This window comes from Molothrus ater, chromosome 1, assembly GCF_012460135.2.
Source record: "Molothrus ater isolate BHLD 08-10-18 breed brown headed cowbird chromosome 1, BPBGC_Mater_1.1, whole genome shotgun sequence".
Taxonomy (NCBI): Eukaryota; Metazoa; Chordata; class Aves; order Passeriformes; family Icteridae; genus Molothrus; species Molothrus ater.
The window spans coordinates 66874741-66946829 of record NC_050478.2 but is presented as its reverse complement, the minus strand read 5'-3'; the positions used below and the strand labels follow the sequence as shown (position 1 = coordinate 66946829).

At 38.4% G+C, this 72089-nt stretch overlaps 1 protein-coding gene across 3 annotated transcripts; it reads right to left on the bottom strand.

Moving 5' to 3' along the window:
- Positions 1 to 39860: 39860 nt before the first annotated feature.
- SLC35B3 (solute carrier family 35 member B3) lies at positions 39861 to 63408 on the bottom strand. 3 transcript variants are annotated; one of them, XM_036402260.1, is made up of 10 exons: positions 63310 to 63408; positions 59678 to 59956; positions 58286 to 58407; positions 56271 to 56425; positions 54709 to 54816; positions 52542 to 52639; positions 50017 to 50109; positions 49501 to 49612; positions 46520 to 46589; positions 39861 to 45528 (listed from the first exon to the last, which is right to left on the bottom strand). In XM_036402260.1, exons 2-10 carry the CDS (start codon positions 59876 to 59878, stop codon positions 45378 to 45380), a joined length of 1110 nt encoding a protein of 369 aa, XP_036258153.1. In that variant the 5' UTR covers positions 59879 to 59956; positions 63310 to 63408; the 3' UTR covers positions 39861 to 45377. The 3 variants fall into 3 exon arrangements, with proteins under 3 accessions (XP_036258153.1, XP_036258135.1, XP_036258144.1); XM_036402242.1 differs by lacking the exon at positions 63310 to 63408 and adding an exon at positions 63166 to 63241; XM_036402251.2 differs by lacking the exons at positions 39861 to 45528; positions 46520 to 46589; positions 63310 to 63408 and adding exons at positions 46598 to 47057; positions 63166 to 63241.
- Between the last annotated feature and the right edge of the window lie 8681 nt (positions 63409 to 72089).

The following is a 72089-nucleotide window of genomic DNA, read 5'->3' as shown; positions in this document are numbered from 1 at the left end:
TACCCTAGAACCACCAACTTCAAAGACCACTGAGCAGCTACGAGGGGCACAGGCAGATGCTCCCTGCAGTTATGAACGACAGACTGGCAAGAATATGTTTCCATAATCTCAGATTCCTGCTCTTTCACTTCCAGATGAGAGCAGAAGTGGTGATCAGTGATTTGAATAGCCTTTTTTGTCCATACCCCATCACAAATAACCCTACTTGGAGTCTTGCAGTCTAAGCAGGAGTGTATGGGAGGTCTGTGTTAGTTTTTGCCATCTGTAAAATGAGGATGTTCATATTTCACAATAACCCCATTTTATAATGATGAAACAAGCAGTTCTTGAAATGTTTTTAAAGGGAATGAAGAGGCTATAAAAGCATTCATTGCTGTTACTAAACAAGCACTCTGAGATGAGGAACTTCTGTATGCATTATGTCAAAAACATTTAGCAACAACTTCTCTATGAGAGCTGGGAGAATATAATTAATAAAAAAGCTGTGGAAATACTACAGCTAACTAAGAGAGATTCTAAAAAGCTGTTTTACTTGGTGAAGAACTGCAAACCATCAGTGACAAAAAGGATCTTTTAAGTTGTCAAGTAAGGCCAGAAAGGTATTGCAGGGAAATAAGAGCCATACTGGTTCAAAAAAGAGAATGTGGAATCTCCCACCTGTGAAGGGACAAACAAAGCAAGTAGTGGAAAAATGAGAGCTGACATGTGTGTCATATGTGAAGAAGACAGAGTGGATAACAAGAACTGACATGTAGGAAGATGCCTTTGTCAAATTGCCAGAAGTTCCAGAGCTGTGACACCCTGCTGAAGGCAGATGAGGTTGGGAAAGATGAATGCACCATGCCACCTTTCAAAGGTCAAGACTTTGCAACGGCATTGATGAAACACTGCCACAGCTGCCACACAATCTAGGTAGTGAAAAAAAGCGTTCATTCCTTCCTGCAACACAAAAATTGAAGGGAAATCTAATAATTAGCCTATTACAGGATAGTCAATCATTTAACTACTGAAAATCAGGGGAGACATATTCTAATCTCATTTCACTTGAGAAATCCTGCTGCCTTTATTGGCAGAATTTGTGCCACTGATGGGAAATCTCTCATTCTGACTTCAAGAGCAGTTGTTCTCTGGCGGCCTGATTCATTAAGTTAATGGGACACTTTCTCTTGAGTCCTCTGAGAATAAGATCAGTGCACTGATAAATCTCAGTAGTTTCAAAAGTTCATCTAATCAAAGGTGATCTGAATGTCTTCCATCCAATTACTGCGCCAAAGACAATCAGTTTCATAATACTTCCAGATACTGCTCTTTCAACTGGGCCCATCAAGCCAGGAAAACCAGTTCCTTGCACTTTACTGTACACCTGTATCCTTGCCTGTAGCTCCTGACAACCCAGAGAGAAAAAGGGTAGGATGGGGGGAAGGGGAAGAGTGGAACAGTCTCTCTTATGCCAGCACAAAGAAGTGGGCTTAAGAGTTTAGGAAAGATTCAGAATCGGATGTCATTTTGTTTAAACCACTACAATCATTCCTGGATATTGAATCACAAAATGTATAATCCCTTTCTGTGAAAATTCCATGTTTTCTTCTCTTCCATGACATCTTTGTCCCAGTGCTTCCTTGTCCCTCTTTCCTCACATTTTTTACCTTCCTATCCTTCATGTCCACTTGTTTTTCCTAAATAACTAATATATGGAGTTTATTCCAAACAGTTTCTTCTGTTTGTTGATTTTCTTCTATTATCAGGGATACTGTCTCTTTTGTGCACTTACGCTACCCACGACTGCCACATTTAGACAGCTACATGTCTGAGCCACCCTCTCCTGATTGCCAAAATGTCAAAGTGATCTTTGCTTCTAATACACCATAATTCATTGTCCTTACATTCCAAACTATGACCAAGACACTATGTTTTGGTATGACCTTGATGATGTGCGATGTACCCACATGATATTCAGGAAAGGTCTTGCAATAAAAGCAGTAATCCTCATTTCACCAATGGAAATTAAATCAGGATAACCCACCTGCTTTGTACTTCCCTAGCATTGGTTATTAGATTATGTTAATGGCAGTGTAGGGGAGAATAGGTTAGCTGAAACTGATATATAAGCAGTCTCACTGTTTGTAGGAACCCAGTGCAGACTTCATGGTTCCTTGTCATGCTGCTTTGGATTGCTTGTCTGTCTGTGGCACTGGGCAGCTCTGATTTCCTGGAGAGGCACTGGAAACCAAGCAGTGTACACTGGAAACTAGTGCTGCACAAAAACAAAGGGAAGTGCTTGGCTAGGTCAAATTTGGCTGTTCTGATTGCTAAATGTTGGTGGGCGTGAAGAAGACTGTACAAAAGATGGGATAAAAAGCCATCCTACTGCACTGGTCTCCTTCAGCACTGACTGACTGCTAAGCTTCCCCATTTCAGTGCACTTGATGGAGATGAGAGATGGAACAGCTAAACTGCTCTCCGTTACAATGGGTGACCTCACTGGGGTCATGTGTTTGGTCTGAGTAATTGTCTATGTGTTAACAAGACCTTCATTTAAAGGAACAGAGAACAAAAGGGGTAAATTGCCAACATTTATCTGCCTATACTATCCATTCTTACTAGGGACCGACTAGAGCAAATGTTCCTAATTCCATCAAGGGCATTTCTTCCATTTAATGAGCACATAGGAAAGAGAGGCATTGTTCAAGTACGAGGGTTCAGTTTGCAGCAAGCCACAAATCACATTTCATTTATCAGGCCTACAGATGACAGGATATCATCAAATCCCCTGAGAGTCATATTCATTAAAAAGAAATCTTAAGTAATTACAACAATTAATTGACTTGAAACAGTTTCGGGTGGAGAAGGTTTACATAATTCATTTGCCAGACAAAACAAGCCTTATGAAGTCAGGGCAACATATTATTTAGAGGCATCCTCCTCTTCCTGTCGTCTTGAAAAGCACAGGATAACACCAAACACCTGGAGACAACTGAAATGGGCAAACGAACAAACAAAAGATAGGAAGAGCCTGAACTTTTATAACTTTATCAAAGGGATAATATTTCACTGACGTGCTCTGATCATTACTTAGAAACTGGAGAATGAACATTCTCCCATTTCTCCTTGTTTATTCTAAATAGGCAGAGAATTTCTAAGGATTAATTATGTAAAAATAAAATTTGAAAACTGGACAAACTAAATCACTTCACACAGCCTCTGTACAATGCAAACATAATGTGTGTGTCTAGTTGAAAATTTATCCTGAAGCTTCCTCCTGGCTGTGAATATGCTGACTTATTTTGCTCCTTCCTGTTGACTGATCCTGAATTTCTAGATATCAGAATGCCATTTGCATTCCCATATTATGAAAAAAAAGAAATATTCCTCAGATGAAACCTATTATGCTATCCAGTATTTTCTTGTGTCCCCTAACCTGCCTGTTTCCACTTTTATTTCTTGCTTTATATTCGTTTTACACAGAGGTTTTTCCTGTTCCATGTGTGTTTAATCTCTAATACAGTATGGTATTATTCCATGAGTAGGACTTCTAGGTATTACAGCAAACAGGCATAGCACTGAGATTTCCACAGTAACTCCAACTTCTTGAGCTGAGAGAAGCTCTAGAAGTGCTCAGACTGGTTTTAAATGTGTTACTATTGCTATTGGTGGCCCCAGTTGGTCTCCACTTCTCTGCACATACATATCAGTAGTTTTGGAGAAATAAAGGAAAAGAATAGTCATGGTTCACAAAAAGTATTTGCCAGAATAACAGTCACAGAAAAGCAAATGCCAGAAATACCCTGGGATGCTTGTGAAAGCATTTAGATTCAATATGTAGGTATACAATTCATTTATCATATAGCTTCACTTGAAGAATAAGGCAAATATTGTTAAAATACTTTAAAAATACTTTCCTACATAATTAACTAAGAATCTGCAACTCTACCTAAAAATAAAGAAATACTCAATTCAAATGATTAGTGCTACACAGTGTCAGTGAGGAGGTTGACAAAAATCAGTGCCAGTATTTGACAAGACACAATGCCATCTTTATGAAATTGAGTCAAAGATAGTTTCTCTTCATGAGTTTCTGGCCTCTACTCTCTGCCTGCTACTTCCTGTCACTAACAAAGATCCTTGTCTCATTTCAAAGCTCACCCCATGATGTCTCCAGGAATGAAAAATAAATTGATCCTTCCTTCTAGTAATGCCATACAGTGGGAGAATAAACCATGAATTCCCTGTATTTTCTGGCTATCTAAAATTTCAAAAGATTAATTTCAGATATATTCTGTCTAATTTCCTGATACTCTGATTATTTCTCAAGTCATCATTGCCTTTCTTTGAAGAGTTTGAGCTGTCTGCCACGGTGGAAAAGCCCACACATCCATGAGTTTTAATGTGGCATCTTTTCCAAATGTACAAACATATAACCCTAAAACCCCTGTCTTATGTGAATTCCATCACTCTGGTAAAATGCAAGAAGGGCAAGTAATTTTCTTTTTCTTAATTTGTTAAGCAGTCTACATCCATCAAAATAAGGTAACATAGAAGGGTTACATTTGCCTCAAATTTCTATATGCTTTGGAGGTTTAATTTGCAATTTACAAAGACCAAGTATGACTTTGGTTTTACTGATACAGCCAAAGGAAGGTTTTCTACACAAGCATTGTGTTTTCCTCTGATTCTGACCCTAGCAGGCAGTGTGAGAAAAGAACAGAACATATAAAAGCACTGTGCGTGTTATTTCATAAAAGACTGAGGCAACCAACCCATCACAAATAAGACATTGTGACTGCAGCAATGATTAATGAGATGCTAAGTGTAAGTAGAAAAAAATATTTTCTGCCTAAGCATAGAATCAGAACATTCTGCAAATCTTTTCAGTAATGCACATGTGCTGGAGCCTACATGGCAGAAGAGATGCACTTAAGTAGCACAGATAATCCACACACTAACTTTGAGAACATTACAAATGTAGACAACCTAAAAACAAATGCTACTAAAATGTCGATTAGTCAAGCAAGCAAAGTAAAAACCTTACCAACACAAGAAAACTGGAGCTTGATCACTGTTTGCAGATCATGACCAGAGCTGGGGCTGACTCCTGCCACAGCTCCCACCGAGGTAGGTCCCCCTGAGACCATCAAGGTGCATCTCAGCATAGGCCATGTCCCGGCAGATCCCGAGCTTTTGCCTTCCAGAATCTACTTTAAAAAAGAAACTCTGCCCTGTGCCCTTAAACTATCTCTTCTTGGGAGTCTAAATCCAGATACCCCTTGGAGGGGAGAAAAGGCTCAGTACTCATGAGTCCCACTGACTGCCAGGCCTGGGGCTGTGCCCCCACTGTGACTCCCAGAGACACTCCCAAGATGGACACTCACCTAAGGGGGCTGCTACATTCCTCACAGCCCCCTGGGAGCCACCTCTCCCTTGGGCACCTGTGGCAGCAGGATTGTGGCTCAGGGAGATGTGACTGCCCCTGGAAATACCCCAGTATATCCTAATATTTCCCCTTGCAGGTTTATTTCCCCAGGGCAGCCTCAGCACCCATGGCATTGCCCTGCACAGCACGCCTGGGCCCACCAAGCTGTGCCCCCACAGCTCTGAGGGGGCTGCGATGGCATCGAGTCCCGCCTGCACTGATGCCAAAAGCAGAGAAACTTGGACTGCACAACCCTCCTTCCATAATTTTCTTTTTCTTGTTTAGAAGCAATTTAGCAAGGTGGGTTTAAGCCCTGAGCCCCCAGATACTTTGATCCCTCGCCCTGTCCTTACTCCTCAGACAGCCACCTCTCACGGCTGCTGGTTCCCCTGCAGGCCTCCCCACTGGTACAGACAGGATCCATGGCAGCAGCCAGGATTTGGGATGGCTTAGGTGGTGGGACAGGGCTCTTCCTCACAGCCACCACCATGCTCTGCCCCTCACAAATAGGTATGGGCACCTGATCAGGCTCTCTGATGAAGGGAGCTTCTTTCCACCACCTCCTTCCAGCTTCCACCATCATAGCCACACAGGCCTGTTGTTATACTTTTCCTTGTGTACCTGAGAAAAATTTGTGAGCATGGCTGTGAGGAAAGGAATGGACTAACTGTCCCTTTATTGCAGCCTTGTTTTATTCAAATTTCTGAGGGTTTTTTTCCCCTCTCAAATTTCTCTCCAAAGCTCATGAGGTAGAAGGATCATTGTTAAAGGACTATACTGATTTTTTAAAATGCACTTCGCTTTTTTTTACCAAGTATGGAGGCAGTGTCCCAACTGGTGTGATCCAGCCTCTTCAGTCACACAGGTGCAGATCAAATGAAATCCAGGGCAGCGAAGGCCTTTGCTTTGTCTAATTGGTTATTGCTGGGCAATGCTGCTGGTGAGTGTTCATCTACACTGCCTGTGAAAGGAATAAAATCCATTTTGTGTCTGTATAATTGTGTTCATCAGGTACTGTTTGACCTCAGGAGACAGTCCCTCCATATCCTTCCATACCTTTTTTCTTCTCAGCGCTTTTAAGGCATTCACAAAATAAAATTAAGAAAACCAGAACAGCACTTCTTTGGAGCCTTCAGTTTTAAAACAGAACAAAAGAGAAAAAAGGCCTGGAAAAGAAAATATCTTTATTTTTGCAAAGAAAACTCAAGGTCAGCAGCCATTCCAGAAGGTTTATGGAAAAACAGAGCAATTCTACACTGTGAGTTCAGAAGTAGTTTAACTCCCTTTGAAAGGGTGTGGGACAAATTCCCCCCTTATTGAGAAGACAAAGAGGTTTAAGAAATGTATGTAAGTCAAAGAACACAGAAAATCAAAGTAATACAAAAAAAGAAAAAGGACTGCATAGTGTAATTCACTTTTGTCAAGTATAACCCTGACAAAAGGGGCAGCTTTTCAAGTGATGTAAACCATTGTCACTCTGCTGACCTCAGTAAACTTGCTCTGTCAGGGGATACGACCCTCTTGGCAGTTCTCAAGGCACAACAATAATAACTAAAAATGTAGGAAATTACCTACAGCTATTCACATTTTTAATATTGTGCTTCATAAATCCAAAATCCATGGAACTCTATAGGAGATTTTAATTTAATCTATCAGTTTTGGATTGCCATGTTCAAACTAAGCATGAGTCTACAGTCATGTTACAAACCCTAAAAAACCAGTGTTTGCAATGGAATTGCTGACAGATCCTTAACCGTAGTGGTGCTAGGGAGTCACTATAATATTGTAAATAAGGTGAATAGGCTCTTCTTATCTCATTTCACAGCTGAGCAGTGTATTGCCAGATAAATCAAATCAGGGTAAATGGTTTCATCTAATAAACTGGGTCAACATATAATGTATTTTTCAGGTTTGCACTTTCATTGATTCTCATTTGATTTAAGAAGAGATATTTCAGTTTGTGTTTACAACATTTTAAAATATCTTTTTTGCCCCTTCTCTAGAGAACAAGCAAACAAGAGAGAGACTATGCAAGCTGGTAGCATCACAATAATGTAAAGTTTTCTGTTTTCTGTAAGTTCTGCTTTCCATTTTTATGCATCTGGGAGAGAGTGTGGGTAGGGAATGAGGGAGTTACTATCTCATATCTGCATTTTCTCAATAATGTTTTAGTGATGTTTGCTAATGTATCATTCATTAACCATCAGCCACTATAAAAAACATAATCTATCTCACAAAGTGGACATTATTATCGCATTAAATCATTTCACAATATACCTGAACGGTTCCACATGAGGGGCCTGGCCTGACTGAGCTCAAATGCCTTGGGGGCAAACTCTTCAGTAGTAATGAGATACGAGGTCTGTCTGTGATGAATATGATATTACTCGTGTCAGTGGCTGTGGACTGCACCCAGAATATTTCTTCTTACAGAGTTCTTTTTTTTTTTCCCTATTGCAAAGGAACTCAGGCAAAGCACTATTAACCCAGTAAATGAAGCTCTAAAGATCACAGAGTGTGCCCATTAGTCGACAAGATTGTGACTAATCCAATTTTTCTTGCAGGGAGCAATTCTAATGCTTCTGTAACATCTGGGGATGGCAGGGCCTGCATTACTGATGAAGCTGGATATTTTTTCTTCTACCTTTTTCTTCATAGAAGAACAATTATTGCACTTACTTATTTCACTGCTTCTCCCCCCTCCCCCACATTTTCCCTCTGACTACTTCTGCCCTGATGACCTCTTTGAAGATGGTTAAAATAATATTCCAGGCTGACAGAGGAACCAGAAAGGGTGACTGTGAATGAGGCTAAAAAAGATACCCCTTGTGTTTATTGGACTGTGGACAGAAAATATGCTTGTTCAATGAAGAAAAAAAAAAGAATTAGGTTCCCTCAAAACAAGAAGAAAAAGGACCTAGAACACTGCTATCATTCACCACTAATGGCATGATATCTTAAATTTCAGAAGTGAAAGAGAATGTCATCTTGCTTCTACTTACTCTGGTAAAAGCATTGACTATTTCTCTTTGTGTGACAGCATTAAACATCAGGAACAGTAAAATCCTGCTTTTATGATTTATTTATTGCCAGTTATGGAATTTCTTTCTAATATGCAGTGCCACTGAGGATAGACTGGGGCAATTTTGTTTAGATATAACTTCAAAAATGTTTTAAAATAATTAACAAAAAATCAATTTCTGATGGCTAACGTATATAGATTTTAGAGGTTGATTTTTCTGTGTTCAGAAATCTTCACCTGATCAAAGATGGAAAATATGCTAAACACTCAGAGTCCTGTTCTTATGGGCAGGATGGAAGAGGAAGGATGGATTAAGGCCAGTTTGCTGTAGCTTCATTTGCAGAGCTGCAACATGGGGAAGAAGTTCGGGGATAGGAAATAAGTCAGGGAATTCTGCACCTAAGTGTTTAGATCTTTGATTGAACAAAGGTAGTGTTCTGTGATTGTAAAGATCAGCTGCAAGCTTGTGAATTTTAGTAGTGGTTATATTCAGTGTTTCATGCTGAATACCTCTTGTGTATTTCCTCTGTAAAACTATTTTTTGGGTTCCACACTGAGAATTAAAGTTTGTCCAACACTCAGAGCAGCTGAGCTAGAGCTCTACTTGTCTCATCAGATGTTATTCCATTTTTATTATTTTATTACAGTGTCTCACACTGTGGCTGTATCTCTGCAGGAAATATTGTCTCTTCAACATATCACAGATAGTCCAGATTCTGGAAGCAGAAGTACATTTTTCACAACAAATTTCTGCTTCTAACTGAAACCAGAACCCAGAGTTGTACATGAACAAGAAAGAAAGATAAAAGGTTTCAGACTATGGCTTTTCTTCTCTTTTCTAGAGTCACAGGGTGTGATGAGGACTCTGTCAACTGTCAGTAACAGCTCTGCTGTGGCTCACAGCAGAAATATATGGAGAATATCACCAAATGATTTGAGCAAGAGTCCTCAAAGAGCTGGTGCTAATGAACATGAGGAGATTCATAAAGGAAGTGAGAGACTAAGATCAGCATTTGCTAATATTTGTAACAGTGTAAATGTAGCAAATAGAAAAGGGTAGAAGATTTTAAGGTAAGCTAACCACCTAGATGTCTGGACAATTAAATAGAACAGCATGTTAATTCAGAGAAATAGAATAAAGTTAGAGATGCAAAGACTCACAGAAAAAGTCAAAGAATCAGATGTGGGAGTATTTCATATATAGAACAGTCAAGACAAAGGAAGGTTCAGGGCATGAAATATCTTTGATGCTATCAGTCCAGCTGAAATACTAAAACCTGTCAATGCAGACAGTGGCTTTCATCAAGAGGAAATGGAGAGAAAAGCAACACAAAAAGGAAATGCTATTACTGTCTTTAGGAAGCTGTAGTTTAGTTTCACAGAGAACAATCATGTTTAATTTGAGGCACTATTTATCAATCAACAAGAAAGAAAACCATGAAGTCTGCAGTGTTTTGTTATGCAATTAAGAAAGAATGTAGCAAAAATATGCATTTTGTTACAAATCCCTCTGTCAGGGCTTAGCCTAAGTAAATTACATATATTTTGAACTTTTCTTTAATTACCTGAGTAGTCTGGAAAATCTCTTTCTCTGGTTTGAGATTACAGAGGAGGTTTAAGGTAGCTATTATTGAGATGCATATATTATGTATGACCAATACCAGTAGCTGAAGTTAGAGTGAAGTCCTCCAAGTCCACTCCAAGCCAGCAACAAAACTGCTCTTGGACCCACTTAGCCAAGATTTGACAGGCAGATTCATTTTGGCATTTGCCAATGTGTCCATCTAATTCTGTTGGTCTTGGGTGTTCTCTGAAACAACCAAAACAGAACTCACCCAGTGACGTGACAGGATGATATGCAGAATGAGGATATTACCACGCCACTTTCCAGAACAGATTAGCCAGGAACTTGGCCAAATGTTTCTTACATGGCTTTCATGACAGATGCATGCATTTACTGAAAAGGAGTCTGCAAGACAGGGAACACTTGTGCTTGTGACTGAAGTGATTAAGTATGCAGGTGTTTCTTGGATTAGGCCTTTAAAGCAGATCTTGCCTAACAGCCGTAACTGTTATGGATGTAACTCATGAATCAAATGGAATTAGTTGATGTATGATAATGTTACAACACTGGCAGAAGAGAGGTACTTATTTTTGCCTTTGAAGCAATAACAAACACCATAGATTTTAATGTCAACTTTAGCCATTACTATCTCAGCAATTTAATTTAATTTAAATTGTTTCATCTTTTTTTTTTTTGGTTGGTTATTTGTCAAAAGCTACCTTTAACCTTCTTTGGAATAGCCGAATATTCAATGGTTGACTTCAATGGTATCAGGTTTTCACTCACAGCTTCCAGCATGGTTTGAACTGACATGCAAATCCAAATTCAGCTATAAGATTACAGAAATAGGATTCTTTTAGCCTACAGATTGCTAAACTGCCCAAAGCATGCTACTTTCTTACATATATGCCTATAAGAACATTTTGAGAACCTTTGTTGTGCCTGGGTAATTCCAGCAGTGATAGAATCAGAGAATAGTCCTTGCAGACAGTGTTTATTACAATATATGTAATTGAAAATCAAAGCCCTAAAAGCTGTTTTGCTGGTGGCTCATCAAAACTTGACCAATGGTACAATTAAATAATTCTGAAATTTATTTTTTTCTGCTGGTGTTTATCATCACACTTTATAATTGATACCTGGTACACTTTTGCTGTATCAAAACCTATTGAGTTTTCTTTCTTAAATTCCAAGAGAACTGTTGCAACTCACTTTAATATTAGACTCCAAAGCATAATTTTACATTTTTCATGTCCAAGTCTTGAAATACTTTCTTGATAGTTAAATTGGGAGTAACTGCAGCCACTGCAAGGTTCTGAACAGATCCTAAGGGGTCACTGCACTACTAACTATGCTTAGACATCAAACTAGTAGTTACTGAATTGTACTGGTAGCAATTTTATCACTGCAGAATTTTAATGCTTCTAAAAAACCCACAAGTATCTGGGGATAAACTGTGCCCCAGCTATTGAGATACAAGAGTATTCCTAATGATGGTTCTTAGGCAAACTTGGTAGCATGGAGCTGGGAATAAAAGCTGGGCTACACTAAGGCAGCTCCATCCACCACCATGTTTCTCAGCTAACATTTTTCAGGTAAGCCTGTCAGGGCACCCATCCTAGAAATAAAGTGCTGCATAGGCATTAGGAACTTTTCAGTTTTTTTTAATTGGCCTGGTAATGGTATAGCTACACTAATTGCTACAGGTAAGTGGGTGTGGGGAATTGCTGTGCTTTAGCCTCAGTAGCATAATCTATTTCAGAAACTACAGTTAAGAATAAGCACAAAACTAGGATATTTTCTACCTGACTTTAGTGGGAATATTTTTCTTCTTCCCCTGAAAAAAAAAAAAAAAGACACACTGTATTTTGTTACCTAATATTGAAGAAGGTTCTTCTCCTCTGCTCAAGACATTGGAAGTTGGAACAGGAGCCACAGGACAGCAGGTGGAAGGGAATATTTAGGATCAGTGTTATCCAGAGTTACAGGCAAATGCCTTCTCAGATGTTATGGCCACCAGTGTAAAGCAGAAACCCACTTGAAAATGACCATAAAGGAATGATCACAACAGGTATGTAAGAGGAAAGCAGTCAAACTTACGGGATGCAGTTCTGCTAAACTAATGGGAGCTTTATCCCTTTGTTCAGGAATAACTACAGTTCTCTCAGTGTTATCTCAAAAAATGATTGAGTGACGTTTGTACCTCATTCTGACAGGGCTAATGGGAAAAGAGGCAAGCAACATATTTTTAAATGATAGTGCAGTAAATGGAAGTGGATCTGCTCGTGCAGTAATGCTCTATTAATTAAGATCATCAGGAGGCATGAGGAAGGAGAAGTAGAAGAGACGGAAATGTTTAAAAAAATTATCCAAGGTATTATTTATGAGCTCTATTTCTAGGAGTGCTGCTAGTGTGGTACCTCTCTCAAAAATAAATGATGGAGACTGGTGCTGCATAATGGAACAATTTACAAATAGAAATGAAAGAAATGTTTATAATTTTGACCTCAGCGACTCCAGTAAGATCAGTCCTTTGCTGCTTTAATATTGTTTCACAGTTTGTGCTGTTAAATCAAAAGGTTATCTATAATACATCTGGCACTATTAATGCAAAGGATCAGGGGTATTCAACAGACATTTATTCATTATTAATATAGATAATAAAGGATCATTTATGAGGTTACAGATGAGATTTTTATCATCAAAAGCTTAAAAAGGGAAATGTATTTTTGCTCTAGGACAGAGATGAAAAGAGTCAGTAATGGGAAATGTAAAAGTCAACATGAAACTGTCAAATTCATTCTTTTCCTGAAGACAGCTAGGACTTGATGGCAATGAATGAAAAACAAAATAAAATTAAATGTTTTTGCTGTAAAACTGCTTTATTGACAGGGAGGGGCTTTCAGTGGCAGTGTGGTTTGCTCTGTTTTTATCCTTTAGCAAGACAGTTGTGATGTTTTTCCCTCATACAGCTGAGCTTTCCAATGCTTTTTAAGAAGACCTAGAGTGGGAAAACATATCTGTGTCTCAAGAACTTCTGGAAGCTGTTTGAAATTGAACTTGACAGAGTGGAAGTCACAGCTATAAGCCCCTTCATTTTTAGGTATGGACATCCCACTCATATGTTTTGTGTTGTAGGTGTGTAAATCTGTGCCTTAAGGTGGTACAATTGCAGTTAGTAGCAGAAGGATATGCATATGTGAAACAGGAGTAACAAGAAAAAAATATTGAATTTTTTGCTGTCTTGTAGTTGCTGATATTAAGGAGGTAGAACAATCCCCCAGTGTTACTGAGGTAGCTTATGAAGTGACTGAACTTGATCCATTGAGCCAGTGGACATTTCTTAATATCACAGGACTCATAACATTAGTGCAGACTGCCCCCTGCATTCCCAAGGCTGTAGTTGCCTAGTGAAGTATTGCCTGCATGAATGGTGAATGCAGGGATATTCAGAGTTATGGCTAAAATTCTCTCCTCGTTTCACCTATCAGGCTTATCTAGGGCAGTTGCTTGAATCAGCTTCTAGGGTTCTCAGAACATTCAATTATCTTGTTTCCCATATGATCTGCAATACCCAAGGGTGGATTTGGAATCTGATGAAGTTGTTTCTGATCTGAGGATATGGACTGACCAGTCTGCTTGATATAACCTCAAATCCTCACTAGGAATAGTGGTGGTAGTAAAATAGAAATAGTTGCATTGGAAAATTAATTTCATTGCTTAGATACTTTGTGTTGTCTAGAGTTTGGGTACAATTCTGAAAATCCTCATTTGCAATCCCCTTTTCCCTTGTTTGCTTAGGCCTTTTTCATCCCAGAAAAAAAAGAGTCTGTATTCACCTTGCTATTTGTGAGATCTTACAGAAATTGTGTAGCCTTTTCTCAATCTTGGCAGGCATTATAGAAATGAACAAATATGAGTTATGTGAACCAAACTGTTTTGTTTGTTTGTTTTTAGATTTCTGCCTTTTTGCTCACATTGAAAAAAATGTTTGAAGGATGTGGAAAACCAGCCCTTTTTGAAACTCGATGCAATAGAGAAAAAACAGCATCATTATCTGATGTGAAAACTGGATCCACTTTCTCCTTCCTCCAAACCAAATAAGGTTTGAATGTTTTACATTTGAAACTGTGAATAACACTTGAATATAAAATAAATATTTTATAAGCAAACAAATTAACTTTCCCTGAAGGTGAAGAAGGGAGAATAATTCCTGGATGAGCTTGAGAACTCAGATTCTTCATCACTTGTCAGAATTTGTTGCAATATGATGTATCACAGGGGGTCAATGAGAAATGGACCAGAGCACAGTGGGAATTTCCTTGTCAAACTTACTTTCTTTTAGTCGGCATTCCAGCCTCTAACTCAAACATGATGACAGGTAAGCCCTGACTAATCCAACAGAGCCTTAAAAGTTAGCTCCCCAGCTTCATTTCAGCCTTCTATAGATATTACTGTTACCACAATGAGCTGGCAGGATTTAATTTGCACAGGTTTCATTTAGCTGCTGTCCTGCAAAGTCCACTGAACTGAGTTACTTATCTGAGTTACTGGAAAAGCAGCTATAGGATGACCACTCTTCAGGCTCTGATGTGGGATTTTTAATCCTTCCACAACTTGTAAAATCTTGTAAGATTGGTCTTCCTTGAATATATGACACAGAACAAAAATGTTTGTAAGCAAAGATTTGAGTGCAGGACATCCCTGGTATTGCTGATGAGTTTTAACTTTTGATTATCCATCAGTTTATGTAGAAAATGGAACATTTTGAACAAAAAGTCAATTTAGACAGTTCATTGAGTTTTATAAGTTCCTTCTCCTTTCTCACCTCAAGTCTCTAACAGGAACAGATTAATATATTACAGAAAGTCATTGTTAGTCCCAGGTGCAGCACATTCTGCCAATGAACAGCTACTTATCTAATTAAAGAAATCACCTTAGCAACATCTGTAGTCACTCCTGGATGCTGATGGAGACCTGTGAATATGCACAGATGACCTTCAATCTGCAGAAGCCATGAGAGGGACTTCTGGGACAGAAGTCAAAGACAAAGAAGCAAAACAGCTGACAAGTTTGAGAACAACGTGGGCTAAAGTTTTATCTGGGCAGTGCCCTGTATTTCAGTTATAAAACATTAAATCCTACATGATATGCCATCCTATCTGGCAGTACAGATGCCAACGTCTTTTCTATCAAAGGAGCTTCTTAAAATTCATGAGAAGCAATCAGAAAGACTTTAAAGTGAGAAGAAAGTGATTGATACACTAGGCAAATACATACCTGCCCAAGTCATTAACATTAGGGAGGGAGAAAGGATACCATGGTTCACAGAGAAAATGCAGTTTATAGAAATATCTCTGAAAGCATTCAGCTAATTAAAGGCCTGACACAGGAAAGTATTACTCACATGAGTAGTCAAAATGGTAATCAAACCACCACTGTAAGGACAACTCATGAGTAAAGGTCTGCTGTCAAGACCTGAATGAAGCAAATGCGTGAAAAGCCTGCACTGATGATTAAATCCTGTGCTTGTTAAAATGTAATAATTCCAGTGACAGGGAAGAGATTTGATTAGTGTGCTTGGACAGGAAGGCATTATTATGGAGGAGTGATTTATAGTATAGAGAGGCACAAAATTTGCAGATTTTTTTTGTACATATTTAAACACAATCCAAGGGTATTCTTTTTTACAAAGTAAGGCCTTGTGCAATTGAAAGCATTCTTTGATTTTACTGAAGTGGATAGAAATTTCTACAGGTTTCTAGTAAAAAAATATCTTTCTTGTTTGTAAATGTTGGCTTGGTGGTTTGATCTATTTATTTTCCATATTAAATGAAGTTCATAAGGACTTTGCTCTTGAATAATTGAGACTGTGCAGATAGGTGGCATAAGATCTGTGCCAGAGTGACTTGTGCTGTGGATTATGAGGAATAATAGTACCTGATAATTGAGTGTAAATTTCATGAAAAAGTCAAATGTAGTCCACTTAAATCTCTGGTAATCTTTCTGCTGCTGTGGTAGACTTTTTTCCAAGTCAGCAGATCTACTAGATCTTCAGACAGTATTTTCTTCTACATTTAAATGTAAATTAATAAGGATTTACTCTGTTATGTATCTCCAATACAACAGCTATTGGGATATTAAAGGAATAGGAATAAATTCAAAGCAAAGGAAAGAGGAATAGGAATTCCTTCATAGGAATTCCTTCTGTACTATGGAAGCTTGAGGTTCACGTGGAGTCCCAGACTGGACAGGCTCATTGAGGAGAAATCTGGTGATGATTTCATAAACAGAAACTACCTCTGACTCCAGAAGTCCCAGAGTTGCAAATTTTCAGAAAACTGAAGTATATTCAAGGCTAGTATTGTTTCATACTTACTTTATTCTTGTACTTTTCCTTATGCATCTACTATTTATCGCCTTCAGAAAAAAGGTATTGGATTAGATGATCTTTTGATCTGACTTAATATAGCTGTTCTTTTGGTCTTTTCTCCTTTTCTGGTGTGTTGAGATAATTTTTTTCTTCTCCCCTGGAGCTCTTGGCTAAAGAATGCCCAGCCCTCTGGGAGCAGTGCACGTGCACCTTGCTCATTGCATGGGGCTGCTTAATGCAGTCAGGCTCTTCAGAGACTTCAGCTGTCAAAATCTTTCCAATTCTTGACAGCAGACTTCACAGAGGGTTTATAGAGATTTGAGAATTGATCAAATTTGTGCTAAAGGCATATATCTAGTATGTTTTTCCCACTTTCCAACTTTTGCACTAGAGCATAAAATGTGGGGCATATAATCAACGAATAACTGCAAGATTCTTTTATTAGAACTAGAAAACCACATTTTCTCTCAAAAATATTTAGCCCTTTTTGCTTTAAAACTATTAGTGAGGCAGATTCTTGCCCTGAAAAATTATTTCATTACAATTACTTAATTAATTAAATAAAAAGGTGATGCACAAATGAAAAATATGGTCTCATACTGGAAGGTGTTGGACAGATTTAATATCATATGTCACATATACCTATACTTTGAGTTATGCTGGTTTCTAAACCATACAAGTTAGTCTGGACTTCCAGGGCTCACAGTCTGTAGAACAGTGCAGTTTAAATTGCTTTTAGTTCAGTTAACAAGATACAGAACTGGGGTAAAGAAACTACAGACTGAAAACAAAATAAAATAAGCAGACCAGGCTTATAAGCTTGTACTGTTCATGACCATCCAATACCTTGAATCACGTTCAGCTTCAGATTCACAAGGTAGGATTACAGAGAGGTACTCCTATGGTAGTTCTACATATTAATTTCTGTGAGGCTGGGTTGAGGGAAGAAGAGGAATGAACCCTCTGAAGCCATTTTTGGGGACTACATGCTTGTGAGAGATTGGACATTTTGCAGGCTACCCAGAGCCAGCAAACACAAACCAATTTTGCCATGCAGAATCCCTGGTCTGGCCAGCCAGCCCACAATACACAGATTCACAGCCCCAGGCAACAGGAGGATGTGATGCAGGTATGAAAGCCACACTATATGACATGGTGCCATAGAAAGCCAGGCCTTTCCATAGCTGCAGATTGTGAAACTTCTGGCTGCTCACACACCTCAATGGAGTCCTGTAGTCTAGGGTTAAGTCTCTGTCTCTTTGAGAGGGATTCTGAGTTTGTAGCCTGTAAGAAGGCTAGTAATAAATTTCTCCTAGTCCTTCTCTTTGTAGTGGCAGCCTGGTTTTGGTGGGAACTATTCCTTAATGGGTGTTAATGTAGCGTAGGTCCCATTATGATTTTATGTGAGGCCAGAAATGCAAGTAAACTAGTGACTACATGATGGTAGTAATATTTTCTGGGTAGTTAAGAAGAAGACAAATAAAACATCCAGATCTGATATAATTTATCCAAATGGTTTTCACTGGAAAAATATCTCTTGATGTGCAGTTGCTGTGGCCTAATCTAACCTTTTTCTTGTGAAATGCTGTTAAAACAAAGAATAGTTCAATCAGCTTTGTGTAGACAAATAGGTGGCAGAACCAAGAGAAGTTATAAACTCTTTATAACAGAAAAGAAAATCACCTGTGTGGAGAAAAAAAATTGTTTGTTTGTTTGTTTGTTGATTTTTTTATTCTGATAACAGATAAAACAAGAACTTGTTTTGTAAAAGACTGTAGTGCCCTACTGAGGTATATGCAAAATTAGGAGAAAAGCAGTCATTCAGTTAGTTCAGTTCTCTTTTCATTCTAACTCAGGATCTCAGTTTCCAATTTCAAAGGAACTCATTTTGGTCCACAAATCAAACAGAATTTGGACAGTTTATCACACTGGAATAAGCCTCTGTGACAAAGAGGTATTCAAAGCTCAGTGAAGTGAGAAGTATATTAAAACAGGAATATGTTGGATATCCAACATATCCATGTGCATTCCTGAGATATATATCTATATATTTTTTATTACTAATACTAATAAAGGCAGGGCACGGGTGCAGCAGGCCTTAGTTTCTGTCTTTGGGGACTTTCATCTTTAATATAGTCTCTTAAAAATACATGCATTGCTACATTTTTCATTACCCTTAATTTTTTCATCAATCACGTTAATTTATACAGGGGGCACTTAATAATAGCTAATTAACACTTATGACTTTTTAAATTAAAAGACCTTTGGAGAGATTACTGCTGATTGCAAAAAGGTTTTTGTTCCTCCCATTAAAAAGAGAAAGAAAGAAAGACTGAAGATTTGGCTCGGGTGTATGAGGGGAACTTCTTTCTTGCTTCATTGATCATACAAAAAATGAAAACAGCAAAGGCCTGTGCAAAGGCAATACTGCTATTAGCCTACACTCCTGAAAGGTGCCTTTATTTTAACTGATTATTAAGCAGCATATATATTATTCAGAGTGACCTTTAAATAGCTGAAAATTAAATTATAATTTATTGGGGAGATAGCTAAACCCATGTAGCTATTATTATAAAAAAAATCCCCATGATGTCATGTAATGTCCTGAAAATATATTTTTATTATTACCAAATGAAGTGAAGAGAGAAAAAGCGTTGAATTTTGACAGTGGATTATTGCAATCTCATTGATTGCAATAATATTTTTAACAACTCCCCTGTTATTACAGTGAGAAATAGACCATGTTTAGTTTTTGACTGCAATCACTTTTGTATATATCAGAGAGCTGTTGGGATTCACACCACTTTTCTTCTCTAATAATGACAGTATGATTCCTTCCTTTTAATAAACAAATGTGTCCCTCGAAATTGAGCATACGTGCTAAACACTTACAGTGTTCTCTAAATATCAATGATCTGGCCAGAAAACTTTGAAAGCATCAAGTGAGGACTTTTTTTTCTTTTTTTTTGGTGGTTGCTAGTGTCATTGTTATAATAACTATTACTATAATAACAGCAATATTTTATGATGATGATGATGATGATTTTATCCCACCAATTGGGATAAAATCCAATCTCCATTCCCTGACAGAGCCCACAAAAATACTCAGTGTCTGGAACACCTCTAAGATTCTACCTCAATCTGGTGATGACAGGAGGGAATCCAGTCTAGAAGGACAATATTCCATCCGTGAGGTAACCTCTGACCACCTCCCTTGCAATGGCCTCCCTCCAGCTACCCAGGGCCCGAGGGAAGGCTGTCAAACACACACAGTGCTTCCTCCCAAGTTCACCCTTGGTCATGATGTACTCTTTACAGGTGAGCATATCTGGCTGCCAGTAACAACTACTGTTTTATGAGTATCTTTTCTAGGTAAGATGAAAGCAGGCTCTTACAGTATAAAAAGACCAACATCACCCCTGTTTGGGAGTTTCACTCCTTTTTTTTAGGCACACAGCAAAAGGTGCCACCCTGGTTGCAGCAGCATTCTGTAGGCCACATCTCACAGTAAGGCCTGTGTTTTACACAGTCTGCCTATTGTGAATTCAAATCACATGGGGTGGTTTGCTGCTGCACCTCAGACTCAATAAAAATTGAAGCTAATTGAAATGACATCAGTTGCTCCTTGTAAGGTTTTCCCTCCATATCCTTCACCATCTTTGTAGCCCTCCTTTGGACCCTCTCTAATACCTTTATATTCTTTTATATTGTAGCACCCAAAACTGCCCCCAACACTGGAGGTGAGGCTGCCCCAGCTCAGAGCAGAGCAGGACAATCCCCTCCCTTGCCTGCCTGGCCATGCTGTGCCTGATGCCCCCCAGGACAGGGTTGGCCCTCCTGGCTGCCAGGGCACCACTGGCTCATGTTCAACTTGCCATTGACCAGGACCCCCAGGTCCCTTTCCATGGGGCTGTATTCCAGCCTCTCATTCCCCAGTCTGTCTGTATATCCAGGGTTGTTCTGCCCCAGGAGCAGAATTTGTCACCTTCTGCAGTGTGATGCCATTTCCTGTTTCACCTATCCCAACCCCCCAGGTGTGCCAATCTCTCCTTTCCCCTCCCCCTTTGCCCTCCTGCTGAGAGCTGTCCATCAATCTTAACATTCCAGCAGGGTCGTGGTGTGGTTGGCAGAAGTTCAAAAGATGCCCCTCAGGTCCGGGCTCATTGGCCTGTCCAAGTGTCTTTATCCCTTGAGCCTTCCCCTCCTCCCACCTGGTTGGCCCTCACCTGTCCCTTCCCCTCCCCCTGTCCCTGGGCTTAAAAGGAGACGGGACCATGCGGTCGGCATTCTGTTGGGAGCTGTTGCAAGATTCAGAGGTCTGTCATCCTGGAATAAAACTCTGGGTTAAAACTCTACGGCAGAATCCTCTCCTGTTTCTCTTCACCGTCGCCTGAACCTTTTCCATCAGAGGTAAACTGAGTTCCTACTTTGCCTGGATTTGTTCCGAGTGCCCAGCTGCAGCATCCAGCCAGCCAAAGGTATCTCTGAGGTGAAAACACCACAGCTGCAGCCTTTGGCCCAGCAGCAAGGGTCAGATGAGGCCAGGCACGTCCCACCCGGAAATATTGGGATTAATGTTCCATAACCTTCCCTTGTGGAATCTCATACAGCTGGTGCTTGCCAATTCCTCTAATTTGTTAAGGTATCTTTGCAGGACCTCTCTGCCCTTGAGGAAGTTGACAGCTCCTCCAATTTAGTGTTATCTGCAAAATTAGTTAGTATTTCTTTAAGTCCCACATCCAAGTTGTTTATAAAGATATCAAGGAGCACAGGGCCGAGGATGGAGCCCTGCAGAGCCCCACTAGGGACTGTGCTACACAAGGTGATGTCTCAGCTCTCTCACAGCTGCAAAGAGGAGGAAGGAGACAGCCAACAGGGGTGCCAGTTCAGAGCACTGAATGCCTGTTTTCCCTTTTCAATCATGATTTTCTGCAGTAAAGGAGTACCAAGTCACCAAAAAAAAAGATGGGAAAATTATTCTCACATGCCAAGACAGTCTTAGATGTGGAGCAGCAGGAGTCAGCAGTAGTGTTAACAGAGGCAACATGTACCAGCCCAGCTGAGCAATGGGACTTGAAGTGTGGTGGGGGCATTTGCTCAGTTCTCATTCAAGGAAGGAGGCCAGCCTGTATCAGGAATCAAAGCAGTGTAACAGAAGAAACTCCTGTGAGAAGGTAGTAAGGCAGTGCAGCATGGCTCTGAAATTGCCTCACATCTCGATGAACTGGAGCAGGATTTACATATAAATGATGTCAAACAAACATATTCCCCATAATGCTTTGCCAGGAACCACCTCAACATTATTCATTTTGATATCACTCCACGCTGTGAAAACAAGAATGAGCCAGAAGAGCTTTACTGTGTTCTACAGGGTAGAGAAAACAATTATAAATAAAACCAAAAAGCAAATAGTCATTATTATATATTGGCAATTTACTTCATAATGGCCCACATAGTTGCAACCAACATCCCTTATGTCAGAATTTCATGCTACAAGTGCCCTCACAGTTTAAAATAAAACTGCTCTGGTATGCTCTGTTGAATTACCAAATAACTGAATAATAATAATTAAAAAGGAATTTGAAAAAACTAAGCTTTAATTTACAATGATTTGCAATTGAACACTGAAATTTTTATATCTCTTAGGCTCTTTAATCCACATTTCTCAAAGGTTCCTGATTTTTTCTCTCCCTACAAACAGACAAATATTTTTGCATCATTATCAGTAGCAGCACCAGTGATTCATACTTACTTTACTCTCTCAGAAAGCCTTAAATGCTCTGCAGATTGAAGTGTATGAAATTCTGACCCTGCATATAACAACAGGCACTGGATACATCATCTGTTACAGATCAGGAAGAAGGACATATGTTTAATCTCAATTTTCTGCAGAGAGAAAGGTTATAGCAATACTTAACACAACTTGTGACAACAAATATTCAAGGGAAGATGGAATTCATGGTTATTGGTAGTGTGTTCTTGAGAATGGATTTTTTCCCCATACTATCTTCATAAGTAAAGAGCAAAGACACTTTCCCAACTAATTCATCTCTCTACTTACCTTTTCAACAATTTAAAATCATCATCCCTTGTTTTTTATATGAAACTAATAGACATGGTGAAACCCCTGTTGAATTTCATATAGTCTTTGGCAAATCTTCCCTTTCTGGGATTAAATCTCTTCTTTGTCTCTTTTTGGGAAGCATATGGACATTTAAGGCTTACAGTGAGTAGACAGTTAAGCTTCAGAGGCTTAAACTATATGTTTGACTCAAAGTGGAGTTTCTCCGAAGGCTTGGCTGTTTTCCCTGGAGATTGAACATCTGTTTGATCTCTACTGGAAGACTATGCGCTGTGAGATCCCCTTAACTGAAGATGTCCAGAGCATTTATATGCTGCTTCTGGGGCTGTGTGAACTGCCTTGTCCCCAGGAAGCACTGCTATCATGGCAGTGCATAAATCAGAACTGGAACTTTGATGTAAATGGGGCTGAATCCATTAATTGCTTTAAAAGTCTTTGTGATTTGCATTGTCCCAGAGGACATGCAGTTATAGTGATTCAAAGATCATACCATGCTTTGATGTTGCCAGGGCTGGATTCATTATTGCCTGAAATTGTAAGAACAAAGCTTTACATGGACACTGGAAATTAGCTGGGATCCAGTGCCAGGATGGGAACCATGGTATTTCCTTCTCCAGGCTTAATGAGCCTTGGAAGACCCCGGCACTTTCTGGGTACACAGGAATTTAGTTTCTTTTCTGGATTGCTGTCAACCTGGTTTGTGAAGTATCAGGATAACAGTCTGTGCACGAGTCTGCCTTATTGCACACATGAGGCAGTCTCTCTGAACATCTTTTAGCTGTAAATCACCTTTCAGCTCTGTGCTTAGAGTCTCCAAAAGCTACAAAGATATCTTTGCTCACAGATAGATCCTTAAACTTCAGAGTTCAAGTCCAATTGTTCAGAAATTGTACTCAGACTTCAGAATCCAAAGCTGAACAGTATGTGCAAATTTTAGTTTAGCTCTGTGGACCAGAAAAACAAGTCTATTACTTTCCCAGGATTCAGTTATTCATTATACTGTGTAGAAAGCTAACACACATGTAAGAAAGAAATTTTAGTTTCTTTCTTACAAGAATTTTATTTCAGATTAATTTTGTAGCCTGTACAGAAATAATTTTAAAATATACACATAAAATGGAAAAATGGGCAACAAAATAACAGTAATGAAATCAATAATAATAATTGTAATTAGCAATTCCTTTCAGTTTTCCAGACTGGGCAAGGGAGGGTTAAAACAGTTTGTACCAATTATTGACTACAAGATCAGCAAATGACTGCATAAAATTTCCAAAATATGCCTTCAAGCTTCTATTATTGATGTTGTGCCCCAGGACATGCACATATGGATTTAATTGTCTAAAGTGTTTTATTAATTAAATTGCTATGATTTACCTCTCCCATGTTAGCATTTACAGTTTATGAAACAGCTCGTAATTAGGAAATAACTATACTGATGTTGCTTGTTTACTTTGCAAGCAATACATAATAGTGCCACATTCCTCTTTTTAAACCCACCCTCCCAGGCTACCATTTTTTCTAGCCCGATTAACAGGCATCTGCTGCTGGTGCGTTAAATTGCTTTTTGGATATGTTTAGGGGCAAAGATAACTGCCAGGGCTACTGCTGCTGTTGGAGTGCACAGCAGCATCCTTCTTCCTAGACTGGAAGCTTCATCCAGAAGTCAGTGAAGTTAACAGACCTGTAACATTGGTGTGTTTTGGATCTGTCCCAACAAGCAAAAATTAGTCTTTTTTTCCCCTAAATACAGTATCATGTTGATTGTGGAACATCCTGAATACTCTAACCAGATACATACTGCTTTATTCTCAGAAACAAGGTTTTGTGTTTTCTTTACTAGCTCTCAGAATGATTTTCTAAGATATTAATGAATAAATGCCCTGAAGTTGCACAATTGAATTTATCCAAATGAAAGAGAGGCTGTAAGTTTAATGTGTAAGAATATTTGCAAATGAATAGATCAAAGGTGCATCAAAAGGTTACTTAGCTGATGGAATGGATAATCCATCTCTGTCTGAAGTTAGTATCATTGAATTTATAATTAAATTCTATAGTCTCAAAATTTTGCATATTTGACCAGAATGGAAGAGAATGATCTCTTGAGTAAAATTCGCTATAAAATGTCACTTGCTAGCATATATAAATATTCCTACTCTTTTTCCATTCTCCTACTCTTCACTCTGGGGTACGATCTTACATAGGCATGGCCTCTTGTGCTTCCATAAATTCCAAAAGCCTTTAGAATCCTTGCTGATGCCAAATAACTCAGTACTCTGCTCTTACCAGCTTCCTGCTGAGTTCAGGGAGAGTAGGGATGGGCACAATGCAATTGATGGCATTAATTCAACTTAAATGTGTGCAGGCTTGTTTGTCATGCAGGCTAAAACCCACATGCATCTTTGGTTGAAAGTTGCATTTTAAAAAAGATATTCTGCAAAGGAAAGAAGATATGAGGGATGGGAAACAGGACTTGAGATGTTCATATGGAAACTGGGGCTTTCTCTGAAAGTGAATTTAACCCTTCAAATGAAACAAAATTCTTGCCCTGCTTAAAGTTTCATTTAATTGGTCTAGCAGTGCAGTAGATACTGGGTAGTGTCACATTTTGGATTCCCTTGCCAATGTAATGTTTAATAGAATCCTTTCACCAGACATCAGAATATAAAGTGATCTTTCAACTACCGTCATTGTTCTTAGCACCTTGGACTGTTTTAGTGATTTTGGTAAAACATGAGGTTCTCTTAGAAATTTTTGCTGCCCTGGTGGCTTATTGAGCCTTTGGTGTGCACTGAATTATATTTCAAAGTGGTACATAAATAAAGGGGCTTTTGTGAGAGATCATTAAATGGGATTTCCTGACTCTGTTGTTTCAGCTTTGGTTCTGTTTAATGAATTAGTGAGGTCATGTTCATCTTCAGTTGAGCTGATAAGTTAGTTTCTTCTGTCTTCTTTGCTATCTCAGGAATGGAAAAATTATGTGATCAAGCAATGCACTAGAAGAGAGTTGAAACCAGATAAATAGGGAGTTTTCAGGTGGAGCCTTATTTAATGTCTCAAAATGTTCATCAAAACATGATGTTCTGCTAAGTCCTATGAAGCCTGCTAGGTAGGAAACATCTTTGAAAACCAGATGCTCATTGTAGGTGCAAAAACCCTGAGAATCCTGACCAAAATACCACTGTTCCCTCAGAGGCAGACTCCCATGTGACACAAATATTCCTTATTCAAGGCCAGGTTTTTCAAATGTTAAGAAATTAGTCTCATGATGGTTTACTCTTGTAAGTACACTAGTACTCTTATTAGTACAATCACAGTTGTGGAAATAGCGATTTCATATGGGTCAGGATAGATCCTCCTGCATAAAACCGCTGGCAGAAAAATAAAGTCTAATCTTTTTCTGCCATTTCCAAAGTTGCAGTGGACTAAGAATATGGACATACCCTAGACTTATCTATCTTTAGGAAATGTAAAATGGTGGTTATTAGTCTACACTTGCAGGAGTACCCAAGCCATACTGATTTAGTGTTATCTGTTCAGGCCCTTATTCCTCTTTGATTGATGGAGAGTGACAGGAAGGTGATTTGGGTCTAGGTTATTGCTGTAGAGCCTGGGAAAACTCTCCTGTGTACAGAGCTGGGTACAGCCATGTTCTGTGTCAGCTTTTCATTCCATCTGAAAATCAGCTGTGCACACCTACTTAGTGCTCTGGTTTTCCTAAGTGTAAACATGAATGACAGCCAAAGAGTCCCATCGCATCTAACAGGGGTCCTTACCTGTAGCCACTGCTGCCTCTTGGAGGAATCCCTCTTTTTCCACCCACTGCTGACAAAGCCTAGAAAGATATACTGGAAAGCTCAGCTTCCTGCTCTTGAAGTGGCAAAGTTTGCTTTCCCCCCATCTGGGAAGCTTTGAGTAGACTGTTCCTAAACCATGTCACAGGCTGTTCTCTTTGTGAATGCTAATGCACAGAGTCACCTCCTTCACCATCACGTACATGCTTCAGGCATCTCACACCTTCACAAGGTGATTTCATTAGGATTCCAATTAAAAGCCTGCAAAGAAATATCTCTGTTGCTCTTTTCCCTGTAAATATTGTAACTTCGGTTTGCTGCTGGAATTTCAAAGCCTGTGTCTGTGCAATTAAAGTACCAATTAACTGCTTTTCAGTTTCATTTTCTCATTCACTTCTGGGTAAACTCCCTTACTATAGCTAATAATAATAAAAAAAGAACTAATCAGAAAAAGAGAAAAAAAAAGAAGAAATGCATGAAATCCTCTCAGATATGATCTAACCTTTATGGGACTCAGAAAACCACTTAGTACCAGCACTTGTTATAATGTTGAGCTCCATGAGGGCAGCAGCGGTAAACCTACTACTGCAATGTTTTTGCCTCTTTAGAATATTAATTGATTGAATTTAAAATGGCAACATCAGTGTCAGCATGACATCTGAAATCCCTACCATGATTTTCAGCGTGTGTACAGAGCATTTCTGGCTGGAGCAGCATGTGGACAGCCTCTGGCTGGTGCAGATCTCTGCTTGATCTCTCTGCTTGGCTGCTGGAAGCCCTAAAGTGTTTTCTTCCCCTTATGGAACAACGCACCTTTGCTGTAATGGACAATGGAGCAAGCAACAAGCACTGGATATAGGTAATGCTGCTGTGCACTCCTGCACCCTGTTGAAGCTGTTTGCTTCTCAACTAAAAATGACAGAGAAAAATTAATCTAGTATGTTTTAACAGAAGACTGTTTTTAAAGGCATGCATACATATCTTGCCACCAAACAATTTTTTCAACAATAAAATGTAATTCCTAATTGAAGGCTTGATGCAAAGCCCAAGAAAATCAAGGAGAGTGATTTCTCCTCACTTTGGGCTATGGATGAAACCCTTCAAGCAAAGATTTTTTTTTTCTCTCATCCACAGCTCATGTAAGTGACTTGTAGAAACTCTGATCCAAAAAAGTGTTCCATAAATTGTCCTTTGTAAGAAATGAGGAGCAGAAGTTTTTTCCATGCCTTGTCACATCTAAAATATACCTGAAGCTGTGAAGTACTGCATATTACTGTGGCCATAAATGTAAAAAATCTCACCTGTTTATATGCAGGACCACATGTTCAGAAATGCTTATCCTGCAGAGGAGGACCAAATTAGATAGCCAAAACTGTGAGACCAGTCCTTGGATGACATCAGTTGTAGTCCTCTGGTGGCCTTAGGGCAGGATATGATGGCTGTGGATCATCCCATGGCTTCTAGTGTCCATCACCACATTAGTCCATATTTACAGTGGTCTCTTTTCTAAGCCACAGATAAAGGTTGTCATTTCAGGTGCCCAGAAACAGAAGTTAAACCCTTTTTTTGAGCCTTTACTTGAAAATTTAGCCTTCTATATGCCTCTTCTGGGAAACCATGAATAAATGCTATAGTAATAAGGAAGTTCCAGCACAAGTGGAAGCTACACTTGACACCCAAGAAAAGATAAATCCATGTCATTTTCCTCTTCCGTTTTACCTCTTGCGATAATATTCATTGGCCCCAAGTGACATATTTTATGACTGCCTTATTTTATTAAGCACTAAGCAAAACCTGTATTTCTCCAGAGCACTGAGGGGCCACCAGTGTGAATGTCATTAACATGCTAAAGAGTTCTGCTTCAAGAATAGTGTGACCTGTTCGTTTGTATGTTAATAGAGCTTAAGTCTAGAAAGATTGGAAGGCAGTCCTCCACCAGGCATAGGCTGCTCCTGAGAACAATGGACAGGGCTCCTGTGAAATAACAACAGCCATGATAATAAAGTTGGTACTTTTTATCCCCCTTCTATAGCACCTTTCATTCAAACAACTCCAAGCATCCTGAAAATTAATTAGGCCTGACAGCAATTCTGGTACATTGCATTCCCAACAATCTGTTGTGGGATCTGAGAGAATGTAGATGGGAAAAGAGTGAGATTTGCCCTAAACTCCAAGGGAAGTCAATGGGAGAGCTGTGGATAGAAGCTGTAGTCCAATTCATACTTCCCTGAAGTCAGACTATAAGGCAACTTCATCTATACAGTGCAAAGAACACGGGGAGTTTAGAAGATGGAGAAAGAAATTTCTCATAAATAAAGTATCCATATCAGTTATTAACTTTAAGTCTGGGTTCCTGAAATCAGCTTCTGTATAAATACATAAAACTGCCCTGCTTTTCAGTGACACTGAGAACACACAGCTAGATCTCAGTTTAAGTCTAGGCACCTCAGTATGAATTTAAACTTTTGTTGAAAGGATCTGGGATTCAAATTGGAGGCAATTCAGCATCATAGCTAATGGAATCTGGTTATTTTCTTGATGTACAACTGATCTGTCTGTGTTGTAGTTAGGGTGCAACATGTCTGTGTTATACTAATAGAACCATAGGTCTATAATAGATCTGTTTTGCTCAAAGGACCAGGTTATGCTGCAAAGACATTTGGCTGACAGGCAGAACCACTGCTGAGAGCTCCAAGTCCTGTGTGGCTTCAGTGGCATCACCTGAGTGCAGGAGTGACAAAAGTCTGTGGAACTTTTCTTCATACTGACCCAGGAACCTGAATCCTTCTATAGGCACAAATTTGTCCCCATTTTGTGGTTACATCTCTCCTGTAGCTTATCCCCTATTTAAATGGATATATAAGTGCACTTCTCTCAGCAATATTAAATACTTTTGAAATAAACTCAAAAGACTCACTGCAGAGAATGGAAAAGGTTATCTTCGCTTCTTACCCCAATTTCTTTGTCACATACATAGAATTAAGGGGAAGGATCAAATCAATTTGTCTTCCTCACTGGGTCCAGATTTAAAAATACACCTCCCCAGGAAAGCTGTGAATTGCACATTCCCAGCTCAGTACTTGCTCTAGACAGCTTTTTGTATCACACAAACAGTGTAAATGGGCTGACTGAAATTTAGTAGGGCAGGGCAGCAAAGTCCAAGTTTTGCTCTGTCCCCAGATTTGCATGTTTTGCAACTCAAGACATCCTTGATTTTCCTTGTTGGTCTTTCACAGGGACTGATAAACCAAACAAAGCAAGTGCTTCTGTGTAGCAGCAAAAGTTACATCTTTAATCAGAAGGAGATTATGTGGCTCAGCTCTGTACCTGTGCATTTGCTGTTGTGCTGATAGTGGATGCAGAGCAGACCATGAAACCAACAGCATCTTTGCCCTGGAGAGCATTTAATCTGAGGGACAAGGAGAAACAACCAGTCATACATATAATTACTTTGCCATAGGAATAAGGCAGTTTCATCTGGCTGATTACAAGATCAGTATTTAAATGAAGAATTCAGGGGAAAAAAGTAATTGCTTTATTGAAATAATGGCAGGTACCTGGGAAGAGATGCATAAAAAAGACTACAAATGATTCATTAGGCAGGAATCAGAAGAGACCTCAAACGCACATCAAGGAGTTTTTCGCTGCATTCAGATGAAGCCAAAAGTTGTCACTTCATAATTACAATTTTTTTTTTTTTAATTCAGATGGAAAGTGTGTAAAACTGCTGCATAATCTGCACTTTTGGCTCTCATCCATGCCATGGTCTAGCCACATTGTGTAGAAATTCTTCCTGTTTTTCTTCAAGGATTTCCTATTTTCTGCTAAGGATTAATGTCGTCTGTCACTCAACAATATATCAAATGACCTAATTTACCCAGCAAGGTAAATATTAGACAATGACCAGAAATACCACTTGGTAAAGTAACAGTAGAGTCTAATAACAGGGGGTTTTATCAAAACAAAAAAAAAATAAAGGAAAATAAAAGAACACTGGGTAGTTTCCATTTGATTCCTTTTAAGGTTGGAATGGGTTGAAGTTTACTTGAATTCAAAGAGATAAAATCAACTAAATCATACTCTGTCTGTGGGAATTAAAATCCATGTTGTCTAATAAATAATAAAGAGAAAGTTTTGAAAACCCAAGAGATGTGAAAGAAAAAAAGAAGCATAATGATTAAAAAAAAAAAAAGAAGAAAGAAGAAAACAAGCAGAATGGAGGAGACCTAAAATAGGGAAACTGTGAGAGAACACAACATTTTGGAGAGGGCCTTCTGTAAATGATATTTTTTCGGTGCATCTTCCATATATGTTCACATCTTACAGAGTTCATTCAGGCTAATTGAACCTAGAATGTTTTTAGAGGTTATTTTGCTAATTACTGTATTCAGAGCTTCCCATCAACCATGCAAGGCTGTGCCACTTCAGGCCATTTGATATATCTCAGCCTACTGGTAAAACTAGCAATAAAATTTACTTAACTGATAGAGTCATATCAACACTAGCAATACACTGCTAATTGCAACAATCCAATTTAGAAGTGACAAACCAGCCAAGGAAAAGTTAAGCATCAGCACATGATAGCATTTTTGACCTTCTTCTGAAGGGCAACACAGCATTTTGGTAAAAGTATTAATGTGAGTTAGATTAGGGTTACAGGTTGCTCTGGGAATTGCCTGTCAGCTAGAAGTAGAAGAAATGATGTCTATTTTACTGAAGTCCAGAGATGTAAATTTTGTTGCAGGTTGTGTGAAACAGTTTCCCTAGGTATTTTTTAACTTGAGAAACAAACATTTTTACATTTTTACATTATTTAAAAATGTAGCCAGGTTTCCATCTTGTTAAAGAGGGCAAAACCCCTCCAAAAGCTCCTGCATGAGCTCCATTCTCAAAGGGTGACATAGGAGCATAGTATGTGGCGGTGGAAAAAAAAAGGAAAAAACAGAGAATGTTTAACATTCAGAATTTGTCCACAGCTGATAATTTATTGGAACTCATCTGTAACAAGGTCTGGCACTGATTTATAAGTTGATTTGAAAAATAAATAAAAGTGATAGAAACCTGCATTTGGTTTTAATGATAGACTGTTGCAGCATGAAAAGTAAGGATATGAAACATTGCAAGGAAATTAGATATTATGCCCTGAAGACAACTGCAGCTACCAGCCCATTAATTGTTAGATATTTATTATTAAAAATTTCTTTTCATGAGTGACTGCAGAATATTTGCACTCTTAAAGTTGTTGAGTTCTGACATGAATGAAGCATATGAAGCTCATTTTTTCTCCCCTCTCTGTGTGTCCGTGTGTTTGTGTTTGTTAAGCTGACAAGGTAGCTGACCCAAGAATGTGATGAATCTTTCCTGCACAAACCAAACACACAAGTACTGCTTCTGAATTGAGACTGAATAGAATAATGAATACTGGGAAGTTTGCTACTCTTCTGAATTTCAATAGCAAGGGGCTTGGCAGTGCTTGGAAAACAGTCTTTCTGAAAGTAGAGAGGGTCCAGCTCTGTTTCCAGTGAGATGAACAGCATCCCCCAAAAGCTCTGACAATCAGAAGGATAGTGTATCATCTCCTGTGTGTTCCCAGAGCTGAAGCAATTATACACCAAGTGCTGCAGAAAAGGAGAGACAGGTAATGAGTCAAAACCAGCAGTGTATATTTAAAGAGTAAAAAAGAAGGGAAATAAAATATCTCTTCAAAAAGTCCTCAAAAGGTCTTGGCAAACTGAGGCATTATATCATGCCTTAAAAATACAGAGGAAATCCAATGAAATGAACTCTGAAACAAACCAAGTTCCTGGAAAGGCAAGACTTTCTAACCCATCCTCCTGCTTCTCCACTCCCACCTTAGAAAACTGCCAGCAGTGATGGCCTTGTGACAAAGCAGTATCTAAAGAAAAGAGCACACACAGGAGGCACAGGGAGGTGTGTGAGTGTTGATTGCCACATTGACCTGCTGAGTGCTGACTGTGGGTGTTGACCTACCTGTAGGAATACAGATAATCACATGCCCTTTCTTTTAAAAGTATTTTGAGGACAACTAAGGAAAATGGGAAAGGCACAGGGAGAGAAAAAACATAATGTTTTATTATTACGTGGTTGTTAGATTGTGTTAATATCTAGACTCCCAAAATATTGCCTACATACATAAAGAGAAATTGTCCCCATTTCAATCTGCCTATGATTTACCTCAGAATTTGCTATGAATTATTAATAGCAGTTATAATAATTAAGTATGCTAATAATGTGACTACAGAGGCTTAGTAGATGAAGATAGGATTTAAAATCCTTGCTACTTAGATTGTCTGAGGCAAACCATGATGAGCCTGCACAGCATTTGGATCATGAGAGGCGGCTATTGACTCTCACCAGGAAGCAGTACATGCCTCCTTGTTCCTCTTTCCCCTTCAAGGTTGTCTTAACAGTTTATCAGCATTTCTCCATCCTCATTTCACTTGGAAAACACTCTGTGAGGTTTCTACACAACAGGACTTCTGAAAGCAGGGATGTGTTCAGCTCCTGCTAAAAGGTCTCTGGTACTTCATCCTTGGGATGTGAACATTTCTCTCTCTATAATGAAATATAATTACATTCTACATTACTGTTCTTTCCTTGCTGATATTTCTGAGTGATTTCTAATGAAGATAAAATCAGGGAGGCCAAGACTTCCTCTTCAGAACATGGATTTAAAAAGAGAGGAACATTTTATGCAGTGCAGAAAAAGGCAGCTATTAAAGAAGATTCACAGTTATAGGCAAATATCTTAATAGTGGGGTTAGCTCTTGAAATGAGAATTTATAACATGCTTTAACCTAATCCCTCATTAAGATAATTTATTCCCACCCTCAAGGTCTCACATCACAGCTAGCACTACGCAAATAATTAGTAACAAACAATTAATTTGATCAATTTCAACTCCTCTTTTAAAATGAATTGCTAGCCAGTGCAGTACAATTTTCTCATATATATTTATAATTTAACATTATTTTCCATTTTTTGTGACGTATTTGTAGCCTGTTGTTTATCCAGGAAGAGTTGGGTGCTTGACAGTAGCTAGTCGAGGCATTTGGAATTTTACTTGCTGAACACCCATGCTTTGAGGATTCAAATATTATTTCCCCTAAATTGAGTACAAGAACCTTTTAATCCAAAACTCACAGATGACAATGGTAGCTCTTTGCTCTGAGTTCACATTGCCCAAGAGACTCACAGCTTCCTTTGTAGTAAGATGAGAGGGAGACCTGTTTTTATCCTGCTGCTGAGAGAGCATTCTTGCCTAGTGAAGGTTGCAAGCCTAGGTGCTAATTAAGGAAGTCTTAGGAAGTTACTGCACCAGAAGCATTTCCTGATGAAACTCTATCAAGCATCCAACACTTGCTGAAGTACTGACTATGCTTTTTGCTCATCTGCCCTTCTGCCTGCTGTGGAGAAACCTGTGGGAGTCTAGTTAGTAAACGTGGCATCCAGAGGACTGAAAGGCTGTGAAATGAATTGGGGTCTCTGACACAGCCCTATCTGGGCCACCACAACAGCCCTGGAAGGTATTTTCAAACTACTTTTTTTCATGTTATATCAGTCAGAATGAGAGCAGTTATCAAGCTAATGAAATTAATAAAATAAATAATTAATAAGACAAAGGAAGAGCAATACAGAGGTTATGGTACAAAGGCACTGGGCTGGGATCCAGCAGGTCCACATTAGAGTCACTCTGTTTTCTTTTTCTCTGAAGTGGGGAAAAATATATTGTCATTTTTCACATGTGGCTGACTGCCTGTTGGTTTGGTTTGCTTCCCATGACAAAGGTGACTTTGCACCACAGGGCTGTTTACAAGGCAGAGCTGGGTATGTGTTACCCCAACACAAACAACCACAGCTGTGTGGTTCAAATAACTTCCCTAAGACAAGCACTGTAAATCCAGAAAATTCAATTGAAGTTCCACTTATGAAACTATGGGGAACAAAGCAGAGAAGGTATCTAAAGCCCTCAGTCTCACCTCAGAATGCAGAGACATGAAGCTGTAACTATTCAGTGACAGACAGGCAATTTAGATCTTCAAATTAAAGACTTTTAAAACACCACTATGAATTTTTCCTTCAGCATTTTATCCTTTGCATGCTTCGATGCAAAGCAGGGAAAAGGTGTGGGCTGTTTTGGATAAGAGGGCAAAGTGATAAACTGGGCTGTTCTGGTTGGGGATACTTATAACCTTCCCACAAAATTTATATTCTGTACATTTACATTATCAAAATGTGAACTCAAATTTAATTTAGCTCAAGACTCCTTAGGATAAACTATTAAAATCCTGTTACATTAATGCCAATTAAGAAACTCTACTAAGTACTAGCACTTAATATTCCTAATGAAGGCACCATTAAAATTTAAAAATCCTGAACACTCATGCAGACTTTTACTCCAAAAAAAAAAAAAAATGGCTAGAGCAAAATCAGAGGAAAACAAGTATGCATTTTGACAATTTTTTCTCCCATTTACTTGCTGTTTTAGAGGACTTTCAGAGTGGCAAGGTCTTAAAAGGACAGGTAAAACAAAACCCTGGTATTTCTCCGGATTGAGAATGCTCTCTGGAACCCCTGCTAAACAGCCATGCCAGCCTTATTCTGGAGGAGTAACAGAAATGTGAAGATCAGATTCCCAGGTGCTGATGCTCCAACTATAATGCTAGTAAAATATAAAGAATAAAATTGGAAAGAATATTTTGTGCTGATTCTATTTTGTCCTGTAAAACTGGTAAGATACAATGCACCTTTAATATAGGACCTACATGGAGACCTAATTCTTTCATTTCAGTTCTCTCCTAGCTATGAAACTGCCCAAGTAAATTATGTTCCACAATGTGGTGGGAAAGTGCCCATCTTCTCACCCTCTTATTTAAACCTCCTCTATGAACTTGTAACATTACAGCCTTCTCAAGGAAAGGGACTCCAGGAGTCAGGATGACCGGTGTGGTAACTGGATCACTGGATAAAGATCTATTCCAGCACTTAACTAAAAATGTAACATCTTGTCTTAGATCAAACAGTATTTCCAGTAAGACTGAATTGTTCTTTCCTAGCTTTTGTTGTTCCTACCTTTTCTATCACCAAAATATTCCCTACACTTTCCCTAAGGATGAAATTTGTCCTCAGCCCAAGCCAAATCATACACACAATTACTCCAGTTTGGCTGTTGAGTTTGAAGGAATTTAAATTGCTGAAACTCAGCCCCAGGGAGGAGGTGGTTGATCTCATTTTGTGGTAAACTGTATGTTTTTGCTTTTCTTCAAGAATTTCTTCTAGTCTCAATTTGTATACACAGTTTCCTAAATTGTTGTCCATGCTGCAAAAACACACTAATTTCATGCATATTAAACATATAAACTCATACAAGTGTGCTGTCCTCCATTGGCAAGGCAAGGTCTCAAATACTTTCTTTTTCTTCAGGAAAGATGTTATTTTTTGGCAGAACAGAACTAACTCCTCTGTTTCAACAGGAGATCCCAAAGATATGAGATTCTGTTCTCTTCTGAAATGTAAGTAGCAGTTACAGTCTTCTTGCAGTGAAATAACAATACATCTGCAGTCCATGCAGCTCATATGTGTCAACAGGCTTCATGGTACACTGTGCAATGCACTACATTCAATAGGATTTGGACAAATTTGTAGTTAATACACTTCTTGCAAACTAAAAATACAGATTTTCACAGATAGCTGTGGAGAAACAGGGAGTTGTGTCTGAACAGAACTTTATTAATACATTGTTTAAAAAATAAGATGCAGTAGTGCCAGACACAGACTTCTGAGCAACAAATACAAGTAAATCACTTGGTTTGCTTCTGGATACTAGAATTCCAGAGGCAAAGAGATGAAATTAAGTTAGACTCATAAGTGTCAGTTATTTCACTGTCAAAATAAATCTGCAATTGACTATATGGTAGTTAAGAGAGCCAGAATGTAGCTCACACTTTTAACAGAAATGAAATTATACCTGATAGAAAAATGTGTTGGTTTTGTTTATTGGTAGGATATTATAACAAGTACAAATTCAGACTTAATATTAACTGGTTTAGCAGAGAGGGGAAATGTTCATCCCTACAGCAGTGGGCAACTCACAGGCTACTGGTACTGCTGTTTTGATAGCTGGATATTAAAAGATCACACTCAGGGGGGATTTTTTTCACCATTTTTTCTGCTAAAGAGACTGCTGAGGTTATGAGGCTACACATGTATTTAAGGAAGTATTGGCTGCATCCCTCTGCTCACTCCCAGATATTCTCCAGCTCTTTGCAAAATGTAACAGTACAGGTCACAGACACATCAAAGCTGCTGCAAAGTATGGAAGAATGTGATTTTATAATGTCAGCTATTCCACAGTGACATCCCATGTGCTCAACACATATGAGATAATTTATGGGTTTTTCCAGTGAGAAGTGTGCACACATGGGCAGTTCCTACTGTGTGAAATTTTTCTGAGTCTCACATCACAGGAATTTGTGGACACAAACTCTTTGCTGTCTATCATCCATTTTAAGGAGCAAAACATTTACATATTTTTGGGGATCTGGTCCTTATTTTTAATAATTCAAGAACTTTGCACAAAGAAACATAGCCCATCTTTGCACAAAGATACATAGTCCATGTATCTTCTGCTCAAAAGGAGAACAAAATGAAAATTCAATAAGGGCATAGTTGCCATGGTGAAAGGAATACAAAACAACAAAAAAAATCCCGCACAGTACAAAATTAGTAACTAGGATGCGAGGTTTTTAAATGTATTCTCCAGTTATGAGAAAATGAAAAGGGTAAGGGGAGAGGAGCAAATATGGAGATAAAGCCACAAGCAATTTAATGTGGGTTGCACCTCTGACTAAAATAAAACAACATTCTCCCAAAGGCTCACATCCCCATGTAGCTACCTCAGCTCTTTTTCTGTTGCTGCCTTAAAACATCAAAGAGCAGAAAAATCAAGCTTTTTGCAAGAAATTACAGAGGTAATGGATGTACTGCCAGGCCTCCCTGCTGTGGCAGTTTGGAAAGGATGATGCACTATGCACCATCTTATTTGCTGTTGTGATGAGTTTCAGACATGTACCATTATTTACTACATGATGCTGAGAAAAAAATGCAGGTTAGCAATTCTCTTGAAGAGAGATTGCAATAATAGAAATGAAGATGGACAAGAAGACATACAGTTTTTACTGTGAGTCTCAATAAATAAACTAAACAGAGGATAAAAGCCTAATATTGAAAACTACTTATAAATAATCCCCTGCACCATAAAATTCTAATCAGGAAAAATAAAACAAATTAAAAAGAATCAATCTGAACTCCCTAAACTGTGCAAAACACAAGTATCTGCATTTTCTAAAAAACACACTTTAACACTGTAAGTCATTAGCAGAAAGCGAACAGTTAATCTGATCAAAAAACCATGGCCCCAGAAGAAGAAATCTAGCATATTGAGGAAATTGCACACTAAATTATAAAAAGCTCCCTTTGGCCACTTGTGTACCTATCAAACATTTTTCAGTAATTTTCAGTTTTGCACAGATGTTCTCAGATTTGGAGGACCTGCACTGAAGATGACTGACAGAAGCCACCCTTTTTCCAACCACAAAGTCTCAGCATACCTACATCAAGCAACATACATATTTAAGATTAATCTGTCTTCACTGTGGATCTCCATAGACAGGAAGAGAAGCTTTCCACAGAGAGAGGCAGCCTGATGCTCTTCAGTAGTTGTTGAATTTGATATTTTCAGAACAGTAGAGTAGTAAAGGCTCAATAGTATTTAAATTGTCTTCAATTCCTTTGAAAAATCCCTGTCCTGAGCTTAGTTTGATTACTGAAAACTGCTTTGTATCTGTCACATTCAACGTTATGCAATGTAAAAGTAGGATGGCCAAGAATTAATATTTGATTTTCATTCCTTTCTTTATCCTACCCCAGTGCAGAGTGCAGAAATATAATCTGGTAAAAGATGTCACATTGCACCTTTCCAATACACAGCTACACCTGTTCTCCACACAAATTTAGCTCTCAGTAGGAAGAAAGCTAGCTCTCTTCACTAGTGATATTTTTACTGAGATGCCAAACTATGTATCATTTGTACACAGCCTATGCTTCAACTTCCTGGAAAAAAACCTGAATTCTCATCAAAGAATAGATTCTATTGAAGCTGTGTTTTGATGCAAAATTTACCAAGTCTAAGATGGTCGATTACTCAAGCAGCCTTTACCTATGTGCCTGGGGATCCAAAAGCTTCAGGCAATAAGTGGTCTCAGACCTGGCAAGCATGCAAGCATGATAGCTTAATCTCAGGCTGTTTTAATCCCAGGAAAGATGAAGTCTGCAAGCCAAGCTTGTACAGCCAGGCATGAGCTATTTATTAAGAATAAGGAGTCCAGGGAAATCGGGTGTGACTCAAAGTAAGGATTAGCTACCTTTAAACCAGTTCTTATCTACAAAGTTACACAGAATTTATTTTCTTTTATATATTTCCTAACAGTCTTCATTTGAAGAGGCCAAGCTCTCACTCAGTTATTTGTCTATAAACTGCACTGCACAGGACAGTGCAAACTAGGTATACAGCACTACCAGCTGTCAGCTTGAACTGCTTATTAAGGGCAACTTTTAGTGTATTTCTCACTAAAAAGATTTTCCAGTACCAAAATTTGGATAGTACATAAAATGAATAATCCTAACTTAAGGCTAAATCAACAAAAGATTAAAGGCATGTTAAAGCCTAAAGAGCTTAAATTCTGCTTGTTGCTGCCTGAAGCCTATACAATCTCTTCTTTATGCATTAAAGCCTTCCAGGGGCCTCAAATCGCCTTTGAGAACATAGAATAGTTTGGCTTAGAAGAGACCTCTAAAGGTCACTTGGTCTAACCCTCTGCAATGAGCAGGAACACCTTCAATTAGGTCAGGTGGCTCAGAGTCCTGTCCAACAGAACCCTGAATGTTTCTGGGGATGGGGCATCTACCACCTCTCTGGGCAATTGTTCCACTGGTTTGCCACTCTCACTGTAAACAGTTTCTTCCTTATACCTAATCTATATCTAGCCTATTTTAGTTTAAAACCAGTACCCCAGCACAACAGTCCCCAATAAAGGGTTTGTGCATGTTCCTTGCAGACCCCGTTATGTACTGGACTTTTGCACAGATCTGCTCCCATGAATGCCTGTTACTACAGAGTTGTATTTAAGTGGAGTTTAGACTCAGGTTCTGAACAAGTGAGAGGGCATCTACCACAGCTGTCCACGTTCATGCATAATGCTGACAAGAAGGCAGCGAGCAGCATAGCAGCACTTCCAGTGTACCTGCAAATCAGGTGCTGGACTAGAGCAGCAAAGAGCTTTGCAACCTCTAAATGTAGAAAATAAAAAGCAACTTTGAACTCCTTCTATAATGACGATATCAATTTCATCTACAAGTGTCTTGCATTTGCTCAGTCACATACTCTTGTTTTGCACTGAGCAGCAGTTACCAAAGGAGGGTGTCTCTCTCCCCACGGGATTCTGCTCTGGAGGTACTCCCTGTGTAGCCAGAACCACACTATCAGGCGTTTCCAGAATGGCGCTGCCAGCTCCAGCAGTTACTGCAGCCAACTCAGAGATACTTGTTTTAATCGTATTTATTAACAATTTGTAAACATGAGAAAAAGTGGAAGATAGACAAAGACAGCAAGGTTAAAGATCACAGAGTGATGGAGGTTGGAAGGTACCTTTGCCCCTGCTCAAAGCAAAGCCACCCACAGCCAGCTGCCCAAGACCATACCCAGTTTTTGAATATATCCAATGATGGAGCCTTCTCAACTTCTCTGGGCAATCCATGCCAGTGCTCAATCACCTGCACAGTAAGAAAGTATTTCCTCTATTCAGAGAGAACTCCCTGTGTTTCAGTGTGTGCCCACTGCCTCAGTGCTGTCATTCCTGGCTCCCCCATCTTTGTGTCCTTCCTTCAGTGTTTGTACACATTGATGGAATTCCCCCCAGCCTTCTCTTCTCCAGGATGAAAAATCCCAGCTCTCTCAGCCTTTCCTCACAGGTGAGATGGTTGAGTCCATCATCTTCTTGTCACTTTGCTGGACTCTCTCCTGTAGCCCCATTTCCCTCTCGTGCTGGTGAGCCCAGAACTGGTCACAGCACTACAGATGTAATGAAAATTACAATGTAAAACTTTACACTTAAAATGTAAGTAATAAAAAAAATGAAAAGGAAGCATAAAACTGAGAAATCTAACAAAGAAAACATCTAAGAAGTAGAGACAAGCAATACATTACTAACACATCTCAAAAAACTAGCTAACAACACAATTCAGGTGTAGAGAAGTGTTAAGTCAGCATTGTATTCTAAGCTGACTATTTGTGCATGAATATTCTTTATTGAAATAGTCTTTGCTTCTCTACAAGAGAATGGCAAAGTGATACAGACCCCCCAATGCATCATTATGCTTAATTCCTCATGTGATGACAATTCCTCATAGTTTTCCCATGGCAGCAGCTTTTGACTAGTAGCAAGGTGAACCAGTCACCTTAAAGTGAAGGATATTATGCTTCTCCTAAAACTGCTACTGTGTCCAGCTTGCTTCCACAGAGGTGCTCACAGAAAACAACAAATCAACAAAAAATGACAATGCAAAAAACTTCAAATAAAACGCAGAAAAAGCTATTTTATGGCTGCCTTATTTTCCCTTTAAATTGTACTTGTACAGAACAAGGAAAAGAAACAATTTAACATCTCTAATGCTGGGGGTAAAAGAAAACTGACCTTACATTGGTACCATTTCATTTAAAGTACAGATGGGCTCTGCTAGACTTGGGGCACATTGGACTTAGGGTATTAATATCTATTCCTTGCTCATCAGACTTACCAAGGCAACTTTAGGCAAGATACCATTTATGCTACATCTCTGAAATGGAGATAGGGCTTTCCTGCCTCATAGGCAAGACTGAAATTAATCTCTAAAGCTGAAACATCAGGAGTTTTATATTAAATATTAAAATTAATATAAAGACTTTTAAACAGGTAAAATGTAAAAGAAAACCCCTTCCACTAAAAAATTCTGAGCTGTTAACTAAACCATATAAAAAACCCCTCCAGAAAAAAAGTATTAATCCATTTAATTACTTCCTTAACTTGTGAAGTTTACTTATTATTTCCTGCCCTCCAGAGTATACATGCAATTTTATACCTCTTTTCAGAACAGTAAACAACTCAAAAAGTTTCCATGATTGAACAAGCAGCAGTCAAACATGAGAGAGGGGCTTGTTTGTGCCTGGGAGCATGGGAGGCAGAAATATAAGAAACAATTAAGACATACCAGGTTAGTGAGGAAGGCACTTATTAAAGGGAAAAAAAGAGCACTTGAAATAATTTATTTCCTCTTCCTCTAGTTCTCACAGGCAGGCAAGGGAGAAGAGAGATTTTCTTGGAAGATGGAATGAGGTCAAGGAGTTAACTCATATGTGCACTCATCAAGACCTTTCCAAAAATAATGAGAAGTATGAAAGACTTTTTCATGGAGAATAAAGGATTTAAAGTAATCACCCAGATGGTTATAAATGATATCAAACAGAAAATCTGGAATGTGACCAACCTACAACAGTGTGATGTAAGCCCTTAAATACAGGAATACAATCCTGAAACAATCCACAGAGCATAAACAGAACATGTTAAAAAAGGATTTCATGTGCAAAAGCAAGAAATACAAGTAAGGAAGTCAAGTAGGAAAGATATAAAGCCCAGGCTTTAGCTTAAAAAGTTTGGTAAGTTCAAAGCACAGGAGTGGTAAAACAAGATGAAGACAAACAGTTTAATGCAAGATCAGGAAACACTGTGGGTTTGGAGGGCAGGGCATTAGTTCTTCCACACTTGCATTCCCACACAGGTAACTGTGTAATCAGCAGTTTGGCTGATACTGAAGTACTGAAACACTGAAGAAATCCACTGCTCAGTCAATTACTTCATTACTGAAGTGTGCCCAAAAAATGCAAAAATGTAATATGAAAGCAACTGCAAATGCATGCTGATTTAGAAAAACAGAGCTCCCTCAGCTATCCAAAGGAGGCAGAAGCAGGTATCACAGACGTAGATTCCTGACATCAGAGGAGATGCTGGTCAGACTTAAATTTTACTCAGAATTTCAATGCTGTTATAACTAATTCCTACATCATAGACTTTTTTTATAGAGAGGAAAAAGTTGTGTAGCACAAGAATAAAAAGCAACTAATTCACATTATATTTAGATAACAAATTTTCTGGTGAGAGAATTGATTGGCTTTTTCCTATAGTTTCACCATGCCTACTGCAGAGCCCAGGAAACAATAAGTATAAAATGCAAGTTACTATGACCAGCCTTCAACACTGGGAAGGGTTAACCAATACCCCAATATAAGTGCTCTTACACAAAAAATAAATAATTTACAGGTACTTTGTGGACAAGCCCTTATTCATATTTCATAGACGACACAAAACCAACACACATACACAGTACAGAAGACTCAAGCCCAAAATTTTGTAGTAAGAACACTTGCAGGTTTGGAAGGTTTTCTAGCTTGCGTGCACTACGAAGCTTATTAAAAAAAACCCCACAAACAGTAATTCACTGAAATGAAGGTTTTCTTAAAGAAGGCATCAAACTGCACAGACCATGATGTGTGGAAAATTATAAACTACTCTCATTTGTGTGTGCATTTTCTTTAACACACATATTGTTGATTGGCAAGTACTAGACTCATACCTATGAAAATAAAGGGTTAACTCTTAAATCTATGCTATTAACAGTAAACCTACAATATCCATTTGTATATAAAAATAATTTTGAAGTACATCAGTAAAACAAAACATACACTTCTACAGTTAAGAAAACGATAAAAAAATAAATCAAAACTTCCCCTAACGATAGCTCATTAACTCAGCCCTGTATACAATAGAAAATAAATTAAAAGGTGAATTATTGTGATTACTATTCTCTTCAAAGAGAGACAATAGAGACAAAACTGGATTATATTAGCTATCCAGAAACATACATACTATATTTGAATTCTAGTCAGAAACTTTGTCAGTGACTTCTCATCTATTTAAATAAAACAGATGCCAAATGAATTATATTTACTATGACTTTCTGCATATGTTGTAGCTTTCACAAAATTTGTTTTTCTAAAGGTTAATAAATTTTAACAACAGGCAGAGATTACGGCTGGCAGAATGAGGACTGTAAAATTATCTTAACCTCACTGGAAAGACCAACTTCATTTAGTGAAAAGAATGCAAGGGAATGCAAGAGTTGATAAGTATTACAGGGAAAGAAGTGTATCAATCCCCTCGACTTGGTCAAATGCACTCTTACACCAAATTTGAAATTGGAATGCTTTATTATACCTTACCATAAAACTTGGGCTGCAACATGAAAATGGACAGCCATGGCAGGCCATCTGTCTCCTTCAAGGTGTCTCTGTTCATCAAATTCTTACCTCTCTACCTCATCCAGGACACAATCATGCAGGAGCTAGGAATTTAAAACCCAAAACTCTTCCATGCAATAAATTCTCCTGATTTGGCAACAGTGGGTTTGTATGTGTTGAGAAGCTTTGCTGACACCCCAGAGAAGTGTCAGCACTGGAACAGTGCAGTTATGTCAGCACAGCGCTTCTCTTGTTCATCCATTTGTGCTCAGCTGGCTGTTACTCCATGCTCTATTCCATAACATATTTAACATGGCAGATGCAAGCTACCAAATAAATAAGAAAAATTTAAGGCACATTTTGTGTCTGTGCTTTGATTACAAGCTCCTTTGAACAGCAATTCTTCTTAAGTGTCTGAAAAACATTTTGTATATCTCTAATACTTTCATCAACTAGTATTTTTGACAGAAGGCCATCCTGTGAGATTTTTTAATTCTCAGTATGTTCTTTCTGACTATCTATTATCTAATTAATTTGTGTCTAAGTTGAAAGAACCAAGATGCATCTAAGGGACACAATAACAAAAAAACCATGACCATGTAAGAACAATGATTTGTAAGGTGATTAGTATTTTTAAAGTGCTGTTGTTAAATATATAAAATGAAAGGATGGCAAGTGATTCAAAAGCAAGTTGACTATAAAAGAAAGAGCGATAAATGGACTTAGTCTTCCTAAATTCATGATGAAAAAGACAGACTGGTAGCACATTGTCTCCTCCTGTCACTGAAGAAAGAAAACTGTAATCTGTACCCTAATCCTCTTAACATCATCAGAAGACCACACAGACTGACATAATACATATTCCAATCACATTAGCTGATGCTGTTATTATTTACCCCCATACTGAAATTGAAGAATTTTGATTTGATGATATAAATTTAAGAACTTCCATGTCTCTTTATACCACTATCATAGAGAGGGCCACAGGCCACTAAAAATGATGTATTTGACCACAGATTAAGCAAATAACAGTTTCTTACACCAATGTTTCCATCTCACCCCATTCAAACTTAAAAGCCCATTTCCTCCTAGCAAAAGCATGAGTGTTGACAGCACAAACTCAATCTCAGTTTTGTGACTTGCAAGCAATACTCAAAAAGAGGAGCACTAGGATTTCAATAAAAATTTCAATTATTAAAATAAATATCAAGTTCTGTGATGATCTAAACAATAACTTAAACAAACCCCAACATTTTTATTTAAAATGTAAAAGAGTGACAACAAAATGTATTCTAAACCTTCCACCTTTGAATTCACGATTTGGTCAACCAGTTGGTGATTAGTACAGTATTACATTTAAATTACCCCACCTAGACAATTAACAAAGAACCACTAATTTCAGATCAGCCACATGGCCAATATTATTAAAATGCCCAAACCAGTCTTCTACTGTGTCTCACTTGAGTGCAGCTTCTCAGCAGTTTGCCAGGAGCTGCTGTCCTTCATTACTGATAAAACCATCTGGCAATGGCCTACAACACCATTTGTGATGAATTCAAGTGCTCTGAAGAAAGGGCTCATGAAAGTGTGCACTTATAGCAATCTGCAAGCAGACAATATGCCTTCAGCTCCTTTGGTTTTAATAACATTCCCTTTGGAAAGTGAATCAGTTGAAGACTGTTCTAATAAAATAGTAAGTCAAAGTCTAGACAAGGCATGAACCACTGTCTATACAGTTTGTGACAACGTCCTTGATTTTCTTTCTTCCACACTTTTTTTCCAAAGACCAAGCAGTGAAGGCAGTTTGATTTTGTCCATATTCTTACTGTAAACATTAAGAAATATACCAAGGACAACCAGTAAGCCTGACCACACGTACCTAAAGGGAAGGCAGAGGAGAGGGAAAAAGTTACCATTAGCACTTCATCTTTAGCAATTACATACCAATATTTGTGGATTAAGCAAACCTCACATTAAGAAGAGAAGAGTTAAAAAAAATTCCCCCAAAAATCAGTGGGCTCTGAGATAGAATTTCCCAGAATCTTTATTATTACTATCCTTCCACCTTTCTTTATTCCTGTCCTGGCTGGAGAACTTATTGAAATGCACTTATAAGTTAAATAATAACTAAATAGTATCTGTTCTTTCTCATATGAATAAAATAATCCTGAGGGGTTTTAGTATGTTTTTCCTTCCTATGATTATGAGAGCTATCCTGGTCCAAAATGTTTTCTCACTCCGTGCCTTATATCCATTCTTCCCAATGTAGGCACATTTTTTTTTCAGCTCTCCATTCTTTTAAGCCTCAATATTTTTAGCTGTAGCAAATTCCATTTGGGATTTGCATGTAAGTTTTTTCTTAAAGCAATTTGTATATAGGAAATAAAATAGAATTTTATGTTGTTTCAAACCTGGAGCAATTAAAATCAAAGTAGCAACTTAGCTCCATTTACTCAAACATTTGGCACTATAATACGTCAAGATAATACAGTTATTTAAAAGGGCTAGCTAAAAATTCAAATTTGAGCTTATAAAAGCAGGAACAATACCATAATGGAGAAAATCCCTTCCTTTACACAAGTTTTTCAACACAGAGAAAGTACCCAAACAATTTATAATGTATCATAAGCACTAGATATTAATTTTCTTTGTTGTCTTCCAGACCTTTAGAAAAATGTAAACTCTTTTCTCTAGCATGATTAGAATCAACAAGCCAGTCAAAATTTACAATAGATTGCCAACATTTGTAGAAGATATAAAAAGACAAGCATTAAACCCCGAATATGATTAGTAAGTGTTGGTATATTTCGATGATGAACATAATTTTTTATAAAATACTTTATAAACCACTAAAAACTGTAAGTACTTACTGTAACGTGAATGGCTTTGCAAAGAACAAAAAAGAAAGCACAATGGACATTGCTTTTCTTCCTGTTGTTACTACAGAGGAAAACAAGTATTAACCTCTTTAAGAATTCAGTTACAACAAAAGAACATAACAAAGGCTTAGCAGGTAACCTCATAAAATAATTGTCTCACTAAAATGATGATCACACCCTTGGTGCAAACGCAGACTGCAGTGCAATGCAAAACAGCACTGGAACCATGTGATTTTTGGAAACAAGTACACTGTGTCAGTAGTGCCATCTCAAGTCACACTATTCACAGCAAGGAAATTTCCAGAACAAGACTTGCTATTTAATAACTTCATGGTAATCAATCCACAGTCTCTGAGAGACAGACAGACATGCAAATAACTGATGATATAAACTCATCTGTTAAAGCTTGGATGTAGACCAAAGGTCAAATATCTTGCTGTTTCCGCCTCATGTTATTACAGCTCCATGGTGTTTTGGGCTCTATTTTTGAGTGGAAGGGGATTATCCTCTCACCATTCTTTTGAAGTTACTGAAAATTTCCATAACAGTGGAATTACAATTTTGCTTAGAATCTTAAGAGACCAAGAACGTCTGACACCAGTGACTGCATTAGGAAGTTTCCCTCAAAACCACTAAGAGACATTCTTCTACACCTAATCTGTTCACTAAAAAGAATCAAATAGTAAGAAGAGTGGAGAACACAATCTGTTTCTAAAATAGAGATAAACTCTTTGGTTGGTCTGAAATTAATTATAGCCCCAACAATTTTTTGAACAATTTCAATGCTATCTGCAATGAACAAGGATAAAGCATTACTAATGAACTGTGTACCAGGAAACCTATGTAATTTATCACTGAAACAAAATCAATAAATCACTCAAAGTTGTAGAAAATGTTTAAAAACAAAGTAAGAAAGCACACAAGTTTAGCTATGGAGGCTAAGGGGCTGAGAAGGTGTTATTTTATGTAATGGCACAGAGTTCTCACTTGAGAAAGACCTGTTGCACAGGGTGCAGTATGTCTGCACCTAAAGAATATTATTATTTTATTATCAGAAAATATTTTGCTTACCATGAAGTTCCTTTAACTATACCAGACTGGAAAGTCCTATTTGTGTAACTACATCCAAATTAGTCTTACTGCAACACACTGGCAAAAGGAACCAATGACTACTGATGTATTTCCACAGTGCTTTGGCTAGAAAAGCAAGTTTCATTCTTCCCAGCTCTACCCCACAAACAAATATTCACTTAAGAGTGTTTTATAGTAGAAGAAACAGCCTTCAGTACTGCTACATCTGCCCCAACTTCAACTTTTTAGTAATAATTTTCTTTTTACATTTTAAGAAATTTATGCGCATCAAATAAAATGATTTTCTATTACATGAAAAATTAAAGAAGAATGAAAAAGGAAATTGAGTTTTAATTAGAAAACAGTTTACAAATGAATAATTTAAAAAAATGGTTAAATTACTTCAGTTTTTCTAATTACAATTATTTCTGTTCTTTCAAATCAGTTATTAATTAAAATATTTATGTAACCATTTCCTTCTAAATTAAGTGCCTTTTCTTCTTTTTCCCAATTAAGTCTGATAATTTCTCATTCTGCTAATAGAAATACAATTTTCATTAAACTCTTTCACCCCACTCCCCTCAAGAAGAGGGAGGGTGGATGGGGAAGCTGGGAGGGACAGTAATGAATGTGGTGTTCTTCCAAGGAACAATAAACATTTTCATATTGCTACAGGCAAGACAGAAAGGGCTCAAGTGGTAGAACTGTCAAGGTCAGGCATACGAAAACTGGGGAAAGGTTTACTATTCTACAGCATTTTTAAAGTTTTTTTTAGTACAGTCAGACTTTTTTTTTAAGAGGTATTTTAATACATGAAACAAGCCTCTCCTCTGGGTCAATTTCCAGTCAGGAGAGCTACTGAACTTGGTTAAAAGCAAATACAAAACAGATATGCTGCATAGGAAATAACTGATAGGAAATCAGAGCATGTAACCCTCAGGTCAGAGAACAATGATGTATTTTCCCTTCCACTACTGTGAATGAAGTAGAGCATCACCTGACAGAAACCAGGGTGTCTTTTAGGAGAAGAAGAAAGGCAAATTAGCTACATGACATCTTGCTACACCTTCCCCCCACCAGGTCCTTGTGACTAATGTTTGTAGTTTCACATGCTTAGAAACAATGTTACTGCCTACTATGCCCTTCTAGAACATCCTTACTTTTTCTTTTATATTTTAATTGATACATGTCTTTTCCTTTCTGTATTTTCCTATGAAAGCAGGCTGAGAGACTTGGGATTGTTCAGCCTGGAGAAGAGAAGGCTCTGGGGAGACCCTATTGCACCTCACAGTACCTAAAAGGGGCCTGCATGAGAGCTGGAAAGGGACTCTTTACAAGGGCATGTAGTGACAGGACAAGGGGGAGTGCCTTTAAACTGAAAGAGGGCTGCTTTAGATGAGATATTAGGAAGAAACTCTTTACTGGCAGAGTGGTGAGACACAGATTGTCCAGAGAAGATGTGTCTACCTTATCCCTGGAAGTACTCAAGGCCAAGTTGGATGGTGCTTTTGAGCAAACTGGTCTAGTGGAAAGTGTCCCTGTCCATTGTAGGGGAGTTCGAACTAGATGGTCATTGAAGTTCCTTCCAACCCAAATAATTCTGTGATTCAATTTCAACCCCTCCACTTAGAACAGTGCTTGCTTCTGCACTAAAACATGGCATGGACTATATGCACAAGTTTACTTAACAGGCTCTTCATGGTTGAAACTGTGGCACAAAAAGAATCAGGAAGATCTCAAACACATTCTACCATGTGAAGATCCATGCTACACAAATCAGTCAGCACAAAGAACAGAAAAAAAGCCAGTGTAAGAACTATTCTCAAAAGCTCTGTCCTACATAATAGAATAGGATTACTTTGTTTTTATACAAAGGCAGTAAAAATATCATTTGTTCATACCTGTTACAGCGAGAAGGGCACCAAAGATTTTAATCAAAGCTAGAACAAAGGATATGCCAAAATACCCAGTCAGGGAGAAAAGGAATGCATAACCATAAGTCTGAACTGGATGCTGCAACAATAAAAAAGCTGGTTAGGAAAATGTAAAACAAACCCTGAGGTATTGCAAAATGACATAAAACTACAGACTTTAATCAACTGCTTGAGCAATAATAAGCTGTTCAACAATGCATTCATGCAAAAATCCTTATTTAATTTTAGTTAAATAATGGAAAAATAATAATGAAATTATAAGCTCATAAGTCTGGTCCTGTGATTTTGTTGCTTTTAAAACATTACCCTATCTAACACATCAAAGACTGGAAAAGCTTGCTTACTGTATGAATTATACAAGTTAACCTGTTTACATGATGAAAATAGAACTTTAGAGAGAGAAGCGGTAAGATTTTCTGAATCATACAGAGCAAGGTTTTCCAACGAGGTTCTTCATAGAAAAAGGGAAATCTTTACACCTACCTTTGAGCAAAATGTTACTGCAGGGCTTAATCCACTAGTGCATGTTAATCCAAATAAAATATACACAAAACCTATTGAATAGGAATACAAAACCTAGAATAGTGTAAAAGAAAATAATTACTAGGTGATACTTTACAAAAGGACAAAATTAAATGCTTTCAGATGCTTGGCCTTATTTATATGCTCAGCAACTCAGAGCTGAATTTGAAGGGTTTGATGATATTTTTACTAGCATTTATATAATAGTTGATGTACAGTGAAAAGCCAACATTAAGTGTTAGACACATTCTTCCTACCCACAACAACATAAAAAGATTGGAAAGCTAGCCAGTTAATAATATCCTGAGGTCAGTGTCAACTGTGTTAAATCCTTCAGGTTCAGGATTTCACAGCCTAAATAAAACTTCCCACAACTATGCCATTTAATAGTCTGAAGAACATGTTACACGTATTTCATTTTCTGCTATTTATCCAACAGAGTAAACACCTGCATTACATTAAATGTGCAAAGGGTAGCACAGAACCGCCAGCAGTGTCATGTAAGTTTCATCTGTGTCACTTCACTTCACATGCATGGTTATAACATGCAGGATTTTTAAATATGACCAGTTTTGGCCTAGTTGAGTGCTCAGAACACTCAGGAAGCAGGTAAGCTCTTTATTTGTCTGCACCCTTACTCAATTAATAGGTGCACTGAGCAACAAAACAATCTTCATCTAGCCTTTCCCAAACTAAGCCAGAAGTAGAAACTGGAACTGTCCATCCATCCATCCATCCATCCATCCATCCATCCATCCATCCATCCATCCATCCATCCTCCCATGCAGCAGGAGGCATTCAGCTGTTTGGGCAACATTTAGTAGTCTTTTCTTTCAACAGAACTATTCTACACAATACTGGCTAGAACATGCTGATCTACTATGCTTTCAAAACTCAGTGTCTTGTTTTTTCTCAGTTATTGAGAAAAAACTATTAAAAATTGTTAGCAACACCATGAGACAACAGACCACTTATCACTGCTCTATAATAAAGAAGAATGCATACATGCATACATCTTTTCTGTTTTCACAATTGCTTAAATCCAGGGCAATTTCCAAATTTGACAAAGTAAGAGAGACCCTGTGGAAGACACGTTCCTTTATTGTTCAATTTTATTTCCAGATCACTGTCCATTAAATATGATCTCCAATTCAGATTCAATTTTTACCCACAGTCTCAAGAATAGAAAATTATTTCCAAAATTCTGCTTGTACTTCTGCGCTGAATTCTCTGAACTAAATCCTGAAGTGGAATGTCTAAACCACGAACAAAACCTTTAGATCCTAAACCATTACACTCATTCCCTACAAAGTAGTATGAGCATACAGTATGAGGACCAGCATTGTCAGACTAATTCAGAATAAAAAGCAAAGTCCTGGAGACAGCAGGAGTTTTGTAGGTAAGGCAGCAACGACTGTCAAATGCAAAATGGGCAAGAAACAAGCTACAGATTGCACTTTGGTTTTGGATTTTGGAAATGACAGCCAAAGAAGGCTGCATCAGGTCACATAGCCAAATCTCTGCCCCCCAGCAGACCTCTGCAGTGAACACTACGAAAAAGTACAAGAATAAAAACAAGAATACAGTGGCACTTTTAGGTATATATTCTTCCACTTTCAGAAACGTGTAGCTCAAACTTCTCAAGCCATCCTAAATCACTTCTGGCCTTAAATGAAGATGCCTTCTAAATTCTTCTCCATTTCTGAAGCTATTCTCATGAGAAAGTAGATTTTTCTAGTTAAATATCAAATACATGCCAAATATAGAAAACAAATTTCAGTAACTTTTTACCTGTGACATATTCATATCATGCCTTTTATAGGAAAAGATTTACTTATATTTACTCAATTTCAGAGAAAAAATATGCCAAATTCAAACAAGTCTTGTCTAAAAAGAAAAATAACCTCAGACCATATGAATAGATAATCTGCATTCCAAGTAGGTTAAAAAATGGAGCAAGACGTTATCAAAATTGTATTTCAGTGAATCAGGAACAAAAATATTCACCCAGAGTTTTACAGATCTCAAAAGATTTTAAAAAACCTGCCTCCCAGGTGCTAGCACACTCTAGAATATAAAGTATAGCAAGTAAAGTAAAGCAACATGCTCCATGTAACACATGCCCAACTACACCTGAGGAACAGTGTGTATTTTTCAGAGATTAAGTGCATGATCATACAAAAAGCACTACATTGATCTCAGGCCTGCAGGGTAGACAAAGGAATTGTTGATAGAAATGAGTGTTTCTGTAGCTATATTGTATTTGTATTTGAAGTTGCACTCAGAAAGCAGCACCCTTGAAAGATTGAAAATGAAACAGAAAAATCAGCAGAACTCCTCAGACAAACAGAAAACCCCAAGAACAGTACACCAAGAGCTTTTCCCTCCATAAGCAAGAGAAAAGCACATTAAGTCCCATGCTTTGTCAATGGAGGCCTTGCCTACGATAAAACATGTTCTTTTAAAATTGCAAATGTGGTATTTACCATTTCTGAATTAGAACCATTGTGCAACTTCATAGCTTTTTCCTGTACATTTCCTATAACTGCATCTGCGCAGAGGGCAAGGGATATTAGGATCACACCTATTAAGACAAACAAACAAACAAACAAAGAACATTCTTCAGAATATTCATTGCAGAATGGTGGCAAAAAGGAACAGAGAAGGAATAGAGAAATAATAACCAGCCCTTCCCTATAAAAGTCAGCAAAAATATTTCATTACACCAGTACAAAGAAGTGCCCACCTCCACTCTCCCTCCACCAATTAACCCCTGAGCACTGTGTGTCTCCAAGCTTGATGGGAACATCTGGACATTGCTATAAAGAAGCCAGCTGTAGTTTTTGTAGTAACAAGAGTGACAGAGTATCATTTGCAGTTAGTTAATGAAGATAAATAACCAGAGAAAATACTCTTTTTCAGTACTTAATCCCACTTTTTTTTTTTCCTGACAAAGGCAAATAGAAATGTTAGATGTGATGGTAAAACAAATGCAAGAGGATTGAAAAGTAGAGATCTTTAATTACTGAAACATTAATTTAAAAGAAAAACTACTGTTCAGGTACAAACTCCATGGTTTTAGGTTACCATTTATGCTGACAAGGAAGTCACTATATAGTCACTACTGTAATGAGCTTTCCAATAGCAAAAAACCTGATAACTCTAGTCATGTCAGTCACAGCTAATTTCCCAACCTACAAACTTTCATGACTATTGTATTTAACGATGAACATAGGTTGAAATATCACTTTTCCTAAGTATACAACATTACAGAATAGACTAATCATCAAAATGCAAATCAAAACCCGCTCTAGTCTTGGCTCTTAAAAGATCATGTCAGGGAAGAAACTAGAAGACTAGAAACAAGCAGTGTTTCATTTTCTTAGTCCTATGTTCTAACAGTCAGAGGTGGAAGATTTTAACATTTTTAAGGCCCAGGAAGTTTAAGGTGGTGTTTTCTTGGAAAGAACTTTAAACCAATGTTTTTAGTTTGGGAACCATTTCCTTTCTAAGGCCAGACTTTCCAGGTCTCTTCATCCTTCAAGATTATCAGGCACTGGACAAGGTATAACTCAATGGAAAAGACATGGTAACATGAATAATATTGGTAACACTAAAAATATAGGTATCTCATCTGCATGGATTCAGCTCTAGTCCAAAGATTAACAGCTCCAGTTCAGCAATTCCACGCTGTAAAGTGAGGGATGAATGTCTCCATGGGCATTCTCCATCATGATTCATGTTCTGGCCGTGCTTAACGGTCCAGGCACACCACTGGACAAATGCATGGATTAGCACTGGATTGAGATGAAAAGGTTACCTGGAACCTGAAGCACCAGTGCACATGGAGAGGAGAAACGTGGAGAACAAGAAAAATGTTAATCTTATGCCCATTACACATTTTGGAGTGTGAGGAGGAGAATTGCTCCAGTCATTGTGGCAGTGCTGAGCAGAAGCAGCAGCAGCAGTGTCATGGATAAGACCAACAGTGTTTTATGGGATGTAAAGCATGAGTAAAAACAATTGGAAAAACTGGACCCAAATTAGTTCTAAAAGAAATCTGCATAGAAACAGTTCCATACAAATCAATGGCATGAACTCAGGAATTCAATTACCCTTTGTCATTTGACAAAGAAATTAAATTTAGTTTTTCATTCCAAGCAGTTTAAAATCCTTGCTTTGCTTCTGACTTAGACAGTATTAAAAGGTTAAAATGTGAGAGCTCCACCGAAAAACTACAGCAAATCTGACTGCGATCATCCGTTAATATAACGTAAATGGTTGTGAAATGGAAAAATACTTAAAAATTTAACTAGAAAAGAGCTTATCTTTTTAAGTTTTAAGAAACTTATCTTATAAGTTTTAAAATATTCCAACCAAATTTATCATATTTATTTTAATATATATGTACTGGGGTAAGTCTTTCTTGAGAATATATGAGACATTTCAACCAAGAGGGTGTAGTTCCTGGAAGTTTTAGGAACCTAGGAATTTAAACTTCTGCCACAGACAGAGTTCTGCTAGAGCGAAGCTACAATGAAACTATTTTCAGTAGGATACCTGAAGGCACTCCAGCAAGAACTCAGAACTTCAATGGAATGCTTATGGTAGGAAAAACCAAGCATTTTTTTAAACTCTAAATTATGTTTTTACCTGTCAAGTTGAAGTTTGGTGCAACTGTGCTGTCAGCTAAAGTAAACCATATTAATCCAAGGCTCATACACAGGGCAGCAGACACGTCTACAATATTGTAACGCTTTCCTACAAAATACAAACAGCAAGAACGGACTGTTAGCACTCAGAATTTCATGTTTATCCTGTTTAACAGACTAGAAGATTACAGAAACATTGTTCCAATGTCATTCTTCTATTTAAAGAGAAGACTCAATGCTCTGGTCTTTCACAACCAGACTTAGTTTCTTCTACAACAGAAATTCCTACCACAGGGGAATTACCTGATTTTTGTGATCAGCTTTGGTTTGAGTTCACAGTTACAGCACTGACACAAAGCACATCCTCCCTGACAAGGCATTCCCTTAGCAACTTCAGGACAGCTTAGATGTTTCTTAACACTTTTGCCTCACACAAGACATTTCAGCTGCCTTTACTGATCAGAAAGAAGTCAATTCCAAACACTGACAGACAACTTTGGTACTCTGAGAACTCTACATTGTCTTATAGTTTGGGAGAAACAGCTTGTGGAGGGGAATGGAAAAAGAAAGTAAGGGCATGAAAAAGCAGGAGTTAGTATATCTTGTTTAAAATAATGTATTCTTTGCTCAGAAGCTGAACTTTGAACGTAAGCTTCCAAGGGAAGTTTGTTGAACTGAATTTTTGTAACAATAATATTAAAAAGAAATAGCTTCTGAGACTACAACACAATAAAAAGTTTTATAAAGCTTTAGGGAAATACCAGTCACTTTGCATTAAAATGATAAAATTACTTCTAATAAAAGGTAAATACTGTGTAGGCATGTACATATGTAAAGCTGAAAACTCCCCTGAAAATTCAGTTGTTTTTCAACCAGAAGGCCAGAATTACCTACAGAAACAGAAATACAGCATTCTAGATTTTGTTTCATTATACTTGTCCATGTAGAGTGTTACTGACTAAATTTTTGGGTATTGAACACAAACTTTTATAATATGCTTAACCCTTCTAAATCCAGAAACACTGAAGTATATTTATTCACATAACAACAAACTTTTTCTGTTTTTCTCCATATTCCATTTTCTCTTATTGGAATATGCACTATGACTTTAGGACTAGCCAAGGACATGCAAAATCAGGTGTATTTCTGATTAAACATTTAATGAAAATTTAGGAATTAATCTTTTCAAACAGAAGTAGAGATTTTCTTCACAACTCATGGTTGGATTCTTTTTTCCACTTCAAGTTTTCCATTTCAATATTGAAATTGTTTCATTTATGAAGTGATTTAGATTAGAAAACAAACTTACACTTCTTAAAAATTAAGAAAGCTTGTGTAAAAATGAAGTTTTGCAAGTGACCAGTAGAATGTTTTTCCCCATATTTTCTGTTGATCTAAATATATTTGTACATTTTCCCAGAAGATGCTTCAGAAATTCTCATTTTTCCTCCTATAAGAAAAATTCTACTAGCGGAATTTTAAAAAGTACAGGATTCCACCTATGATTGCCTCCCAAAAAAAGAATTTTTAAAAAAATCATCTAATAGCAAGATTAACACTTACCTTGTATAAAAACCCCACCTATCATAACTGGAATCAGTTTACAGCACTTGAAGATGACTTGAGTAGGGTAATTCAGATATCCTAAAGAGGTATTTGACAAACCCATAGTTCCCACTGTCAAAAATGCTATTATCATGTACGTTTTGCCAGGAATTCTACAAAACATAAACATACAAATCTTGGCATTACAGACTCATTTAGAGGAGATTTAGCTTGGAAAATTCAGTTAAAGAAATACTTTTGTAATACAACCTCAACATCTTCCTCACTGAATTTCATTTAATAGAAACTTAAAAATGCACAAAAATCTCTGATTTCATATTTAATTTCTTTCAATTACTGCAAATAAAAAGCGAATACAAGACAATAAAAACTTCATGGCTCATGAAGTATTCAAGAACTCTTTAACCTCCTTCTGAGAATGTATGCTATTTAGACAAGAATCAAGACAAATGTTTCAAAGGAAATGTGGAAGATTGGTATACTGAAATAACCTGGATCTTTGCTCTCTCACAGGTCACTGTGACAACTTCTTTGGTGAAGAAGTTTCATATGAACCTTGACATTTTTAAAATGAAGAGAGTTGAAAAAAGTACCATTTTTTAATGAAACTCAATGAAACTAAGAGAGCAGTGATTCAGACACCAGGAACAGAGGGGCTTGTTGAACATTTTCAGATGTTTTGCACACAATCTGATGAAATTATCACCTGACAACAGATGATCCAACAGTCACTTTTGTGCTCACTTTGTGATTTTTTTACAGTTACTGCTGTGCATATGTTCAGCTATTTTTCATGCATACTCAGAACCACGCTAAGAACATAAGGAGCTGTCTTGCTGCAATCTTGTCTTATCTGTAACTCATTATGTGATCTACACATACTCTGAGGCATGCAAGAAAAATTAAAAATTTAAGAAATATAGATTTCTGCATGCCTACAAGAAGATGCCTAGGTTATAGAAAATAAAATGTAAAATATATTTCAGATCTACATTTCCAAAACAACTTACTTGAAGGGAAATGCTCTGTAAGCATTTCCAACTGGCAATAAAATCCCATAAATACAAGTAACCCAAAAGGTAACTGTGCAATATTATCTGATTCATCTCAAAAAGTCAGGTAACTTGAAATACAAGCTGTCAGTGTTTAAAGTAAAAGGAATAATTTATCAAAGTTATGCTGTTTGGCTAAAAAAGAATTTTATAATATGAAACCAGTATATGCAAAATCATCCAAGGCTGACTCCAGGTAAGGCAAACTAGTTATGGTCAACTACAATACGAGGCAACTTTAAAATTCACGTACACCATGACAGCCTGTATGCAAGTTTCCAGAGTGCCTCAATAAACACTTTGCAGAGACTATAGATGGGTAGGAGGCTGCAGAATGGCTACACTGAGTCAGAAAAGATGCCATTTCCAGTGGAATTTAGAAATAAAAAATTTCTTTGGTCCACTGCAGTGAAAACACAGAACAGTTTTGTGGCAGAGTGGTATGAGTGCTGTCTTAAATGAAAACCATGACACTTCAACACATCCTTTGTAGCAAACCCACTCAGCTACACGGTAAGCAGAGAGCAGACCTCTGACATTCTCCAAGATGCACAGCATGTAAGAGGAATCTCTTGGTGAGGAGGTACCAATATTTGAGGAAAACATATTCACTGACAGATGGCTTCAAGTGCTGTGAAGTGCATTGGCTCTATTCTAAATGTGATAATCCCAAGCAACACATACGTGACTCAGTCTCTATCAGCCACATTAAGGACACCATATGTTCTGTAAGGGGGACAGTGACAGCAGAGTCAACAGAACTACTTACAGGTCCAAAATCCAAGTGGGTGCTTCTAAAATATTCTCTAACATCATCCAGCAAATTCACTTCCTTTTATCTACATAACTGCTAGCAATGCCTCACAGTACTCACATGCAAAAAACAGAAATTAAGTTTATGGTAAGTTTCAAATACTTCTAATTTCATGGACAGTGCAAAATGCTTGGAAAAACACATACCTTCTTCTTTTGTCCTGAATCAACTGCAATTCTATTAGTCCAAAAATGGAATAAAATCCAAATTGCACTAAAGTGAGGTACCAACCAAAAGGTTTAAAACCTTCCACTGAAAATATCAATTCCTATAAAAACAAAAACCCACCACAGTCATGTACACACACCAAAATATTAAATGGACAAAAAAGAATTAACAGACCTTTTACCTTGATGTACATGCAAATCTAGCTTTGCAGTTGCTGGTTATTAACTAGATTTATCTGCCATATGTAACTTGTGAAAATATTGAAAAAGAAAAGACCATTTAGGTTCTCCAAAATGAAAGAAGAAAATTTACTGTTGTTATAAATACAATAAAATTAATGGATCAATTCATTAGGGGAATACATTTGATGCATTACTAATTATCTCATATTACAGAGGCTTCCTGCCTGCCTTTTTGCTGCTCTTCCATTCATTTACTTCAGTAGACCATTTTTATTCAGATTTTATAAATATCTCCAGATAAATTTAATACAAATTTTCTCTAACAAACATGCTTACTGATAATTTTCAGCTGTTAGGAATGCACACCTAATACTGTGAGTGCCAACATCAAACAGCACATGTGAGTTGATAAAAATTTGTAGGCTGCAAGAATATTTCAAACCAGAACAATTTGTTCTGGAAAAATACATACACGTCATAAAGACTTATGTAGGTGTATCAGTTATAGAAACAAAAGGCTACCTAATATCTGCATTTTTGAGATTCTGCTTTTAATTACTGATCATGTTCTCCCAACTCTTTTGAAGTAACTTTATGTTTACAAACTTCTCAGCTGCTTTTGAAAACTGCATTAGAAACATGATTTTTAATGATCAAGTTTTTTAATCACTGCTTTATTGAGAATACTCAATGAATTTAAAAATAATTTTAAAAAGGGAACAGAAATGTAGCTGCTCAAGATAAGAGAGAAAAGATTAGCAGAATGGTGAATGTTTAACTAAAATGGCATAAACATTATCCTTCTGCTTAAAAAATTACCATAGTACATGTTTCAGCTCTGTCCTGAGAGCAGAGAGAAAAATAATGTGACTGTAACTGTACAGTACTCATGGAACTTAGGGAGATCTACAGGTTTCAGCATCAATGAAGACTTTGATGAATCTTGCACACAGAAGTAAAATATCAAGTTATGAAAGTCCAAATGATCTAAACTTTACAGGCACATGAACCATAATGGCAACTAAGATTATATATTACTTTCTGCTCTTGAATACTGAAAGGCTGACTTTGTAATAAATATTCAGTTTAAAACATCTACATATATTAAAATACATACTATATTATTATGCTATTGAAAAAGACAAGGGGTAGGAGAATTGGCCTAAGACACAAGTTCATAATATTTACCTGTAAATATCCATAGATTAGATAAAACATAAAAACTCCAGAAACACAGATGAAAAATTGGGTAGGTTTGCTAAATTTGCTGAGATTCATGCCAAGAACTACAACATCATCTACTGATTTGATATGGGGAGACATAGCTTGAGATTTGGAAGGTACACTGATGGAAATGTATTTTCTCGATGAAGTGAATTTCAGATCCATGGTTCCTGGCTCGCTGCATTCGGGGCTATTGTCGTCTTCTGCCTGCTTTTCTCCTTCTGTGTGTTTTCTCTCTGAAAGCTGAAAGAAACACTAAAGTCAGATGGGACACACCATACAGCCTTCCAACAACAACAGTAAATGAATGTGACATTTACAGGGAAATATAAAGGTTTTAGAGTTTTGTCAAATTGTTTTTACTCACAAATTTTACTTATCTTTTCTGATGTCCAAAGTTAACATCAGTTAACTTTATTAACACCAGAGGCAAACAACACTTTATGAAAGCAGTTTTGCCTCATTCCTACACTCGACATAGCAAACAAACCAAACAATCAACCCTAAAACACCAGCAACAGAAAACCAGCTTGAGTTTCCCAACATCTCTAACTGGTCCTATCACGTACTCACAGGAGTGACTGCTTGGAGAGAAGTGATCTCCATGAGCAACAGTGAAAGAACTGGGATTGAAGCACTGTGGTTCTGCTGACCTTCCTTCATCTCCTCAGCAAAACACACCAGACTAGCTCACAACAAGGGAAACCTTGCTAAAAACTACAGATCTGAGCCTATGACCAGTTAAAAGCATGGAAGCCGAAGAAGTTATCCCCTCATCCTCATGTTTATTCACTATTTCCTGCACTGCTCTTCAGAAAAGAACATGGAGACTGAAACAAGCAGATTGAGATGCCAGTCTCAAAAATCAGTCTGTTTATCTCATGAGGTCTATGATATGGCAATCTCTTTAATATTTATCACATGCAGCTATTTCCAAATGTAATAGAAAACAAAACTGGATGACTGAAGCCTACAGAAGGAATGTAGCAGCTTAGTATACTGAGATGCAAATAATTCTGTTCTCCAGCTCAGCAGACAGTAAATATTTGATGGGTTTTTTTTAAAGATAAAACACACTGGTCAGCCAATTGTCCCAAGATTTTTAAGTGTAGGTCAGCATCAAGTTCCGTGAGCAGTCAGTAATTACACTGTGTTTGTCCCAACCGTTTAGTGATTTGTTTTTCCCAGCTCAAGAATAATTCTCCTCATCACACATACATAAAAAAATGCTTTCCCCATTGTTCTCAAATTTAAAATGTCCCAGTACATTAACACTAGATCATGCAAACACTGTAGTCTGCAAGAACACTGGTAAATAGAATATATCATACAATACTAGAAATTTTAAGGTTAGCTGAAAAATTAAGTATTAGTATGAAGCTTGCAAGGTGCTTATGTTTTCTTTTTCATATGAGCTACTATCAGGTTGGAACAAGACTCCTACTAGAGTTCTGAAAGAACATCTTGGGGAGTATAACAGGTGTTCAGGGACCATAATAATTATTTGGGCTTATATTCAAGATCCAAAGTGAGAGATAGAAAGTTTACCCCTGCAGATTTTTAGCTAATCCCAACACAAAGTGACCATAAAACAAAGAAAGTTTTAGATGAATTTTAGTAAAATCAGAAAAGCACTAATGTCAGATAATGAGGCATGAGTGAGCCTTCACATACAATATAACGGAGTTCTGATCACCCTCAGAGAAAGATTGGAAGAACAATGGCAAACAAGGGTTATCAGGATGGAGGAGCAGGTTGCCCATCTTAGGAACTGAAAAAAGATGAAAGCATAACTTGTCTAGCCTAACAAAACCGCAATGAAAATGAAATAGACCTGCTTTCAATACAAGTATGGAGTACCACTAAGGAGAAAAAACAGCTTTAAGGACAGGAGAATGAGAACAAGTGGGTAAGAAGTGATCATGAACAAATTTACACTTTCCAGACTATCTGGTTAGCTCAGGAACTGGCTGGCCATTGATTTAAGAGTGATCATTTTTACATCACCACCTATGGTTTGCTTCTCTTTTCCCATATTTTTCTCCACTTCTTAAAAAATATTTACCTCAACCCATAATTTTTTCTACTCTTCCTTTCCTCTCACTCCACCCCTCTGAGGGTAGTGAGGAAAGAAAGCAAGTGGCTGTGTAATGCTGAGCTGTCTACCAGCATTAAATCACACAATTAACATAACCTTCAATTTTCAACTATTTCTATTAAAAATATTTCCTCAGGAACACCATCAGATTTTAAAGTCTCTCCACTTAATTTTTTGCAGATTACTGAGTCTGTCATGAAAGTGGTAAACTGTGGAAAGTGGAAACTGATCACTCCAGACACACTCACAACCATCCATAAAACTATGATACATGGTAATTGTTTTTCTCTGCATCCTTCAAAGAAAATTACTTAACAGCTGAAGAAACTGTAAATGTATGTATTAGAAACAGTCTCCACCAAGTAATTTCATTAGCAATAGTGACAGAACTCTTCTGAAATTCAGTGACTTCTCAAACTGCCATTTTTCTAAGCATGAAAACTGTTATTCCTACTCCTCTCATCAAAATTCCTCAAGCACCTAATTCGCGTCTTGAACAAACATATACCATAAATCGGTTTTATGGAGAGTTAAGAGCTGTCCTGATTTGTGTAAAATACCAATTTCCCTCTCTTCTTTCTCCTCCCTTGTGTAAAAGTGTAAACAACATATTCTTTAGATCAAAGACTTCCTGCTTCTTCCCCTTCAAAAAAAAAGTCCCTAGCAGATCAGTACTTCAACCTACCACACAAAATAGTGATTATTACATGAAGGAGAAACAAATGAACGAGTAGAAAAGCAAAATTTCCTCTGCCTCCAAAAAGTTACCAACTTGTACTAAGCATGGAAAAAACATCATGAAGGAGCTCGAGCCTTGGTTGGCCAAGATTTCTTAACACTGAAGAACATCTGTTAAACCCATCATCTTGGCAGAAACCTGCGTCTTAGTCCGCTCAGAAGAACTGCTCGCCTGAGACACACCAGGCGAGCTCCACGTTGGCTTTGGCCATGACCCTCCGGAGACCGTGCCAGAAATGCCTGGTGGCAGGACAGCAGCTGGCACGGCAGCAGGGATGCGCCAGGTGACAGGGAAGCCAAATTCCATCTGCGGGAAACCTGAGCAGACACTTCGCTTGACGCTACCTGCGTCCTGCTCCGGAGGCAGAACAGGGAAGGGAACAGGGTCTAGCAGGAGCCCTGAGCCTTCCTTCCTGCTCGCTCGCCTGCGCCAGGTGTGCCTTTCCCGAGCGCCTGGCAGCTGTCCCGGGCAGGGCTGGCACAGCCTCTCCAGCCGCCACGGGCCGCCATTCCCCGCCCTTGCCCCGCGAAAGGGAACCCGCGGGCCGGCCCAAACCCTCCCGACACTCAGTGCCGGCCTCCTCCCGCTCCACATCCCGCCCCCGGCGCCCCTCACCGTCGCGCCCATGGCCCCCTGAGGCCGGGCGACGCTTCGCAGGAAGCGACCCCGCCTCCTTCCCGCTCGCCCCCCGGCCCTGAGGGAGGAGGAGGGAGGAGGAGGGAGGGAGGGAAGGAGCGGGGAGCGGTCCCGCCCCCGTACCTGTCCGGCGGGCGAGGAGGGGCACGGCGGCTCCGGCCGGCCGCCCCCCGCCAGCGCGTCCCGCCCGCCCGCCGGGATCGCCGCCTCCGCGGGCCCGCGCCGCCGGAAGTGGCGGCCGCCCGGCGCCAGGGGTCGGCACGAGCAGCGAGCGCATCGACACAGCGTCCCTCGCTCGGCGCTCCGCTACCCGGCCTGAGGAGGGCGGGGACGGCGCTCTCGAGCCCACGCGCGGTAGAGACCGCCTACCGCGCCTGAGGGGCGGGGCCGGGCTGGAGCTCGACTCAGCGTTCCCGACTTTCCTACAAAAGAAACCAAACGGTTCCCGGCTCTCGGCTGCCAGAGACGGCTGTCGAAGGGCTTCCCCACGTGTCTTTGGGGGAGATCACAGAATCACAGAATCGTTAGGGTTGGAAGGGACCTCTGGACATCCAGTCCAACCCCCTTGGCAAGGCCGGGTGACCTAGAGCAGGTGGCACGGGAACACATCCGGGTGCGTTTTGAATGTCTCCAGAGAGGGAGACTCCACAACTTTCCTGGGCAGCCTGTTCCAGTGCTTTGCCACCCTCAATGCGGAGAAGTTCTTCCTCGTGTTGAGGTGGAACTTCTGTTTCAGTTTATGGCCATTGCTCCTCGTCCTCTTTCCGGGCGCCACTGAAAAGAGTCTGGCACCAATCTCTTGGCACCTGCCTCTGAGATATTCGTATGCATTCATGAGATGCCCTCTCAGTCTTCTTTTCTCCAGACTAAACAGGCCCAGCTCCCTCACTCTCTCCTCATAAGAGATGCTCCAGACCCCAAATCATCTTTGCGTCCTTTCACTGAAACCTCTCCAGGAGCTGCTGGTCTCTCCTGTACTGAGTAGCCCAGAACTGGGCACAGCGCTCCAGATGTGGCCTCACTAGGGCCGAGCAGAGAGGGGGAATCGCCTCCTTCCACCTGCTGCGCACCCCTTCTCGGTGTCCCCCAGGGTACCGCTGGTGCTGCTGGCAGGGCAATAACCCCGCTGTGCCCTGCCCCGCCAGAGAGCAGCCGGGAGGTGGGGAAGGAGCCCAGCATGGCAGGAGCACCGGGAGAGGCTGAGGAGTTCCGTGCCTGCCCGGGCTCCCTGCAGCTGCCAGGAGGAGTGACAGGGACACGCGTGGGGGTGTCCCCTCGCCTCCCAGGTGTGCTGCGGCCAGGCGCTGCTGTGGGTCCGCAGAGACTGGGACTGCCTCAGTACTCTGGAAAAGCCTCCCGGAGCAGGAGATCGTATTTCGCACCACGGTGACATCAAGATTGTTTGGAGTCCTGAAAAAGGTTTTTTTTTTTTCCGAGGTTTGGTTGATGCTCTGCTGTTCTGATGTGAGCAATGAATCACCCACGCAAAGCTGCTGCTTTCATTAAAAAAAAAAAAAAAAAAAGAAAAAAAAGAGAAAAAAATGCGTTTAGAGAGAGGTATTCTTGTGATCATTCCGCATGAGGCTGCACGAAGGAAATAATAAAAATATTTTATAATGACAAGTGAAAAGGTAAATGAGAGCAATAACAGCAGAATGCATAGAGCCTAATGGCCAAAGGAATCAGGTAAAGAATTTAGAAAAAAGGTAGCTAAAGGCATTTTGGACAAAATGTGCAAATTAGATATAGCTTGAAAATACATAAAATCCAGTTATTATTCATATCAGTCTATAAAATGGCAGTGCTGTGTTTTCTGTAATTATGTGCAGAGGTATTTAACATTATACATAATCACTACAGGACAAGAAAGACATATTTAGAAAATTCAAGCTTTTATGTTTACAGTGTTTTAGAAGTTTTTTTTTTACCTTTTCCAACATTAGTGTAGTAAATCAGTGTGTATTATAGATAGAAGCAACTTTTAACATCATATTTTAAGGGTATTTATTAAGTGACAAACACCAAAAAGAAAATGTGCAATGGTTACTTAAAATAAATAAACAAAAAATTGAACCCCTAAAACCTTTTAGCAACTAGCTACTTCTGAAAAATGGGATTAATGATTATTGAGAAAAATACTTGCAGCCACCCTGGGAAGTTCCAGTGCTTCTTGGTTCAAGTTTCCTTTACCTGATTGAGGGATTTCACATTTAGCAAACAATTGTGCTTTTTTGCAACAATATGGATGGTGCTTTTCACCATCTCCGTGACAGAAGTGACTTCCCCAGTAACTCAAGTAAATATATTCAAGCTTGCATGTGATCAGCTGGGATTTTCAAGTTTCGTGTAAATAAATTCTCTAGATATGTCAGCTGTAATAAACTTTACTGTTACAGATTAAGTGGAGTGATTACACAGGAAGTTCCACCTGAATGTGAGGAAGAAGTTCTTTTCTGTGTGCGTGGCTGAGCACTGAACAGGTAGCCCAGAGAGGCTGTGGATTCTCCTTCACTGGAGAGATTCAGGATTCTCCTTCACTGGAGATATTCAAAAGCTGTCTGGACCCAATCCTGTGTAATGTGCTCAAGGGGACCCTGCTTGAACAGAGTAGTTGGACTAGATGACCTCCAGTGGTCCTTTCTAACTTTACCTATTCTGTGTTTCTCTGAGTGGAGGCAGGCAGATGGCAGGAAAAATCTGATTTAAACTGCACCACTGAGTGTGATTGACTAAATAACCTGTAGCTGGGTGGAAGGAACCTGAGTATGTGAGACTTCTTGATTAGGAAGAGTATTGAGGAGAAACGCACTGGCAGATGTGATCTGATATTCCCTCATATCTGAGACTTGTTGATACCCTATTGTATTCTTTGTTTTTTTTAATTCAGAAATGTAGAAATTAGGCTGCTTGATTTTGGGAGGTCTCCTGCCTGTTGCTAAACAGCATATATCTTGCTGTTTGCAATGTATTTTTATATTTCTGTTATCTGGATTCCATCATTCCAACTGGAAAGTGGCAGGTATGCTGGAGAATGTTCTCTTTAAATAAAGCAGAAGAGTAAATGATGAGTAGAATGTTTATTATTGATCTCACAGATGCTTTTGCAGTCTGCAATATGAACATGTATGGATTACTGGTAAAGCTGGAAAGGAAATTACATTTTCTTTTATCGTTTGTAAAAATGAAGTTAGGGCTTATGAAAGGCACTGGATTGAGGCTCTGGGGACCTAACTTCTCTGTTTATCCAGGAAATAGATGTTGTACATCACAAGCAGAGGCAGTGGAAGTATTAAAGATCTCAAAGTTCTCCCACTCTCTGTCTGTACTTCTCCATCCTGACCTACTCAAGGTACCAATAGGAAAGCTTAGTCTGTGCACAAACTTACTCCTAATTTTTTTTCTTCTGGAAGTTACACAGTAATGCTGTTGACTGTAGTTTTATTAACAAAAGCTTTTGTTCACTACATTGAACACTACAGTCTAATTTAGAAATGTTAGGTCCATAATAGGCTTTGTTGCCTTTGTTGTCTAGTCTAGATTCTTTTCATGCCCATTCAATATGAGCAATTCTAATTTTTCTGCAGTGAAATGGTACCCCTGTACCCACTTCCCATACACCAGATTGGGAATTAATCAGAACAAAGGTGTTAGGCACTTCTTATTTTTGAAGAGAACATAAATATGAAATATTTATAATAGGTACACATCTTGCATTTTGTCAATGGGCTTTGGACAGTAATATCTTTGTGGCATAATGTGTGTTGCTATTAAGAAATTAAAGGAGTAAAAAATATTTCCTATGTGTGACAAAATTACCCAATACAGGTATGTTTCCCCAAGAAACGTGTGCAGGTATACCATGAGTGACACAGGTATCCATGAACATTTTCACTAGGGTTATAAATAAAATGAAGCTAATGAAGTAGAACAATGAGGGGCATTTCCTATATTTCAGCATGAAAGGCAAATTAACACCCCTTTCAAATGCTTGAACCCACCTCTCAGAGATGTGTGTTATTTGGATAATTTTTTTTAGAATCTTCTGTTGACTAAATCAGAGCATAAGTCAATGAGGATGCAGTTTGTGAGTCTTGATACAGCTAAAGCTGATATAATTTACTGTTTTATCATCTTTATCAAAAATGGTGGGGAATTACATGCAAAGTGACCAATTTTTCTGTGAATTTTGTTTTAGGGTTTACATTTGAGACAAGTATTACACAAAATTAAGTATTTTGGTTAGATGAAAATGTGTTTGGCTGTCATAACTGGTCCTCTGCTGACTTACTGGGAGTTAGGTAAACCTAGAAGCTTGACTGGCAGAAAAAAGAGCAGCTGTTTACCTCTGTAGCATGGGGAAAAGGGGTAAAACAATAATTTTCCTCTCCTGTTGACAGACATAATGATATTTCTGGTAATTTAATACATTAAAATTTTTCTGCCAGCCTTGTACAGGTTTTGATTGCTGTTACTCTGAGATGCAGTAGAATATGAACAAAACAAATAAGACACACACACAAGAAAGACTTGATAGGCTTTTTGCTTGGAATATTTTTAAAATTAGAAATAAGTGCCCATCAAAACTGAGGATGGCTAGCTAAGTATCACAATAGCAATGCAATTAAAAATCCATATGTTTTAATATATATGTTATCAAAATGTGTATGTTGTTTAGACTTCTGTAATAAATGTTTTCTGAGTACTTTCCTATAATTTTCTCTACTTAAATTCCAGCTGCAATGATTTTTCTTAGCCTAATTTAAAAAGCCGTTTCTAATGTATTCCTTATACTACTGCATTTTACTGCCTCAGAACCTAAATTGTGGCTTTAACAGTAACAAAAAGCTCTATGATTATAGAATACAAAGCTTGGAATGTGTGATACATCACTTCATATTCAAGGGAAAGCTATCGTATCTAGAATTATAAAGTTAAATTAAAGTTCTGCCTTCTGACATTACAAAGTACTGTAATACTGATTTTTAAATTTTTAAATTGCACTTAAAACATGGAACATAGGGCCAGACAGATAATCTATCAAGTGTTGATAGCAGTCTAGATACAACTTCATTATTTCTGTCTCGTCACTGATGCATATAAATGCTAGAACTTAGAAATGCACACAGTAACTAATTTGCTCAGAGAGAGTGGGTGTCCAGATGTATATTCTACAACTTATTTGGAATAACAGTGTAGGAAATTTTGCAGTCATAACTGGTTGATATCAGAAAAATCATGCTTAAATAGTTTTGTACATCGTGATTGGAGGTGGTTGAAGCAACTTTAACTGCTCCGTTGAGGTCACAAGCAGCCTTCTTTGAAATAACTTCTTTTTATTCATACACACTTGTGAACGGGCTTATGACTTGGTATTGACAGCATTACACTGATGACACTCCAGATCATGGAGTAAAAGTGGTCTCACTTGTGCCTGCAGGTCTTGTGTTATGCTGGCAGAGTATGCGCTAGTGAGACAGGTCAATTGACAGAAAGTTTGCTGTAAAAAAAAAATTCTCACTGTCCTATTGCATTGTTTTTGAAATAATTTTGGGCCTTCAAGACTATTCTATAATAATAGAGTATGTTGTGGCTGTGCAAGATTTGAATTCAAGCCCTGCTTCTGAGAAGGGAAGGTGTGATGGGTGTTTTTCCTTGTGAACATTTCTTGAAGTATAAGATGTGGAAGGTTTGCTGAGTAAGGATGAAGCTGTTTATACGTCCTGGGGATATGTGATGTGTGTTTTGATAAAGGTTGAGGGATATCTGAGTAGGAACCTAAGAACAGGTATTAGGTCAGACCAAAGGTTTCTTTAGTCATTCTCTGTGATGGAGTCTAGGGAGCTGAGGATAGGTCAAGTAATCCCTCTCTTACCATAGGCCCAACTTGGGCTAGTAACTTTTGTGGAGGTTGTGTGTCGATTGTTTAACGGCCTCTAGTAGACATTTCCTCCTACACTTGGTCTATTGCTTTGAAGTCATTCAAGTTTTTGGCCTCTCTAATGTTCAGTTAGGCAGCTGTAATGGATTATCAATCTTGATCAATCTAGGACTGAACAGTACAGTGGAGATAATGGAATTTATAAGTGAAGTTACCACAGAATGGTTTGGGTTGGAAGAGACATTAAAGATAATCTAGTTCCAATCACCCTGTCATGTCAGCAACACCCTTCCATTGACCAGGTTGCTGACAGTTTGGCCTTGAATGCCTCCAGGGATGGGCATCCACAACTTCTCTGGGCAATGTGTTCCAGTACCTCATCATAATCACACGAAAGAATTTCTGCCTTATATCTGATGTAAACCTACCCTCCTTCAGTTTAGAGCCATTCCCCCTTGTCCTGTCACTACATGCCTTTGTAAAAACTCCCTCTTCAGCTTTCCTGCAAGGCCTCCTTTAGGCACTGGAAGGCTCCCCTAAGGCCTCTCCTTAGGCCTTCTCTTCTCCAGGCTGGACAACCCCAACTCTCTCAGCCTGTCTTCATAGGAGAGATGCTCATGATAGTCTTCATGACCCTCCTCTGGACTTGCTCCAACAGATCAATGTCCTGCTTATGTTGTGGACCCCAGAGCCTGGACACAGAACTCCAGATGGGGTTATACAATACTGGAGTAGAAGTGCAGAATCATGTCCCTTGACCTGCTGGTCACAGATCTTTTGATGTAGCCCAGGTTATGATTGACTTTCTGGCCAACTTGCTGAGGGTGTGCTCAATTCCCACTGTCCATGTCATGTACGAAAATGTTAAACAGTGACAGTCTCAACATTGACCCTTGAGGAGTGCCCCTTGTCACTGGTCTCTACTTGGACAGGAGCCATTGATTGCAATTGTTTGAGTGTAACCATTCTTTATCCATCAAATCAGTCTCTCTCCATTTTAGAGACAATGGCATAGTGTGGCACAACATCAAATGCTTTGCACAAACCAGGCAATGGCTTCAATTGCTTTTCCCTCATTCACCACCACTGTAATTCCATTATAGAAGCCCACCAGATTTGTAAGGCATATTTTGCCTTTTTTGAAGCCATATTGTATGTCACAAATCACCTCCTTATTTTCCACATGGCTCAGCATAGTTTCCAGGAGGATCTGCTCCATGATCTTGCTGGGCACAGAGGTGAGACTGACTGGCCTGTACATCCCCAGCTTTTCCTTTTTTCTCCTTTTATTTTTCTCTCTCTCTCTTTTTTTTTTTTTTTCTCTGTTTCTCTTTCTCCATCATTATACTTATTTATTATATTACCATATAATATATTTCCAGGTACATAAACTTGGAAGTTGGTGTTTGGCAAGCAGGCTATGTTCCTGGAAAACAAAGCAAACAGGTTTTTTTGTTTCAAGTGGATACTAAAAAGGAAAGATTGACATTTCTCAGAAGAAGAACAGAAGAATACGGGAGTATGTTTTATACTTCTGATTGGTAACTTTAGTGAGAGAGTAAGTTTGGACAGGCTTGCCTGGAGAATGACACTTTTAGATAAGCATAAACATATTTTATATTGAATTGAAATTAATTTGAAACAAAACTCCTGAGTTTCTGAAGTTCATACTTCATTACGTCTTAATTCCTCTTAAAAGAAGATTGCAGTAATTTTTATACTACATTGGTTTCTTCTTTTCAATTAGTTTATAAGTTAATAATTGATGTCAAAGAAGTCTGTGTATTTGCTGATGTGATAAAAAATAAAATTGGCTGGGAATTAGTCACAATTGAAGTTAAAAGCAATATACTCTATTTATTACTAAAGATGTGGTGTAATAAAAAATGGATTTTATACAGTATTCTCAAATTTTCTGAAGGCAAGATTGTGAAAAACCTCTGTAGCATAATATAATCTGAAGTAACTAAAGTGTTATGCATGGGAAGGTATTGAAATGAATTTTCACATCACTTGTTTTGTACTCATGGGTGTTTTAATGATATTTTATAGTGTCTTAGTAGTATCTTTCTAAACTAAAGCAGCATTCCTCTGAAGTAATTTTGTCACTGCTTTATTGGCATCAGAACTGGTATGCTACAAGATATGATGCTATGCTCACATTTAAATGGACTCCAATGTCTAAGGTAAAAAGGGAATGCAGGTCTCCCTCTTGTGTTAACTCTTCCTGGTGTTTTACAAGGGTTGGGAATTTGTCCTCTGTGTACTGAACCATTTTAGTGGTAAATTCTGTTAAGGTATCCTTATCTCTACTCTGCAGTTATCTGAGAATGGATCCATAAGACACACTGTAGTGAAGAATGACCAGTGAAACTGTGTGCAATTGAGCCTATTTCTCCCTGCCCCAAATCAACATAAAATTATGTCTTCCATGTATGAAATCACTAGAAATTTCCAGAGAAGTCACAGAGCTGATGACAAAGATGTTGTCTTCTTGTCGTTGGATATATTCTCTTTTAAACTGACAAGTGCCAGGTACAGCTTCCTCTGGTCCTTTTGGTGAGAAATGTCATTCAATTTCTGCAAAATTCAAGTGATCAAAGCTGTCAAAGCCAGACATTTCTGTAAGTGCCAGCTTCACCCTTTGGCTTATTCTTTGCTAAAAGGTTCCATGTTGGGTTGGTTTGTATAATTTAGTGTCACCAGGAATGTTTTCTGTTACAGATGTCCTAGAAGGCCTCTAAATATTTTATTTACATCATATTTTACTTTAGAGCAATGCTTAAAAAAATTGTTACATAATAAGTGTCTTGTTTGTCCATGCTTAAATTGTTGTTATTGCTATGATAACATCTAGATTCTTTCAGCAGACAAAGCTTGAATTGTAGCCAAATTTGCATAAATTTACAGCAAATAAGCCTCTCTAACCTGGGGAGATTATAATATGGAAAAACTTAGGAAAAAAGTAGACATATATACTAATTCATATGATCCACATTCCCTTTGGTGTAGTGCGCCCTCTGCA

Excerpts from the sequence above, each read along its gene's own strand:
- SLC35B3 (XM_036402242.1), bottom strand. Across the intron at positions 49,613-50,016 it reads CAGTAACATTTTGCTCAAAG|CATCCAGTTCAGACTTATGG; the intron begins GTAGGTGTAAAG and ends TTATTGTTGCAG. Across the intron at positions 45,529-46,519 it reads GCAAAGCCATTCACGTTACA|GTACGTGTGGTCAGGCTTAC; the intron begins GTAAGTACTTAC and ends CCTTCCCTTTAG.